At 41.8% G+C, this 68,761-nt stretch overlaps 6 protein-coding genes and 1 non-coding gene across 15 annotated transcripts; 3 read left to right on the forward strand and 4 right to left on the reverse strand.

The window, feature by feature from the left end:
* Window positions 1-1,627: 1,627 nt before the first annotated feature.
* Window positions 1,628-8,707, reverse strand: RAD51 (RAD51 recombinase). Of its 4 annotated transcripts, none has more exons than XM_031607245.2 (10): window positions 8,636-8,707; window positions 8,018-8,117; window positions 7,067-7,204; window positions 6,219-6,336; window positions 5,813-5,904; window positions 5,160-5,254; window positions 4,291-4,404; window positions 3,018-3,147; window positions 2,659-2,780; window positions 1,628-2,391 (listed from the first exon to the last, which is right to left on the reverse strand). In XM_031607245.2, exons 2-10 carry the CDS (start codon window positions 8,102-8,104, stop codon window positions 2,268-2,270), a joined length of 1,020 nt encoding a protein of 339 aa, XP_031463105.1. In that variant the 5' UTR covers window positions 8,105-8,117; window positions 8,636-8,707; the 3' UTR covers window positions 1,628-2,267. The 4 variants fall into 4 exon arrangements, with proteins under 4 accessions (XP_031463105.1, XP_031463106.1, XP_031463108.1 ...); XM_031607246.2 differs by lacking the exon at window positions 8,636-8,707 and adding an exon at window positions 8,510-8,629; XM_031607248.2 differs by lacking the exon at window positions 8,636-8,707 and adding an exon at window positions 8,341-8,503.
* A 2,485-nt stretch (window positions 8,708-11,192) lies between these two features.
* Window positions 11,193-39,072, reverse strand: KNL1 (kinetochore scaffold 1). Of its 3 annotated transcripts, none has more exons than XM_031607230.2 (26): window positions 38,491-39,071; window positions 35,576-35,645; window positions 35,134-35,173; window positions 33,904-33,963; window positions 32,207-32,268; window positions 31,716-31,771; window positions 31,216-31,246; window positions 30,110-30,147; window positions 29,712-29,764; window positions 23,192-28,270; window positions 22,273-22,417; window positions 21,216-21,283; window positions 20,992-21,090; window positions 19,128-19,243; window positions 18,452-18,542; window positions 16,837-16,953; window positions 16,101-16,188; window positions 15,335-15,418; window positions 14,933-14,972; window positions 14,724-14,825; window positions 14,181-14,281; window positions 13,835-13,903; window positions 13,580-13,689; window positions 12,930-13,048; window positions 11,693-11,815; window positions 11,193-11,584 (listed from the first exon to the last, which is right to left on the reverse strand). In XM_031607230.2, exons 1-26 carry the CDS (start codon window positions 38,804-38,806, stop codon window positions 11,479-11,481), a joined length of 7,383 nt encoding a protein of 2,460 aa, XP_031463090.2. In that variant the 5' UTR covers window positions 38,807-39,071; the 3' UTR covers window positions 11,193-11,478. The 3 variants fall into 3 exon arrangements, 2 of the variants coding, with proteins under 2 accessions (XP_031463090.2, XP_031463089.2); XM_031607229.2 differs by having other exon boundaries at window positions 31,216-31,249; XR_004168821.2 differs by lacking the exon at window positions 11,193-11,584 and adding an exon at window positions 12,086-12,178 and having other exon boundaries at window positions 11,734-11,815; window positions 31,216-31,249; window positions 38,491-39,072.
* Window positions 38,920-39,001, forward strand: TRNAS-GCU (transfer RNA serine (anticodon GCU)). The gene has a single exon. It is a non-coding gene; the product is annotated as a tRNA-Ser (tRNA).
* A 232-nt stretch (window positions 39,073-39,304) lies between the features above and the next one.
* Window positions 39,305-44,677, reverse strand: RPUSD2 (RNA pseudouridine synthase domain containing 2). The gene is made up of 3 exons (XM_031607198.2): window positions 44,129-44,677; window positions 43,474-43,770; window positions 39,305-42,720 (listed from the first exon to the last, which is right to left on the reverse strand). The coding sequence occupies exons 1-3, from the start codon at window positions 44,513-44,515 to the stop codon at window positions 41,929-41,931; spliced, it is 1,476 nt and encodes a 491-aa protein (XP_031463058.2). The 5' UTR covers window positions 44,516-44,677; the 3' UTR covers window positions 39,305-41,928.
* A 132-nt stretch (window positions 44,678-44,809) lies between these two features.
* On the reverse strand, window positions 44,810-48,849 carry LOC116237817 (protein-L-isoaspartate(D-aspartate) O-methyltransferase-like). Of its 3 annotated transcripts, none has more exons than XM_031607199.2 (9): window positions 48,697-48,849; window positions 48,480-48,606; window positions 48,259-48,363; window positions 47,730-47,761; window positions 47,125-47,229; window positions 46,626-46,746; window positions 45,922-46,007; window positions 45,584-45,753; window positions 44,810-45,307 (listed from the first exon to the last, which is right to left on the reverse strand). In XM_031607199.2, the coding sequence occupies exons 2-9, from the start codon at window positions 48,592-48,594 to the stop codon at window positions 45,295-45,297; spliced, it is 747 nt and encodes a 248-aa protein (XP_031463059.1). In that variant the 5' UTR covers window positions 48,595-48,606; window positions 48,697-48,849; the 3' UTR covers window positions 44,810-45,294. The 3 variants fall into 3 exon arrangements, with proteins under 3 accessions (XP_031463059.1, XP_031463061.1, XP_089996386.1); XM_031607201.2 differs by having other exon boundaries at window positions 48,687-48,831; XM_090140260.1 differs by having other exon boundaries at window positions 44,810-45,753.
* A 157-nt stretch (window positions 48,850-49,006) lies between these two features.
* Window positions 49,007-55,026, forward strand: CCDC32 (coiled-coil domain containing 32). Of its 2 annotated transcripts, none has more exons than XM_031607203.2 (4): window positions 49,007-49,237; window positions 49,408-49,651; window positions 52,178-52,334; window positions 53,669-55,026. In XM_031607203.2, exons 2-4 carry the CDS (start codon window positions 49,414-49,416, stop codon window positions 53,805-53,807), a joined length of 534 nt encoding a protein of 177 aa, XP_031463063.1. In that variant the 5' UTR covers window positions 49,007-49,237; window positions 49,408-49,413; the 3' UTR covers window positions 53,808-55,026. The 2 variants fall into 2 exon arrangements, with proteins under 2 accessions (XP_031463063.1, XP_031463062.1); XM_031607202.2 differs by having other exon boundaries at window positions 49,007-49,153.
* A 7,308-nt stretch (window positions 55,027-62,334) lies between these two features.
* LOC116237895 (prolactin-releasing peptide receptor-like) lies at window positions 62,335-64,938 on the forward strand. The gene has a single exon (XM_031607321.2). It carries the CDS (start codon window positions 62,441-62,443, stop codon window positions 63,521-63,523), a length of 1,083 nt encoding a protein of 360 aa, XP_031463181.2. The 5' UTR covers window positions 62,335-62,440; the 3' UTR covers window positions 63,524-64,938.
* The last annotated feature ends 3,823 nt before the right edge of the window (window positions 64,939-68,761 follow it).

Raw genomic sequence — 68,761 nt, forward strand, 5'->3', positions numbered from 1 at the left:
AGATCTGCTCAAAAGCAGATGCAATATATAAGATATCTAGATGTCAGTAAGGAAATAAGTTCAGCAATTTTCTGAGAGGTTCAGTAGCAGGTTGGGGGCTTGGGATGGCTTTGCCTCCCACTGAGGCTGTGAAACTAATGGCTGGTGTTCCCTATGTTCACCTTTTGCTAGTCCATTTGTTATCTAATGTTTCAAGGTATGACCTAAGCGTGGCACTTGAATGACCAAAGGGACAGCTCTTGTACTGCCCACAGTAAAAAACCATGGTTGTATCTCATGTATTCTTCCAAAAGGTTTGAGAACAGGAGCAATCAAGGCATTTCTGGGGCTGTTGAGGACTTTTAAGCTTGAGTGGGCACAGTGCTGCTGGGGAACACATAAGTGGTGCCACAAATCTGGAAGAGTGTAGTGCTGAGGCATGAGCTCCTAAAGGCATCAGATGAGACAAAATGCCACGTTAAGATGTTCCCCTGAAACCTGATACCTGGGTTAAGAGCCAGGACATTTAGTGCAAGATTTTGGATATAGAAAGCAGCTCTCCAAAGCTCATCTTAACGCCTGAGCAAGACAGAGTGATGAACTGTGCACATGAATGGCACAGAGAAACTAATTTATGTTTTAAATTTCTTCTGAAAATAAAGGCTGAAACAATGAGTAGTTCAGAACAATGTACCCATTTCTGTACACACTTCAATAATAAATCCCTTCTCACCTCTAGGTGTGGGTTCTAACAGAGCAAAAGTTGGCTGAGTGAACGCAAGCCAGATGGTTGTGTGAACACACAAAAACTTCTAAGAGCTTTTAAAGTTATGATTCCCAATGATATTCTGCTTCTTTAGGGGAAGCTTTAGAGTTTTTGAGAAACACTGAGACAAATACTTCAGTGAAAGGCAGGAAAAATGTTTCCAAAATATTATTAATTATAGTTCCTTGAGATGAAAGCAATGTTGACAATAAGCTTATATTAATATTACATAGCCTTGAGTCACAAGCAACTTAAAGCCTTTATGGAAATACTTGCTATGGGATGTCATCAGATAACTTGAGGACATTCCTAAAGGTTCTTGTGCTTAAAAGAAACAAAAGACCCAAATCCCTCTGTGTTCCAAGCCTGGGCTGTAAAAACGCTTAGAGGGCTGTGTAAGAGCTTACAGAAGAGGAAAAATATTTCCCATGTTGTTGGATTTTGTGGCAGTTATAGAGAAAAGCAGTTTGCATGCTAAGCATTGGATGAACAGAGGGAACTTCAGAGGTTACCTCAGTTGTTCAGAGACTCTGAAAAGAAGAACATAATGTCTCTGTTAGATAAAACTGTACAGCACTAACACTGGAGGACTGTGTCAAGTCATGTCGGCCTACAACAACCCGCTGCCAAGTGTCGGCCACCAGCAGCACGTAGCAGAGTGCAGGCAAGGACAGGGTCTTACAGCTGGTCACAGCTTCACCTGTACGTAGGGCAAGTGTCAGCAACCGAGCAGCTGTATGTCTCAGAAAAGGAAATGATGTGTTTTGTAGAAAAAACACTCCACATTGAGTCATTGAAGATCTCTGCATCTTTTTCCTATTTGCAGGCAAAGAGTGCCTCAGTTTAAATTAGCACCTGGCTAAATTCCAGACACCTGTAATGTCATCAATATTTTTACTGTCTTTTTATTAAAAAGCAGATTTCCACAGAGAAATAATGACATACAATAAACAACGTTATTGAAATGTAAATTAGCAGTTCCCAAAAAGCAGCATATTGCAGACTTCAAAGCAAAATTAACAAAAAGATTAGGGGTCAATGATAATCTCAGTCACAGCAATATTCACACATTCTTTTTGTGGAATGCTATTCTGCTTTATTTTGTAATTAATTATTAAGGCAACCTGGTATGTTCTCAAGCCACCACTTTTCTTACCTGACTTACTTCAAAGTCATTAAATTACAAACTATTGCCACAAATTTTCGGATCACTGTGCCACGTCCACCTGTAGAATTCAACGGGAGCAACAGCTGTGAAGAAAACTTCAAGCATATGGTCCTCTGAAAATATTCTCAAGAAACCAATTAAACTAACACGTGACTAAAGCCCAGGAGGAACAATCTCTTCCAAGCAACACCTGAAGACATGTCTCAAATTTGATTCACATGATGAACATGTATGCTGAAATACAACAGAATCCTCAGCCAGCATTTGAACAGCAGCTGCATTGGGAAAGCTTCCGTCACAGGAACCGTTTGTGGCCACCCAGTCTTAGTTTACACAGGGAACAAAATGAAGTGTTCACTCTTTTGCATCTCCCACTCCATCAGCATTAATAGCAAACATTGCTTCAGCCTCAGGAAGGCAAGGAGAGTCATAAATTTTACATATTCTGGTTTCACCTCGGCCTTTTCGCAGATAAAGTCTGAAAGGGAAAAAGAAAGAAAAGTATAGCCTCCTTCCAGAGAATCCTGACTGTAATTATTAAAACATTACATTGAAACGTTACATGGAACGTAGCACACTTTGAACTGTAAGAAATGAACCTGTTTAGAGTGCCACCTGTTTCTGCAAAGCAGACTGGAAGTGCCACTGACAGACCAAAGAAAGACCCAGAATTAGAAAGTACGTATTCAGTGACACAAGATTTTCCAAAATAAAGCTAACGGAAGATGATAATCTGTTCTCTCACCTCGTGGTGGAAGCATGGGCTATGATATTTCCTCCAATAGGCTTCTTGGGATCTGCTGCAAACATGGCTGCTCCATCTACCTGCGCCACAACTTGGTTAGTGATCACAACAGCCACACCAAACTAGAAGGAGAAAAGCAACAAAGCAAAATCATTTTCCACCACCTGAATAAATTTAAAAAAAAAAAAAAAAAGGCATGCTTGTACTTCTGCTCTCCTCTTTGCAGGTGATATTCACTCTCAAAATACAACAGAAGCAGACAGTGAGCAGGCAGAACGCCTTTTGTACAAGACTGCTGAGCTTCACAAGAGAAAGAAAATCAATCACCAGTCCCCAAGGGAGCAAAGTTCAGCATTTACCTCATCTGCAAGTCGGAGAAGCATACGCAGAAATCGGGCCAGATGCATCTGTCTCGCTGACAGCTCGCCTCTTCCAGAGTAATCTGTCCGATACAGCGCTGTCGCGCTGTCCACTATCAGCAGTGCATACCTGGAGAAGTTACATAAAGCATTCTCAGAATTGTTTCCAGTGGTGAATAATGTGACTATCTGAGTCAACTGTAAGCTGCATACAGATGTGGATATAAGTCCTTCTCACCTGCCAGTTAGCAGAATTGTTATTTTTACCATCACAGAGTCAATCTGCAGCGTTCAGATCACTATGAAATAAAACCCTTTGTAAGGTGTTTTACCATGGGTATACTGCAGGTAAACAGGTCCCTGTGTACCTCATATCACCCCCCCCCTTCCCTCTAAAGGGTCTCATAAACCTCAGTTTCAAACTAAAGCAATCTGCACATATCCTGGTTTGGCTGGGATAGTTCATCTTCTTCACAGTGGTTGGTATGCTACTATTTTGGGAAAGAAAAAAAAAAGGTAAAAATAAATGTTGATAATACATTGATGTTTTAGTTGTTGTGCTTACACTGAGTCAAGGACTCTTCTGCTCCTCCTGCTGCCCTGTCTGCAAGGAGCTGGAAAAGAGCCAGGACAGCTGACCCAGGCTGGCCAAAGGGATATCCTGTAATGTCGTACATAATGGCATCATGCTGAACAACAAAACTGGGAAGATGCTACTGCTCAGTGATAGGCAGAGCACTGCTCGGCAGGTAGCGAGTAACTGCACTGTGCCATCATTTTTTGTAGCAGTTGTGTTTTGTTTTCTTTCTTATTAAACTGTCTTTATCTCAGCCCAAGAGTTCTTGCATTTTTACTGTCTTCAGTTCTCTCCCCCACGTTCTTGGGGTCTGGGAGGTGAACAGCTGGTGCTTAGCTGCCTGCCAGGCTAAACCACAACAGCTGCACTGCTCTAAATCAACTCTCTTTCTGAAAGCAATTATATAATGTGATCTTTAAAGTTGTTTCTTGGACTGGCACTCATTCTACCATCCAACATTTCAAAAGCAACAGGTATTAACTCACAACCGAATTACTCACACATCTCAGCTGATACACAAAACTTATTGCATGCATGTGTCAAAGCATAAGTCTGAGAACAACTTCAAATGTAAGCTGTTACTTTGACAATTCAGTCATGTAATGCAGGTGACGAACCAGTGCAAGAGAATTGTACAAGCGCGTTTATAATGGACCAGTGCAAAAATCACTCCATCTTAAGTTGAGGTCTTATTACCGTGATTCAGCCATCATAGCAGATGCCTGATAGAGGAGCTGGGTCTGGTGATCCGTGTTAAAGCCTCGAGCATACGCCACGTTATCCAGGACATCACTGCCAGACAAGCCATACCTGGAGACATCAGTGACAAAAGTCTTCAGCAACAAACTTCATCAACAGGAGTTACTGCTACCTCTCAATAACTTGACTTTATTTCATTCATGCAGGATGATACGTTGATTAGGTCAATTTTCTCTCTAAAGAAAAGGGAACAACTCTTGTGGGCCAGCACAGTTCATACTGGTTTGATATTTAAGTATGACAAGAATCTGCGTATACCAGCAGAGTTTTTATTGCCTTCAGGAAACTCAACTAATTACCTTATCCCTGATTTGTATACAAGACACTTCTGAATATGCTGAAGTAGAGGCAGGAGATGAGAAAACTGCCTTCCAATTGGTCAGGGGGGACTCTCAACAAAAAAATTCCATGTGCTGTTGCAATAAACTTTTTGTAAAAGAATCTTTGTTACAAAATATTTGCAGAAGTTAAGGAAAATCTTGGTATGTCAGCAACTGTAAAACTAAATTTGAGGGGGATATTAAGTGAAAACATCATATGCCAGGGAACAATGATGTTAGCTTATGTCACAGCTAAGTAAAAATAGAAACTTTATAAAATACAGCTAATGAATTGGTCTAAAGGGCATCTAGGTAGGCAGAGTGATAGAACCCAGGAGGCAGGAAGGGGCTGTTGCTTAAGAATAGTTCTTACTCTAACAGTCCATGAATTTAAAGAGCCTGGCTGATTTTAACTAGGCTGCCTCACCATGAGGAAATGCTTTCCCTTCTTCACCTAATGCCTGTTTACCAGTCATAAGTACAGACCTTTCAGCCACAGCAAGAAGACGTTCTGGACGGAAGGTGCCTTCAGTGTCAATGTACATGGCTTTTCCTTCTCCACCTCCTCGGTCAATGGGAAGCTAAAGGAAGAGCACATTTACGAATATGAAATCAGTAACAAGTAATCCAGTTACTGCTTCAGCTGATGTTCACACAATAAATAATGTACCAAGCTATGGTGATTAAAGTCACATTTGTCTGGGAAAAGTGACAAGACAGGTAATTGTCTTCAGTGTCTGTGCAAGAGGACAGGAGCTCAGCTTCAAGCACCTCTCTGTGCTTAAGACCTATGATTACACAACAAGGCTAACATCTGTTAATGGGACCAGAAAATTAAGGCCAAAAAAAAGCTACAAAACAGGCCAAACATAGGGAAAAAAAAATAACAAACGTAATTGCTGCTATAGTAATGCTAGTAGGCAGGTTAAGAGAGGAACAAAAAACCCTAACAAGCTGGAAGTTTAGTCATGGTTGCTGGAAAAGTTTCCGAGAACTCTTTGGGAACAGATAAAATCCACTCTTTGCAGCTGTATATATGTGGGGGGGGGGGGTTGTAAGAAAATGGCAAAAATAAAATTAGCAAATACACAAAAACTGTGTTGTCTGAATACTTTATTTTAATAAAGCAGATAACTCACTTGACAGGTTACTGCCAAAGTATGGCACAACTGTGTTTTTCCAGTACGAAACTCCCCAAATAATTCCGTTATGGACCCTGTTTCTATTCCTCCTAGGCGAAAGCAAGGGAAAAAAAAAAAAAGAAAAAAAGAAAAAAAGATTGTCACATAATTCCAGTAAAGACTGCATACACAAAGTTTTAATTTGAGTTTGAGTTTAACACTAACTTTGGCTGAAAGTTTTCAAGCTAATTGGAAAAACTGGTTTTCATATTGAGGTTTGCTCATTCTGAAGATGAGAAGTTCAGCTAAGTTTATTTCTGAGGATTCTGAAGAGCTGAAGTAACTTAATTGTGCTTTTACATTACAAGTGGGAACAGGGAGTTGATCACGAAAGTTAATCAATAAATAGAACTCAAGTTATTACCTTGAAGAAGTTTATCAAGTTCTTTGGACCCAGTGGTGATCTGGATGATTTCAGACCTCCGCTGATGGAATTCCGTTGCTGTGGTAAAACCCATTGGAACCAGTTTAGCTGCTTCAGCCTAAAGAGAACCAAACTAAGCAGTGCAAAGAGAGCTCATCCCATTCATTTACCCCTCTAGTAACTAGTACTATAAAGCTCAGGAGCCAGCTGAAGTACTGCACTTCAGAGGGTTGTAACAGAGGAACAACTGTATGGGATCAGCCCATTGGTTCCTAACTAAGCACCCTGTGCCTTGACAGCTGCCACAAGTGGATGCTTGGGGAACAAGTGTAAAAATTCAGGGAATAAGGAACTGATTCACTATCTGGTAATTCCTCTGAGTTCACCAAGTGCCCCTGTGTGATCATTATCTCATTAACACTGCACTTAGCTCTTGCTATTGTTATATAATTAAACCATTCATGCTACTGATGGTTACAGCATTGTGGGACAAGTAGTTCCAGAACTCCATCATATCCTGTATGAAAAAATGCTTTCTTTGCTTCAAGCCTCCTTACCATGAGAAATACTGAGCTGAAAATGACAGTCTTGGCCATACTCTCCACATCTTCCACAATTTTTAAAGACCGTCCTAATTATTCCCTCCAGCTCTTTACTTCTTCTTGAAGCTGGTCCTAGCCTCTTCTGATCTCTTCCCATAAAAAGCCATATCACATCTCTAATAAGCCTTATTACTCTTCTCAGTCTATCGTTAATGGAGACCTTCCAAAATCACTGGAATACTTTAAAACAGCAAAAATAAACCTTCTTGACTTTCTCAGCTTAAAGTTTTTGCTTAACATCCTTACCAAGATTTTATCAGCTTTGGCTTCACTGATGCCTTTAATATTTAACAGCTCCTTCTTGGGTGCATGTGCAACAGACTCAACAGTGTGATATCCAGCCTCTTCTAATTTCTTCACGTCATTTGCATTTATACCACATTGCTGACAGAGGAAAAAGAGACACAAGGAGTCACCAATCACTGAATACCTTCAACTGCCTTTAGATTTAAATCAAACTCTGTTATTACAAGTCAGCACGTTCAGTGTTATCATTCTAACACTTACAAACAAATGGACAAGGGGAGATGGCCTCAAGTTGCACTAGGGTATGTTTAGGTTGGATATCAGGAAGAACTTCTTTACAGAAACGGTGCTTAAGCACTGCAATGGGCTCCCCAGGGAGGTGGCTGAGTCACCATCCCTGGATGTGTTTAAAAACCATTTGGATGTGGTGCTCAGGGACATGATTTAGCAGAGGACTGTTAGAGTTGGGGTAGTATGGTTAGGTTGTGGTTGGACTCGATGATCTTGAAGGTCTTTTCTAACCTGAGCAATTCTATGATTCTATTATACAATCCTAACTTCATTTAGATTTAAATCAAACTGTTATTACAAGTCAGCACGTCCAATGCTACCACCCTAACGCCTACAAACAAATAGTCTTTTTAAAAAAGTGATCTTAATGCAATGTTTGCAAGAGCTACTCTCTAAATAGGGCAGAAAAGCAGACGTTGATTTAATAAATATTGAAGGTAACTAACAAATATCAAGGAAAAGATAGAAGCATAAAATTGTATGAAGTGACTTTTAAGGGCAGCTGGTCCAATAATGCAATGACCAGAGACACCTACAGTGCCAACAGGTGCTCAAAGCCCCGTTCAGCTTTACCAGGAATGTCTCCAGGAACGGGGCATCTCCCCTCTCGGGGCAACTCGTGCCAATGCCTCACTGCCCCTATCATACAAAACCTTTTACCTCCAGCCTAGATATGGGCTCTGGGCCAAAGCTCTCCTCCTCTGCAGATGTGTCGGCGTTCGCCTCGAACTGCACCTGCATGGCCATGGCTGCAGCCGGCCTATAGGGAAAGCGGACAGCTTGGTGACACGGGGTGCAACACAAACGGGACACGGGCACACAGAGCAGCGAAGCCCCTTCCCACTGTGAGAAAAGCCCTCTGCGCGCTGTCCTGGGCAGCGTTACACTCTAAAAACAAAGGCCTCGACTGACTTGCACAGAGGCTGCCGAGCATTCAGGAGGATCACGGTGAAAAGATCGGCACAGCGCTAGCGAACCGTCACCTTAGCGCTTGCTCGGGTGGACGCCGAGAACGGCGTGCTGGGAGGCTCCAGCGGGGCCACCCGCAGCCTGAGCTCAGGGCGGCGTCCCGGCGTTCTGCCACCACACGCGCCGGGAAGCGGCCTGTCCCGTTTCCTCTCGTTCTCCGATCTCGGGCCGCCCCCGCCTCACCTTAACCCAGCGTTATTTTTCAAACTTCTCCTCACGAGCCCGCCTCAACCGCCGCGCCGCGCCGCGCCGCTCCTCCCCAGGCCCGCAGCCGCCCGCTGCAACCCGCGCGGCCGCCCCGGCCATTACCGTTCGCGGCCGCCACCGTTTCGGAGGAGCCCGCCACCGCGTCACGTGACGGGGGAAGAACGCGGAGCCCGCCACCGCGTCACGTGACGGGGGAGAGCGCGGAGCCACGCCCACCCAATAGATTTAGCGGGAGCCGGCGGCGCCTTAAAGGAGCCGCACCCTTTTTTATATGTACACGCACGTAAATTCAAGGGTGCTGCTCTTGGAAGCAGAACACGGGGGGAGATGGACTTCTGCATCTGAATGTAATGCAGTGTAACGCAGAACAGGAAAATCTGCACCTCCCTGCTGCTTTTCCCGACCACAATTTTTAAGGATTTCCATCTGCTTCTGTTTTAGTTGATTAGGATTAACATCGCACTGCTGTATTTTGTCCTAATGTTGATTACAGACGCTGAGAACACTACTCCAGCAGTAGCTCCAGGCCAGGCTCATTAGAAATATCTGCAGAGGGTTTGTGCTTTTCATTACAGTGTTTATTAAATCCCTTTTAGTGCTGGCCAGGCATCTGTAAGGAGAAGATCATGCAAAGATAAAGGATATGAGATATTAAAGAGATAAGAGCTTCAATAATTCAGAATATTCATGCAGCTAGCTTTAAAAAAGCCTATTAATAATTCCCAAATCTAACTGCACACAAATGAGGAAGCAAGAATAGGTTCACTTTGCACACTGTGAGCCTTACACCTTTTCCCGGGCTGCATGAAGAAAAACGTGGTCAGCAGACCAAGGGAACACCTCTGCTCCACGCTGTGAGACCTCACCTGGAGCACTGCATTCAGATGTGGATCCTCAGTGCAGGAGAAACATGGACCTGTTGGAGTGTGTCCAGAGGAGGGCAACAGAAATGAAGCAAAGATGGAATATCTCTCCTCCAAGGACAGGCTGAGAGTTGGGGATGTGCAGCCTGAAGAAGGGAAGGCTCCATGGAGATCTGAGAGCAGCCCTTCAGTATCTAAAGTGCAGCTAATAAGAACTATTTGGACTAGATGACTTTTAAAAGTCCCTTCCAATTCAGGCAGTTCTGATTCTGTGACTTATCAATAGCTTCCTGTTTTAGTGGGTCGTGGTCAAAGACACAAAGGAGGCTGATGTAGTGTTGTCTCACTATTGAAGAAAACCATTAGAGTCTACTTGGACTCAGGAATTTCATTATGTCATTGAAAAGCTGCAGATTATTGGATGTAAGACCAACACTAAGCTATCCACCTACAAAAAGACATGGAAGTTGGGAAGACTCCTTGTGCTGAGTAGCTAAGAAAAAGGTGCTGGTTTCTTATGGTAAAGCTTATTTTTACTCACTCCCTTAGTACTGTAAATCCAGAGCTTTTCAGGTTGAGCTGTTCACCTGTGATAGCCCTGAAATCAAATGAGATCATCACAGCCTCTAAGAAACCACTCAGAAGTCTTTTTTTTTTCCCTGGTTTTATCAAAGCAAATGACATCAGCAGCTTCCATTGCTGCAACTGAAACTTCCTAAACACTATTTTTACTGTAAGTACATGGAGGTTTTTGGTTTTGTTTCATCTGGTACTTCATCATCTTATTTTTTGGCTTAGAAACATGCTAGAGAAAATTAAAAACAAAACAAAACCCCTCAACAAACTAGACATGGATAAAAACAAACAAGCAGGATAATGATCACACAGTACTACTGCAGCACCCTCTACTGGTTCTTACTGCTGATAAAATGGCCTCAGGAAACTCAGAAGTTATTCCAGGTATAGCATCCGAGTCATTTGCAAATTTGTTACTATTTTCTAATTAAAAAAAATTTCTCCTGCAAAGATTATGCCATAATAGTCTAACACTGTGAAATACAAGAAAAAGAAACACATTCAGATTATGAGAAGTCCTCTCAAAGAGATAAAGTTTTGTCAATAGTAATAGGCAAACTTTCAGTCAAAAGTTTAAACAAAACAGACAATAAACACAGCTTGAAGAAGGAATAACAGTAATTCAAACGTTTAATGAACTTCCACCTTCCAAATAGAAGGAAAAAAATTATAGAAAGACACAAATATATATGACTTAAAACACATGAAAACACTTTCAAATTCAATGTATTTTACAGATACAAAAAATACTATCTGCCTACAGAATGGAGAGCTTATAAACAGTAGGCATGCCAACACTATCAACTCATTAGGGTTACATCAATTTCAACATCTCAACCTATGTAATACACAGACTATACATAAAATCAATCTGGACTTCACCAATGACATTAAAAGATGCCTGCTAAAATTTTAATAGCTCAGTCTTTTCACTAAGTTTGTCATTACCTTCTCAGACAATATACATAAAGCAGGAGGGAGACTGTGCTGTACCAACCAAGCCTGTACACAGAATATCAGAACAAAGTTTTTGAAAAACTCGTGTCAATTGAACTGATGGTTTTGAGTCTGTAGCACCCAGAAGAGTTCATGATTAAGCACAAGGATCCGTAGTCTTCAATATCAGAAGTCTTTCCAGTTTTGGCCTGCTGTCTAATTGTTACCAGTTACTTGGTTTATCATAAGCAAGACCATCATCTCAGCATTTTGGGAGAGGTTCCATGGAAACTGATGCAGTATGTTAGAATGTTGTACAGTAGTGAAATAATGATAGTGAAAGAAAATTCCAGACATGTTAATTTAGAAATTCGTCATCACCATTTTATACAAGAGCTCTGTAAATCAATCTAGAACAAAATTAACGAGCTATGTAATATGAATAGCCATTCTAGGGAAGACTATAGAAGGAAGCTAAGATGATTGGTGAGAGAGACCATGCATTCTTATGATACATAAGTCAAAGAACGTCCTCTTGACTTCTTCAGTCTTGCACATAGACCTAAACAATCATCTGGGATCCTGGAGCAGATTTTGATGAATCAAACTCACCATTCTTCGGAGATAGTGATAACCAATAGGTACTTTAGAGAGAACAGCAGAAATTTCCTCATGTCTGGAAAAGATAAAGTTACATGCGTTTGAAAGGATGTAGAACATTTAATTTCCTGGCCCTAGCTTTGAAATATAAGTTATGTGGGGTGGTTCTTTCTGCTCAACTCACCCAATATTCCCAATTTTTTTTTCAACAGAGAAAGGCAATGAAGAAGATGGGTAGTTGAATGATAAAGACAGTGTCAACTCAAACTTTGCAAAAGCAGTGGAAGTGGAGAAGAGGAGCTTCACACTGTAAGAAATAAAAACAAAAACATCATGGAATGTACATCTTTCTTGAACTCAGCTCCAGAATGAAAACTAATTGCAGAACCTTACAAAATTATAGAATACAGAATTGCAGTGAAAAATAAGTTTCCTGGTTAACATAAAACATTTCTAGCTAGATAAAGTTTTCAGAGCTTTTAAGCAGGATCATAATTCTAGAATTGTCTCATGAATTCAATCCTATTTAAATCAGGACAAATTTCCATCTAGAAAACTAGATTTCTGTATAGTTTACCTGTCTAGGATAACATCCAGGAAGAACACAGCTGAATCTTTTTGCATATAAGGGTAAGACCATCATCAAGTACATGATGCCCAGGAAACATGCCTTTGGGTAGCACAGAATATGACAAGATTAAAGAAGACCTTTTGAAGGCAGTTGTCCCACAGTAAATCTTTCTGAGAATAAGCTGCCTGCACGCTTATTTTATTGACTTAACTAAATGTAGCTTCTATGGGACTTCTGGCATGTAGAAGAAGAATGCTTTTACAAAGGGTACTACAGAGTAATGTAAGTAAACAGCATCAAGGCACGCAGACAAAAGTTAACCAGGCACTTCTTAGGTAAGAATGCTCTCAAAAGGAATAAAAACTGTTTCACCTCATCCTTTTATCTTGTTCCATAGAAACATGAAACAAAATTGGGAAGCAGTAGCAGAAAATGAAAGCTAAGGAAAATAAATTTTAATTTACATGCTTTCATCCTTCAAAGACTGTTTCCACTTGGCTGAAGCAAATCAAAGTCTGAGCCTATTATAAAAGAAACAAAGCACTAAGCTACACAGGTAAACTCTTGGCTCTGTTTGCTTTGTATTGCTACGCCGTGAGAGAGTCAAATCCAACAGGAAAGTAGTAATTAAGAAGAGATTAAATAAAAGTAAGGAAGTTGACTGAATGCAAGGGGAGCTTCATTTCCAAGCTTTTGGATAGTACAGTCCAATTGTAGAAAAAATAGTTGACTTCTTAAAAAATAACTGCATAAAACAACATTTTCAAGAAAACCAACATAGCATCTTTTGCTTCTGCTTATGTAGAGACCCTCTGTACAATTTGCATAAACTCCATCTAAAGTTACTCACTTTGTGTCAATGATATCTGTCTTGAGAAGATTGTATTTTCCACCCCATTTCTCCAGAAATTCAATCTCCTCTCCTAAGATCCTGCAACGACTCACCACCAAAGAGACATCGTGAAGCACCTACGGAAAAGATTAGAAAAGGATTTACATTGAAACTGAAACCACTGCATGACACTCGAAGTTTATGCTAGAAAGCATTAAAAATATGCAGCTTAACTACTATCTCACTCTGTATACAAAAATTGTACAAGCATAAAAACAAATATACATCCTTCTTTGCCATAAGTTTTTCCCTTTAGCTTTGTCACCAAGGTTGCACAAACATAGATAGCACTAGATTTGGCTTATGAATTTAAACTACTAATTCTCCTGAAAGCAGAATGGCATGCAGCTCAATTCCCTGATTTCTACTAGCAGGAATAAGGCTTTTAAGCCATCACTGAGATAGTCAGACATCAAGGCAGCAAATAAGGAAGAAACCACAGCTTTTACGTCTCTTGACTTCTGGGGCTTCTCCCTCTTACTTCAGAATATTTATGAAACAGATTTTGACTTGCATTAATCAAGTATTTATCAATACACTTTTATTCTCTGTATCAACCTGTGACAAAAAAGATTTCATGTTTTTCTAGAGTCCTTTGAACACTTTACCTGGGGCAAGTATTGCAGCATGGGACACTTTTCCTGCCAGCATCCCTGACTTTCAATAAACTGGAATATGAGTCTTTGGACTAAACATGAAGAGAGCGGAGCTTTTTCCTCTGTAACAAGAAAGGAAATGGTGTTGCAAGAGATCTTTTCAAAGCCATGTAGCAATGCACTAGCAGCTAAAGCACAAATGTATAATGTCCTCTCAATAAGAGTATAACAGGGGCAGCTAATTTCAAGCTATGTGAAATATCTTACCATCCAAGAGAGATTCAAAGCTCAGGCTAACTATTTTTCTGGAAGGATTTTCACCAAAAACATCACCATCTGAGAAGGAAAGGAAAAAGCCTGAAGTAGTAACTATTTCTATATTTAGTTCTCTTAAGAAATAGACACTTGTTACATACATTTAGAAATTTTGTAGAGAGCACTGATAAACCTATTCAAATTCACTATTTATTGTTTCTCTTAGCTTACATGCTAACTCTATAGTTCATTTTTTATTTCAACAGATTTTTTATTAGTGTAAAATCTGTACATTTCTGTTCTAACTATTTAACCTATCAAATTCATGAAACAGAAATCTGCCAGATTTGCAACTTACCTACTGGGGTTCCAAACACAACTGTGAGTTCAATAGAATCATGAAGAAAATTAAAGACTGCCTGTCGCTCACTCCATTCACTAATCTCCCACTCAGTGAAGCTAAAAGGAATAAAACAAACACAGACAACTTAAGTTTCAACCAACCAATCAAAACAATTACCCGAAGTATAAAGATCAGAGAATTAAGAATGCTTGCATGTATATATTGTATGAGAGACCAAATACATTTTCACTTGTTAACGAAGTGTAAGAATCTTTTGGAATCCAAAGCACAATGCTATTCACTTCACATAAACATTACTTTTGGGATGGGAGGAGAGCTGGATATAGAAAGAGGAAATACAGAGTATCACTGTAAAGCCATTTACAGTTCACAGAAGTTTTGTTGCTTATCATAGGTTGCCAAGAGATGGGCATCCAAACACAAATCAAATAAAAAGGAAAAACAACAAACACAGATACATGTACATAGAAATGCGAGGCTCCAGAACTAGCTGATAAAAACAAAAACAGAACACCTGAAAGTCTTTTTTTTCCTTACTTGCATCTCTCCAGGAGTTCCTGGCAGCTCTTTTCATCTTCCTGTAGGTGCTTCATCTGAGCAAGTATTTGCTCGTTTTCAGTCTCCAGATCTGACAGTTCTCTACAAAGATAAACATCTGATGTAGCACACTGGTGAAAAATAATACAAATCTCTAGATCCTGAATCTGAATATTTTTAAGCTCCTTAGATCCCCTTTGACATCTTACCTTTGAAGTTCTTCTTCTTGAGCTTTGAGGCTTTCCAATTCTAAGAGAAAACGGGAGAAGAAAAAGCTGTGAGAGAAAAGAGCAGCAAAGATGGTCCTAACTTACTGTGCAGGTGCAAAAGATCTCAACCTAATGGCTGTTATTCCTACCTGGATGCAGATATGTGGTCAACAAAAGTTAGTTGTATTCAACAATGATAGTGTAGAACGTGATAGCCAGCACACACTCTTCTAATCACACTGATCCGAGTTCTAAGTCCCATTTTGCCATGAGAAGTAAAAAAAAATCTGTTTCATACTTAAACATCTATGTTATTCGCTATATCCAATGTGAAAAAGAAAGCCGTAATGTTTGCATCAGTAAGTTTCACTCTCTTCAGAACTTAAAAGTTGGTACCATTACCTTCTTCTAGTTTTCTTGATTCTGAGTCCTCTCCTTCCATTTCATCATCACTGCAGTTTGTTTCACATTCTTCCCATTCAGAATCTGTGGGAAAGAAGTATCAGAAGATCCACACAGAACTCCCAGATTCAATATTTAGAATCCATTTTATCTGTCTCTGTGTTCTAGACACTTCAGTATTTCAAAAATAGCTGATAAAGATGTGCAAGAAGCCAGGGAGAGAGGGGTATCTACCAGAAACCTGAAGAAGTAACAGAAAAGGAAAAATAAAACTCCTTTTACTGCACTGCTTCAAAGCTGTTACCATGCAATGTAATTTGTACTCAAGGCACTGAAAACAATTTAGAAGGAAGAAAATAAATGAAAATACAAATATGACAATCCCAAGTACTGACTGCAGCTTGTGTGAATGCAGCTGAACAAGTTTGCAGCCATTTTGAGGTGTGTAGAGTACAGCTGTCATCACTAGCAGATTTAGTTACACAATTGGTTATATCTTCATAGGCTACAATTATAATTCTATATTTCAGCTCATTTTGGTGTATTTTCTAGTCTTCATATGATGTGCAAGTATTCTCACAAGGCAAGTTCGCAGGCCTAGTGAAAAATGAAGCCTAACAGATACTTATAACTCAAGACATTTAAAATTCCAGGTGGCCACCGAACAGAGTCTTGAAACAGCAATTTAAATAGCATCTCTACAGGGAAAAAAAAAAGGGACCAGACAAGAAATCAACGAACCACTCACTTGTTTGGAAACACATACCTGCTTCCAGATCTGCAAGACAACTTTCTGCCTCCTTAAGCAATTCATCCATGTTTGCTATTCTTGATTGGAGCTTTTCATATTGTTCCTAAGGTGGGAAAATTGTGCTCCTTTGCATTGTATTCTTACACAAGTCAATGACATTTGTGTAATGCCTTCTGGGACCACCATTTAGATCTTTGCTTGCTAACAGACTAATTAAAGAAGCTGATACAATCTGCCATTAGAATGAAGAGGCAGATTAACTGACGATAATGCAGATGCCATGCTTAAGAAAGTACCAGGAACTTGACAATTATCTTCCTACCTACTTTTTTTTTTTTTTAAATGAAGGCATGAGATGAGATACATAACTAAGTAAATTTCAAGATACCTATCACAATGCACTGCTTGTGCTTTTCCTTGCTAGTTACTAATATAGACATTACTATAGTATAAAGAAGTAATTTCTGATGGCATTTCCTTTAATACTTCTGTTTTTCACTCCCATTACTTTAACTGCCAAAAGACTTAGGCAGAAGGTTCCTATAAGTAAGTGCAAGAAAATGTCACTGTCTTAAAGTATTTTACAATTGCTTACAGATAAAAGAAAAACTTGATTAGTAAGCAGACTTACTAGTTACTAGTTAGGGTCCCACTTTTGATGTTCTCAGTTTATGTTAGTTTCAAGCACAGATAAAATATGGTAGAAGTTCCTCTTTTAAATATAAACCTCTGAAGCCTTGAGGCAGATTACCTGTGCACTCTGTAGCAATTTGCTGTATAATGCCTCTTTCTCATTGTGAGCCAGGATTTTACTTTCCTTGATGAAATAGGATTTCATTTTGTTCAGTTCTGCTCCAAAGCTCTTCAGCTGCGAAGAATAGAAAATATGGAAGGGAAAGTGAATGAGAATGTGAAACAAAGAATTTTTCAGTCTAGTCTTTAGACTCTCTCCCTTCTCTTCTCCCACTACCTGCAGTATCCTATTTCGCTAGGAGCACTATTTCATAAGTTTCAAATGAAATTGGGATTGTCCAGCCTTAAATTCAATTAATTCAAATACAATCTACTAATAAAGCAATTTTCTTAGCAAAGATCCAACACAACCTTCCAAGAGGGAACAGTGCAAAAAGCAGAAGCATTGGATTTTAACAGTTCCAATAACTGAAGATTTACTTTCACAAAAAAAAATAATAAAAGGAGCAGCTTTATTAATTCTGTCAGATGGCTCTCATTTCAACTGTTCAAGATTTACTTAGAACACTTGTTTCTTTACTGTTAAAGAGGATAACTGAAATGATAGCAGAAGTCCAGGCAGTGCCTAAACCACAAGAAATGGTAACAAAGCCACCTGTTTGAATAGAACATAGCTACAGATTATGTAATACAATATTTTCTCTGACAACTATTAAACTAAAGATGCAAAATGTACAAATTGCTTTTTCGTACCATGTTTTCAATCCATCACCACTAGGTGGTATCATTCTAAAGCCAGAATGTAGAGCTTTGCTCTCAAAAACCTTTCAAATTTGTAATTCTTAGCTAAGGGTCCTAAGACCTTTTATTGTTCCTGAGTACGTTCTTCCTGAATCCAGTTAATATCCTAACCTCTGTGATATCCTGTAACACAAATCTAATTATGAATTATAAAAAATACTGTCTTTCATCATTTTAACTTTTTATTTTCATTGACTAGTCCTTTATTCTTGGCTTTAGAAACAAGGAAAACAATCTCTTGATCTTCTTCCTTAATTCTGTCTGGAATACTCTTATAATGCTTCTGTTTTTTAAATGCAAATGTCTTCAGGGTGCCTTTTGTGCCCATTGTCATTAGCATTCTCCTTTAAATACCCTCTGGCCTCACAATCTTTTGCTTTGGCCTGTGACACCATTATTGCACTCTGAATTCTGTATGAGGTTTTATTTTTCGTAATGACCTATTTTCTATTCATTATAGGTCCCAAACCATCACACATACCTTTCCAAACTAAATAAACATTTAGGTTAATGAAATTTCTGCTCCTCCAATGAAACTCCAATGAGGCTCAGGGGTAAGAGTAATTCATTTTTTCCTTTCAAAATTGTGCTGCTTGCCTAGGTTCCTCTGAAGTTTCTCTACTCTGAACTAACGTGTATTATCAACTTCAGTTTTTCTGTTTTATAGTAACATATTCACTCTAATCTATTTTACATTGACTCTGCAACTTAACCCTTCTGACATGTACAAAATTCTTTATTCCACTTCTTACAGTAGTCTTTCATCCAGAAACTATTTTGCCTTGTATCTTCTACCTACTGTTACACATTTGAACACATAGTTTGAGCTTACTTCGTTATGTAAAGAACATTATCTTTTCACGCAATATTACCTCTTCGTCTGAGCAGGTTCTCATTACTTCCCACAAACTCTTATTCACATTCACCAGTGGTTGATCCTGGACACTTACATACTGTTTTAATCTGAAATACAGGGGGACAAAATAATAATTGAATGAAAGGCTTGTTGTTACTACACTAAGCAGATAAAGAAGCTGAAGGAATAGGAAATGATGCTACTCGGGCTGGGAAAAACCTTAATACTGACTTGAATTTTAACATAAAACTTGTTTTAACTGAAACTGTAGATAGCAGAATGTATTAGACCAAAAAGTGACCTTCGAGTAAGGAAATAAATCATGGTAACTGTATAAAAAACACTGGAAAATTGGAACAACAGATTGTAATCAGTTATGATTCTGCTTCCTACATTTAATCATTTTCTTTATCACTCAAAACCTTTAACTCTTCTGATATGTAACCGAAACCCTTCATTAGTAATGAAGGAAAATCAAGCTGTAATTATATCCACAGCTCCTCTCCAGGAGGCTTCCCTATAACACCTAAACCTGTAATAAAACTGGCTGCCAGCATTAAATAGGTTAACTATCCTTTTTCTGCTTTCCCCCGTAAGTAATGTATTGACTTTCCCAAGGCCATTCTGCATGCCAGCAGAGCTGAAAAATAGAACTACTAATTTAACCTATGGCTGAAAAAATACAGACGTACTCATCTATCATCTGAGAAAGAACCTGGCAATCTTCTTCATAAATACGCATCTTGGGACGATAAACATATTGGCTGAGAATCAGGTCTTCTGGAGTAGGTGGAGCACTGACAGCACACTGGGAAAAAACAGAGGGGAAAACTGTGAATAGAGGGGAAAAAAAGCAGCATGCTTTTTAAAGACAGTAGTTTCTTATCCATTCATGTGCAGAAACCAACAAAAGGGCACACATTTTCATTTTTGCAGAACAGAAAATATATTTAATGGAGGTAGCCTGACATACTTGATGTACTGGGGATTCTTCATCTAATTACCTATATAAAAAAGCACATAAATAACTGAGCTTAATTTCATCCCTTCAGGGGCTTTTTTTTTTTTTTTTTTTTGGGTGCAAATTAGTAAAATAGGGTTCCTTATTTCCAGGAAGTTATCTGAATTTCTAATGTGGCTATCCTGCTGACTTATTACCCTGACAGTGTGACATCATGCAACAGTAAGATCTGCTTATACAGAAGCCAGGTGCCTAAAGAACTAAATCTGAAGTATTAAAAAAAATTTTACAAGAATTTTCACAAACATACTGCTTACCATCTAAAGAGTATGTTAACAAACACATCTTTCTCAGTGATGCAGGCACTGCTAAAGCTTTTCCACTGCCTCAGCACACCATTCGTTGTGCCACTAGAAACTGCAGTAAGCCACAGGAAATGCAAATATTTGAGCTAATTCCCTATATTTTCTATTAAATAAATGTCATTGCCATGTTTTAAACTTTCTCTGCTCATAAAACTTGTAAGGTTTTCCATGTGAGGACAGAAAATTAAGCAGCTCATCCACACTGTTTTATTAGATGATCATTTTAAGGAGTGGTACATATTTTTCCTCTAATTTAAAAGTAAACAAAATAAGGGAATGCCTTCCAGTCAATTTTGAAAGTAAAGAGCCAGAAGTCAAATCAGTGCAAATATTCAAACTCTGAGTACTTTCTGATTTGCAGTACACACATATTGTAGCGTTCATGCAAAACTAAGAAGAGAATGTAAGAAATCCAATTTAGTAACTTTCTTATCAATTTGCACATCAAAGCTGACTGTCCCTATAAATTCCTCTATTGTACTGCAGGAAGTGGCTATAGAAAGGGAAAGCAAGAACTAGACTATATAAGAAGGAATCAGTCTTAATTGGAGCTGCTGAAAGAAACACTGGAAAGCAGATGCAATAAAATTAAACAGTTATTTTAGTATTTCAGTTTGGACAGTTTTTCCCAGTGCTTTTCTTCCCCCTCCTTCCCCTTCTCCCACAAGAGGTAAATGGTGGAGCTTATTTCCAGGCATAGAATAAATATAGATTGAAGAAAGGGCCTTGCTGCAGTTGTAATTGACAGAAGCAACCCATTTGGTAAATGAACAAAGCCATTGTAGAGCTAAGAATAAATCAGGTTTCTCACTGCTATAATTAAAGGTAAAAGGTTTTTTGCACATATCTCACTATGCTTTCAGACATAATTCTGATTTCAGTGGACAATTGATATAGTAAGAAGATATAGTGAATAAATTAGAGCTTCGAATTCTTTCAAGTATGTCACTCTTTAAACAAGCTCAGAAAACAAGGATTAACATACTTATCCAACCACGAACTAATACATTTCGTTTTGTGAAGAGACTGAAATCCATTCCATTTTTCAATACTGAGGAAAAAAAGCATCAATTAGCAGTGAACTAGCAAAGAGAGAATTGGACCCATGTGGTACTGACAGAACTGACTTCTGTCTGGAACTATTCAGAGGCCTTAAATATAGAACACTTTGAAATGAAGACAAACATAATGTAAAGTCAGTTTCAAGTATATCAAAGGACAGATACTCACACTGGCTGGAATATGACTCTGCCGGGGCTTCTGAATTGGAACATGGACTTGAAGAAGAGTAAAAAATTCCCCAACTGTGATGACACCACTCTGAAATTTCTGCAAGGTTAGGAAAATCATGCAGGTAAGTGCATTCTTCAAGAAAAAATGCTTACTGGTATATATGCACACAAGTATTTTTCCTGTTACGAAAAGAAGCTGGCATCTCTCAGCTATATACATACCTCCCACAAATTATCTTCACAAATGCTATCTGTGAGAAGCTGCGACTCCATTTGACCGCTTCGTTGAACTAGGCAAAATAAATAAAGAAATAAATAACAACATGGCGGGGGTTAACAATATTATTACAGAAATATTAATCCTAGTTAATTGGCTCTAGAAGAAAAGCGACTAATGTAGAGTTTAACCTTCATGACTTTTCAATGCTGAGTGAAGACAATGGCGAATACTAAGAAACAGGTTGAAAGCCTAATGTGAAATAAAAGTCATGTCAGAGTGGTAATGAAATGACAGGTCATTTTTCCATGGTAAGAAAGACACATGTATCATACTAAAAAGTAATAAACCTGAAAAACAGCCCCCAACAAACGTATGGAGAGCATCCTAGGTTAGCATAGACTAAAAAGTAGCTGAGCAACTTTGAAGATGACTATGGCTTTCAAATTCTGAGCCAAGATAACCAAGTTTATCACTCAAAGGAAAGAGTCCAGCTTCCACTGGATAAGACATCATCTTTCATGATTGCAGTGGGCAAAGTTGGAATTGGTTTTGTAAACAGAAGCAGAATATCACTTACCTGACTGGCAGATTTCTCTCTCATTATTAGGTACCAGCTAATTAGTGAGCGCTAATAAACCAGGAAGCTGAATCTGCCAAAAGCCAGGCAGATGCCTCTGCAGCACTCTAAGGAAGCGCTCTTATTCCCTGAGGGCAGTTCTGAGACGCGCAGGCTTTGCATGGAACCAGCTTAAAACAATCTTTGGGCTAGAAGAATAGGAGTCAGGGATTTCCTCTGTGCTAAGAAAAATAAACTGTGTCTTAAGCCCAACCCAGCCACAAAAGCAAAAACTTGAATTCTGCAACTTTTCTCCTTTTCTCAGTTTGCATGGCTTGGCCTTGTTACCAGTGTGAAAAAGCATGTTGACAAGCTGGACAGGAAACTGCAAAGCAGGCATTCAACTCCTTTTCCAAATATGGTATATATTAAGGGTAAGGCTAGTCTTTAATTAAGCCAAAAGATACAAAAATTTGAGATAATTTCCACAAAGGAAGCCTTACTTGTTAATTCTGTGTCAGCCTTAACAGAATCTAGAGAGCTGCTGCTGTTGGCATGAGTACAGTCAGGGTTTTTAGCTGATAGATTTGGAGAACCTTCACTTTCAGCAACTTCCGCGTGACTTTCCGGTACAGGGCCATAAGTAACCTAGTATTAGCATGTTTAAAAAAAAAAAAAAAGGAAATCAGAAAAGTTTTATAAAATAATGCACAAATAATTCAATTAATGGTTTTTCTAGCCATTTCTTGACATCCAGAATTGAATTATCTTTGGTATCTGCACATTTCACACTTAATCAGCACGAAAAACCAGCATATGACTACTCAAGCTATTTCTTACCACGGCATATAGGAAGTGATGTTCCAAAATCCTTCATCTGTTTTTCAATCAAAGCAGTAGCCAGCACAGCCTACTCCTGCCGTTTTCAGAGCTAAAAAGTTTCTAATGATGATGCACAAACTAATTCTTAAGCTCAGATTAGCATTCCATATTTGCTCAGATTTTCTTGATTCCATAGCAACTTGTGCTGTCCATAAGGCAGCCAATTTAAAATAAAGATACATATTCGGATTCTAAATACTAGCTTTTGGTCTTACTCTATAATTATGCACAAACAACAACTAGCAAATGCTTTAATACAGATAACTAAGAATACTGATTTGAGAAAGACTTGATAGAATACTATGGAGTGATTAAAAATCAACATAGCCCTTACTGCTTGCCATGGATCAGGAAAACTGCACACATTGATCTCATCATTCCAGTTTGGCAAAACAATGAGAAATACTGGGGAAGGCATAGCAAAATTACAGTAAACTGGTGCTAAAGAGCAACAAAAAACCCTACCAACAGATCTATACACACCTGAATAAAAGTGCTGTTAGTATTAAGCGCATGCCAATAATGAGTGATTAGGCTTACCTGCAAGTCTTGGGAGGTCCCACCAACCATGATTTCATCCATCTTGAGCTTCTTTAGACTTTGAAGATCCTCCTCAACGTATTTCAAAGCTCTCTTTGCATTGTTGTTTGTCTCTTCAACTTGAATCTTTTCATTGTGGGAAATTTCTCTTTTGTTTCTGTTATTGCAAGCCTCTTCCACAAATTCAGAGCTTACAGAATCATTTGAATCCATTTCATCTGGGCAGACAGGAAGAAATTCTTCTGCTATAAACTGAGAAGGGCTGAAGTTCTGCCTACTAGAGTTGTCATAACCTGGAGCTTTAATGGTGTTCAGATTTACTTCTGGAACTGGTGATTCTACTTTGCCTGAAGATTTTGCATTTATGTCTTGCACACTAGAAACAGAAGGATTTCTTCTGTTTGGTAGTTTAGGCTGAAAGATACCTAGAGGGACATTTCTTCTTTTATATTTGTCCTTAAGCACCATGCCTACATTTGCATCTATGGGAGAAGTTCCAGATTCAAAACATGCATTCTCCTGCTCTTTGGCATAACATAACCTTTGTTCACTTATGCTATTTCTTCCTAAATTCAAGGTATCCTCTGGCTGAGTTGGTAACTTCAGCAAGTGGTCAGAAAGAACAGTTTCAGAAACAACTACAGATTTCCTTCTAATATTTTCCAGTTTGGAACAAATATTTAAAATACCTGATAATTTAGGCGCAAGATCTACTGGGTCTCTCAGACTATCACTGACTGAAAGTTGCTTAGTTTGTTCAGAGTTTATTTGGAATTCTGTCGCCTCTCCTTCAGCTGACAGCACATTTTTCTCCGATTCTTTGTTAGAAACTGGAACAATGCCTGCTTCATCCATAGCTAAATCTGTAGCTAGATCTTCTTGTCTAGATGAATCACCTTTCAATACTTGATTTCTCTGAGTACTAAGTGCATCTGGAGGATCCTTCAAAGAATCTGAGTGCTGAGCAGGAAGAAGAACATGGGATACTACAACTTCACTTTCTTCACTGCAGTCCAAGGGGTCATTACCTGGCAACTTTAAAGACACTCTCCTTGATTTCATTGCTCCTGGATGTAAAAGATCCTGCTCACTGTTTATAGGAATTGAGTTTTCTGTGGAAAGGCCAAGATCCTGTGGTGCCTGGACATCCAAAGCATCTTTTGGAATTAGGACAGAATAAGTGGAATCTGGTACTGTGCCACTGTGAACTTTGATAGGTCCTTTCTCAGTAGGCGATGCTGAGGCTGATGAAGCAGAAGGAATTGAGGGCTTAGTATTAGATATTTTATGATCCCTGCCATTCAGGTCTTTTATTTGTAGAGAATCTATTTCATCTCTGCAAGAGGATGATGACACACTATGCAAGTCTGGTTGTTGATTGCTCTTATGTGATGTTTCTTGATTCTCAGATCCTTCAGTATTGTTATTAACAGCAATGGTATGTGATGAAGTTATTTCCATATCATCTTGGTTGTGGCAAAATACAATGGTCTTACCAGCAGAAACTGCAGAAATGGCTGGAATGGACCTTCCATTCCATACACCGATCTTACCACTTAATACATCATGAGTTTTAGTGATGTCCATATTCTCAGCCAAAGGAAAAATGACTGTTTTGCTACCTGAAAGAGCCTCCTGTACAACCTGCATGGGCAGATTTAATCTATCCTCACATAAATCCCTTTCAAATCTTCCATCAGCAGGGTGATACTCAGTCATTTCCATGTCAGCTTGGTCACTTGTAAACATAACTGAGGAAGTTAAATGAACAGATTGATTGTGTTGCCTACCTTGCAGAAAATTTTCTTTTAAAGATACATTATTGGCTTCAGTGATTTCCATATCATCCATAGTAGTAGCTTCTCTGTTTGAAGGAACTTCCTGTCCAACAATTTTATCCGAGATCAACGCATCATCACATGGAACTTTTATAGTAATTTTATTGGCAGAGCAAGACTTGATGTCTATGTCATCCTGGTTACTTGTGAATGTAACAGTTCTAACAGGATGAGCTGAAGATGGAGAAGGAAGTCCTACCTCATTTTGTGAGACAATTTCATGGCTTATTGCTGCTGTAAGTCCCTCTGTGATGCTCATGTCATTATTCTCACTCAGCGAAAATAAAACAGTCTTTTCCCCTATTGTTCCCTTTAAGCTTTTCCTTCTAGTTCCATTAGTTCTGCTAAGCATCCCTCGAGATACAGCCTTTTCCATTGAATTATCAGCTGCAACAGAATCAATTTCCATGTCATTGTTTTTTGTAAAAACAGAAGTTTTATCTTCAGGAATGAAGGATATGTCATTGTTCAAAATTTTAGGCTGCAAAATTGTTTTGTTGTCTGCTGAAGCTGTATGATTTCCAGTGATGTCCATATTAGCACCTTCTGAAAAGATGGTAGTTTTCTCATCTGCAGAAAGCAAATGCTTTATACCAGTCACAGTTAACATTTTCTTATCAGATACCAAGGAGTACATATCACACTCAGGCTGCTCCTGATTGTTTGTCATCATTACCTCTTTTTTTAAGGATATTTTGCTTTTATCCTCAATATGTCCTGGTGCTGCCTTTCTTCCTGGGAAAAGAGTACAGATGTTTTGATCAGGAGCCACTACTGCACAGTTTTCAGTCAAGTCCATGTTTTCACCAGAGGGAAATACAACTGACTTTTCTAAAAAGGAAGGCAACTGGGAACTTCCCTTAAGTTCTTTAGAATTACTGGCTAGTGACCTTTCTTCAACACCCCTCAAGCATAGGTCATTGCCTGACTGAGGATTATTAAAACCCTCTTCTGAAGAAACTGTTTTACTGATCAAAAAATTTCTCTCAAAATTTTCTACAGTTGATGATACATTGTTTACTGCCATCATAGAATGTGTTTTCTCATGCCTGTCAGTGTTTTGGCAATCTGGGATTATTCCCAATATTTTTCCAGGTGGTGCATCTCTTTTATTTCCAGAGCAAGCAAACTCATTACTGGAAACAAAGAAAGCACTTGGAGCTAAGTGAGCAACCGTTTGTTTCTTTGAGCTCACTTTGACATCTCCACATTCTATCGCTGCAGCCTGACTTGTATGATCTATGCCAGAATTATCAGAAAACTGGAAGGTCTGATTTTGTAGCTGTTTGGCTTTTACATTATTTTGAACATAAGTATTCCCATTTTCCTGTTCTATATTATTAGGAGTAACAACCAAAGAATGAGCTTTGGTTATGTCCATGTTTTCATCATCTGAAAACATGTCTCTTTTGTCATCTGTGCAGGAAACTGAAGAATTCAGAAGTTTATTTCCCAAAGGCTGAGATACATAAACTTTTTCATTTTGCAAATATGTGAATGCACGTTTGTCAGTGACAATATTTTCAGAGACTTTCCTCTTTTGCTCCTGGAATGAATACACGCTCTTTGCACAGGAAGTCAGACTACTAGCCTGAAAGTCTGTTTTTCCAAGCATCCTATTGACTGTTACCACCTCAACACCTTTAGCACTCACTTCTATAGCCTGGCTTCTTCTAATACTCACGTCAATACCAATTGCCTCAAGATTTTCCTTGTCCCTATCCAAAGGGTATGCAGCATCACTAAAATTATTGTTCTGGTTCTTACTTGGAATTATTTTACAATGCATTTGTTCTGCTTCTGTGGTTATCCCAATGCTTTGATCACCACTGACAACTGCCTGACATTTAGTTATCTCCATTTTTTCCTGCTCCCTTAAATTGGAAGATACAGAGCTACTATTAAGAAAAAGTGGTTTGCTAGTGATAGAGTTGGACATTTCAGGAGGACATTCATTTTCAGTATTCCTTCTAAAACCCTTGCCAACACAATTTTTAGTCAAGTCCACATCTGTTCCTGAAAATATTGCAGTTTTCTCTGGTAGTGAAACAAGTAGGGAGTTTGCTAGTCTGTGCTGAAGCCTACCCTTAGAGGAACCCGTAGACACTGAATTTGTACATGAATTGAAACCAGCATTCAATGAAGCAGTACTGTGATCTTGGATTACTCTGTCATTTTGTCCATCTGAGCCTGAAGATAGTTCACATGCACTATTCTTATGTGACAGAGAAGTTCTATCCTCTAAAGACAGACTTCTTGTATTGTCATTATTTACTGGATGTCTTCTTTCTACTAGCAACAAATTTCTGCTAACTGGTTTTTCAAAAGCTTTATGACATGAACTGTTCATTCCTTTGGTACTTGCATTATAGACTGCATCTCTGTAATTCCCAGTAATTTCCATGTCATCACATTGAGAAAAAACAACGGTTTTATCATCTCGGAAGACAGTCTCAGAAGAAACAGATCCTGGGATAGAAGACAATGTTCTGGTCTCCTCTTTCTGGTGAGACGTTCTCTTTACAACAGAGTAGTTATCTAGCTCCAAGGACGAGAAATCCTTTTTGAAGTTTAAATTTTGATTACCTACAATGCCAAAGGGAAAATGCATTTTTGCAGTGTGATTAGTTGTCATATCCATTTCATCATCTGCAAACGCATGAGTAACATCTGCAGATGGTAACTGTTCTGTCGGAACCTCACAAAGACCAGAATGCATATTTTGAATGTCAGATGCCTGGCATTTTGTCATTTCCATTCCATCATCTTGCTCTCTAAATATTTTTGTTACATTGCAAGTGGCTAGTTGTTCATGGGAATAAACATATGATGACTGTGCCATGTTTTCTGAAACTTGTGAAGGGACAAAAAAAATGTTCTCTTTTTCAGGTCCTTCAATAGGATTAAGTGCTTTTTCATTTGAGTTCATCAAAAATTCATTGGAATTTATTTTCTTTCTTGTAGCAGCATCTTCCTTCTGTTCAAAAAATGGGCAAAAATGGTCTGCAGAAAAGGAAAAATGAAGATCTTTGCTTTTTTCTGCCTTTTCATTGATAGAGTTTAACTCAGCCAGAAATGATACAATATCTATTTTCTCAGTTTTGTCAGTTTCATTGTTATTCAGGTTACGTGCAATCACTGCAGTGTGACTAGTTGTCATATCCATTTCATTTTCATCTGAGAAGATGAGTGTTGTATCAGGCCTATCTGTTCTCGGAATAGCATTGTCCACATCATGGCACTGAAAAAAGACAACAAATGACAGCTACCGGCACTTGCAACAAATGACACAACAACTTACCCTATTTAAAACAAAAATAAACTAATACAGTTTTAAGACGAGGGTTCTATCTCTACAGTTTTTTGCTTTGCTTTGTTTTGTCATGTGTTGTTGTTTTTTAAATAAAAAAAGATTTTAGTCCTTCTCAACAAGTAATAACATGTAAGACAAGGAGGACAACTTCACTACAAATTCTTAGAGCCCACATTTTATATATTTTTACATATATTTAAATGGCATTTCTTGAAACAATGCATCTCAGCTTTCTCTTGGACAAAATTTCCTATTTAGACACATGAAATTCTTCTAAGCATAGAACTGAGCCTTTTAAATCAATATTTTCTATCACTCTACGATGTGGTTTCTGTCCTTTTTTTCCCGATCAACTGCAAATAAAATCCCTGCCCAGCTTATCGTGCACATTTCCCAGAGCAGCAGCACCAAGTTGGAATTTTTTTTATAAGACTTCCACCCTGACTAAGAAGATTTTAGTCTCCTTAATAGAAAAGATTTACAATTTTAAACCTGTGGACAAAAACTGGCCCAGTAGAAAGATTATACTGTTTCATCAAACATAATGGATTTATATATTAAGAACAACTTCATATTTATTTAAAATTACATATGCTATTTTATAAATGCAAGAAATAAAATATACTAGAAAAAGCACAACCATATACATTACTTAACTATGACCCTTATAGGCTCATGGTACACATCTTTTAATCAAAACTAGACTTTAATAGCTTTTTTTTTTTAAGCATTCTTTCACAAGAGATAAGGCATTTACTTAAATTTAAATTAAGCATGGAAGTCAGAAGCCATTGCACTAAGGAGAACTGTTCAATAGTGCCATGACACCAACACTAATGTATAACACAACTCAGGATCTTTGTGCCTCTGAATGTCTTAGCTAGATATTTTCTGTTATCACTTCAATCGGCTGAAGAATTTCAGATACCTTTTTGTGTCACTGCAATTTTTCTAAAGTTTTTTAACAGTGGGAAAAAGACGGTGTGTTTGTGTATATCCATTCTACTCAAGGAAGAAAACTGTAAGCAGAGAGAAATATGTGAAAAATATTTATAACCTGACCTATCTGAAACATAAGCTCCTTTACATATTCTTAGATAAGGGAAGAAAAGAATGTAAGAATTAGCTCAGGTATTGAAAAATAGCTAGCAATTTTAGAAACAGAAGTTATCAATAGTGTAGTATAATGCCTATCGGATTAGGAAAATACTTCAAAATATAGAAGATTATGCTTCAGATGAATTTTATGTGAATTCAAGGATTTATTTTTTAGACAGCTGTGGTACATCTTTCATCTTAACTACACAAATTATTATAACATACTTTGGACACCAGTATTTTCAGCACTGAAGAAATAAAATTCACATACCTCAGTCTGCTGCACCAATGACTGGATAGGGGCATGAAGCAAAGTGCTCATCCCTGATAAAAGAAAAGTAAATACTGTGTTTGCTGATCTATTTTATTATTTTAATCAACTAAATTGAAGATCTATGTACTCAATTATACAAGCATCGCTTTGTGAGTGAGTGCAATTAAAGCCAAATACAACCTGAGAAATATTTTCAGTACTACTCTGAATGTGTAGTATGTCTATCCTTACTTTCAAACTATTGTGCTTGTAAACAGCCTTATGGAGCAAAGCCCTATGAAGCAATAGTGATCTTCAACAGGGAGACTGTTCTAGTATATTAAAATTATTCTACCAATAATTAATCAGTAGTGTGGAATAAAAATAGCCATTTTCCTATTAATTTTTAAACTCACCAGTAATGTCACATGGAACAGCTTCAGGTTCTTCATTTCTACAAAAGGTGATTTAGGTAAACAGTATGTTAAAAAATAGTAAAACAGGTGGTTTCAACAATAAACTTAAAAAGCAGAGAATTATGTTGCATAGCTCATACATGACTGGGCAGCAGATATCAGACATAACAAATATGCTTTCAATGTATCCTGAGTTACAATGTTACTCCTCCATGAGATTTATTTCCAAGCATGCCACAAGCCATCATACAGTTGGCATTCTAATTTCCCAGTGACAAGTAAAAAGGGAAAAAAAAAAAAAGAGAGACAAGATTAATACTTCATATTTAACTCAGATCTTCCACTTTCAGTCATCCCTTTCTCTTTGAAAAAGGGAAGTTATGCACCTAAAAGCCTGAAATCATTTATCTGTAAAACCAAAAGCCAGGCACAACAACAAACTTGTTGGCTTTTTGTCTAACACTTAATACCTTCTCCTCTTTAGTGCTTTCTTGACTGTTATGTCAAGACCAAGAAACCTGAGCTGGAATATTGATTTCTATTTAAACACGTGTTCACATATGTAACTATATTGCTTTGAAAACTTTAAAAGCATTTGTTAACTACAAGTAAGCTGTTTCCTTGCTGTAGGTTTTAAATAAGAAATTTTCCTTCATGCACAGTCTAAATGTGTTATTAACTCAATATAATTTCGAAATCTCATAATTTTATTTTATCTAGATAATAACTTTGATAACAGACAACACTATCCACCTTTGAGTGAAGAATTTACAGTAATAAATATCCAAAAAGATGTCTATGAATTGTGGACTCTGATAGGTCTCTTCTGAAAGATATTCCCAAGCAATTGACCTGGGACAGAAGCAGTTTCAAGACACAATTCAAATTTTCAGAAATTTCTATGTGAATGGCTAAAACACCCATATCCTTCTTATACAATTTCTTTAACCAGACAAAAGCACTGAGCAATTTTATATCTAAATAGGCACGATGCATTTGTCTGTTTCATTGAGGACTGATGTTCTGATGGTTGCATGCCACATGAAGAGATGCATTCGCAGGACAGAACTCTAGAATTGTGGAAATATTTTTTCCCCCAGACTTACTGATTAAGCAGGACATGATTCTCTGTATCTTCTGCTAAAAATATAAAAATTAAATATATTGAAGTGAGAAATGGGATCAAAACATTGAGAGACAAAAGTAAACTTTATAGAATAGAATGTTCTGAAGTTCTCACCTTTGATGTTTCTTTTTATTGTGGCAAAAACCCAGGGAAGCAAAGTACTTGAAAAAGCATTAGCTTTTCAGATTTTTACTAGGTAATCTTTGACAGACTGAATGTGACATTCTTCACAGCCTTCTTTTAATCTAAATCACTGAAGCAGATTTTGTTCTAGCCGCCTGTTGTCTAAAAATAAAGTAATTTCTACTCTGAGCTAACAGGTCCAACAGTGCTAGTAACCAATGGGTTGTTATCCTGTCTATTATAAACAGCTGACCATATTGTTCCCTATCTGTGACTGACAAGCCTGACTTCCTAAATTCTGGGTTGTAATCTTGTTGCTAAGTCTGGGGAATCCATCAGAACAGAAAGGAATGTTACCTTCATTTTCTCTTTCTGCTGCATTATTCTTAAGATCTCGATGGAAGACCCTGCAGCTAAGAACAAAAAAGAGTTTTTGAAAACACAAGACCATCAGTTTTGAAGAACATGAAAAGAAGTTTTTTTGGTTTTGTTGTTGTTGTTTGTTTTTCTTTAAATCAGCTCTAATTTCAGTCTTTTCCCACATGGTACGTTCTAAAACCAAGACATTAGCTGACTGAATCCAGCCACACTTTCCATATGGTTAATGAAAAGTAGAATTTCCTAAATATATGAAATTCACTCAACCATTTTTTTCTAGCTAGGAAGAAAAAATGAATAATTGCTCTCTTAAGGCTCAATATCAACTCAGTAAAAAAGCAGTCACTAATTTTCTGTACTGAATGCACACAAAGGTATGCAAACAGCAATTTTAGGCGATGGCAGATAACTGTCTTTAGCTTTATACTTAAATGAAGGATGGAGATCTGCATCCTTCAGATAACACTTACTTTATGGTGTCGGCAAAGCTGACACGTCGGGAGCTTTTCCTACGTTTTTCTATGTTGAGATCCTGACAATAAAGAACATAATGGTTTGATTATAAAGTACAATTCTTATACCATAAGTCAGAATAATACAGATTCTCAACAACAACCTGAAATTAAAATATAAATCAAGTACCCTAACACAGGCATGTCCAACTCATGTCCTGCATGTGGCCCACCACCTGCCCCAACACTATAAAGGAAACAGCTCTACAGCACAAGTGGCCCCTCTGGCACACACCCATCGCCCAGTAACAAACCAATTCTCTGTGTGCTATTAACACTGTACTGTCTGAAACCAGGGAATGGGAAGGGCATTGCTGTGCAACACTGACTAAAGAGACTGCAAATAATTGTGTATTTTGATACAGTGGCTAAAAGCAATGCTCTGAACAGCATAGAATACGAAGCCTTGCTTTCTGTTTTGATAAAGGGATTTGAGAATATGTTTTAAAAAGGCCAAAAAAAAAATTTATGTGAGCAACTACTTTTTCAGTTGATATAAACATTACCTGCAAATTTTCAAAAGGAATGTATAGAGTTGCAATCAGATATTCAATTCAAAAATCTGATTATGTTTCTTTACCAGACTTTCATGGCACCCCATCGACATCCATCGATGTTTACTGAATGTTTATGGGATACCCAACAGTGGATGTGACCACAGAGAGGCTTCGGGTGGTGTGTTTTAGCAGTGGTGACAGAGTGGGTCACTTGTGCTGATGCAGGTGGGTTTTTTTGGTTTTCTTTTTTTTTTGTTGTTGTTGTTGTTGTTGTTTTGTTTTTTTGTGTGTGTTTTTTTTTTTTACAAGTACAACATGCAGCTCTCATTCATTGCTAGCAAAAATGCACAGCTAATGGTAGTGGCTATGATGAAAAACAGTTTTTGTAGCTGAGAATTTGCTCCACCAAACAGTGTTATTGTGCTCTTTGTTCCTACTGTAGTTTCCATGGAAATAAATAGGAGGCATTACTTTCAGAGCAACTTACATATGTGGCCCAAGACAATTCTTCTTCCACTGCAGTTTAGGCAAGCCAAAGGGTTGGACGCTCAAGGCCTAACAAATACAGTGGCTATTTGCCAACATCCTTAAACCACTTACAGTTCTCCAACTTCCCTCCTCTTTACACAGAGACACCCACCTCACAAGAAGCAGGTCACTTTGTGCTAACTGCTCGGTTGTACAGAAGAAGCAAAATACCAGTTACAAAGCTTTTTGCTTGGAGTAATATGTGATGAACTATGGAAAAAATGCCATGTTGTTCAGCATGAGAGTTGCAGGATTTATTTTGTTTTCTGCCCCAAGAATTGAAAAACTACAGCACTGCAGCAGGGGTCTCAAGAGATCTCACCTCACTGATTTTACCAGTTATTGTTCTAACAGATCAAACTTCAAGTCAAGAGGACTATAGCAGAAGCGAGTTCTATTTATTAATTTCTGGTTATTTCACCCTGCTTGACAGAATAAATATTCTGATGTAATATAAAAGAAAAACTGAATGGATTTATTGTAATACTTATTACTCCTAACATTATCCTCTACAGCAGTTATTGCAGGACTTTTTACATCTACGTCATTCTAGTGAAAGTTTAATCAAGAACAAGTTGAGGAACAAACTGAAGATCTTAACATCAGCAAAAGAGGACTGAATAGATCTACCTGAGTGAGTTCATTCCCATTTCCCAGATCATCAAGAGGATTTCGTGGAGCCTTTAAAATCTAAAAGAAAGTATAGTAGTTGAGAAAATTAGCCCTCACTACTACAAAAAGATGAAGCAACAAGTAAATGAGAGGTTTAATCACAGCTGGTGTACAAGCAGTTCAAGACATCACTTACACACAATCGAACTACCTTGAATTACCCTACACTTCTCTCTTGTATTGGGCATTTGGACCAGACTCTGACCCTGCTTCTCACCATAGCACTACATACAGGAATTCAGTTGGAGGTATATTTCTTTCTGAGACTGCAGGAGCAGTCAAGCTATGAACACCCTGCTAGGCACTTTGTGTAAGATGAAGAGATCACCTGGTGAACGAATTAACAGGGCAGAGGTCTCAGGCAACAAAAGATAATAATGGAAAAACAAGAGAGATAAAGGCATGGTGTTGGACCTTATGTTGTGAAATAAGTGCAGCAGAACTGAAAAAAGCAGATAGGAGCATAGTTTAACATCTTTTATAGAAGAAACAACGTACATAGGTAGGTTCTACTGAAGTATGCAGCCAGTTTATTCTGTCTTAACATTCCACAGTTAATGCTTCACATCTTTGGGAATTAATTTGGAAATAAAACAATCCTAAGTAAATAAACTTCAAATAAGCATATAAATCTCCAATTGTAATTAAGATTTATAGAGGGAATTCAGCCATAAAAAGATGTATAAAATAAAAGACTTAGGAAAAGCAACTGATATATAGTTGACCAAATTCATAAAATTCTCAATCCATAATCATGGACATAGTTCACACAGTATTAATTTCTGAACATCTTATTTAAGTATTTATTTTGAGAAGAGAGTGGGTGAACTATCCTTCTGAATATTAAATGCATTCACTTCCACTCAGAAAATTACCAGGTAAATCCATGGTTTCACCTGCAAATCCTTCTGTGGAAATTGCATGACCTTCTGTCACGTTGCTCATGTCAACAGAATGCATTCAGCAGTGAACTGCTGCTTCAGGAGGCTACATGAACTGATTACTTGGATGTAGAATATTTCTATGAACACCAGCATAACTTTAAATCACAGATCTAATAGGGCCTGTCTTAGATTTTAGTATTCTTTTCCTTCAGGCTGTGATGAGAAAACCAATTTCTCTTTACAGCTTCCCTTTCTTCATTCACTCTCTCACTCACTCACTTTAGGAATGCCCTAAGTTACTCACAGAGGACAGTCGTTTTCCTCTGATGTGCTCTGTGTTATCACTGCAGGAAGACAAAGAGAAACAGATATTAGTGCATAAACTAGACCATGATGTATTTCTTGAACAGCGCTGCCAAAATTCTAGATTAATAATTCAAATTCTCCTTTATTTTTACAAGTGCAGTATTACATTAAGAAGCTTGCCTGGAACAGATCATTTCAGCACTAAATCCCAGAAATAAGCCTTGTAAAATTCAGCATATTCTGCTCCTGTGCTCAGTCTCCAGACAATCCACTACTATAAAATTTCCTCAAGCTTTCCTGAGGACACCTGATCAAATAAACTTGCAGTTCTTCACAACGGACAGCTTTTCATTCATGAAATGCTGAAGTACACTTCATCTTTTTTCATCTAAAAGATTATAGTTAAATGACAATAGCATCCTTATGAAGTTTCAACTTACTTCTCCACGTTAGAGTCCAGGTAAATCTTGTCCATTTCTGCAAGAAGTGTTTCTCCTATATAATATAGTACTGAAATCCAAAAATATTAATGAATGACAGTAAGAATGTTACATACAACCACAGCCAGATACTAGCCTCAGTAAGTTGGTATAATTTCTCTCTTTCTTTCGTCACAGGAATTCACTGATGTTTAAAAGGCCTCTAAGTCTGTGTTTTCAATTGTATATCATATTATAAATCAATTGTGCCAACAGTTTGAGTGCCACTGTCCAGGCATCCTTGTGTTTAAAAATTAAGATTCTGGTAATTGCTGGTAAAAACGACCAAGGCTTCTACAATACAAAGTTTGCTCTGATACACACTGCAGTGCTTCACCCACTATTGCCTCTCCACCTTCCTGCAATAATACCTTCTATCTTACCAACTAGAATGCATATTAAAAATCAAAGAAGGAGACAGTGAATTAATCCACATGTAAGGATGCCTATTTTAACAAAGACATAACATTACCTAATGTTTCTTGTAAAGCACTGTGAACTGCAAAGCTATGATTACCAGATTACCATATTCCTCATAGCCTCAGTTTCTCACGGACCTGAAGATCACAAAACACTGTACCATCAATAATCAATATTCAATCAATAATAAATATAACTGTGTGCAATTTGTTTGCTATTTCCTAGATTTCAGTGGTATTTATCGACATTTATACCTCTGTCAAACACTTTGCAAAGGATATTTACATGAGAGCTATACGTAATCTAACAATAGTTAGCGGACTACTTCATTTTCCTTTCTCTAAGCCTCAACAATGTATACAGAATCACAGAATCGCTTGAGTTGGAAGGGATCCCAAGGTTTACCAAGTTCCAAGCCCCTGCCACAGGCAGGGCCACCAACTTCCAGATCTGGTACTAGACCAGGCTGTCCAAGATTCTATCCAATCTGGTCTTGAACACCTCCAGGGACAGAGTATCCACAACCTCTCTGAGCAGCCTGTTCCAGCACCTCACACTCTCTCTGTAAAGAACTTCCCCCTGACATCCAATCTAAACCTTTCCTCCTTGAACTTAAAACCATTCCCCCTTGTCCTATCACTGTCTACTCTCATTAAAAGCTGATTCCCCTCCCATCTATAATCCCCTTTTAAATACTGGAAAGCTGCAATGAGGTGTCCTCGCAGCCTTCTCTTCTCCAGGCTGAACAAACCCAGCTCCCTCAGCCAGTATTTGCAGAGGAGGTGCTCCAGCCCTCTAATCACTGTCGTGTCCCTACTCTGGACCATCTCCAGCAGCTCCACATCTCTCCTGTATTGGGTGCCCCAGATCTGGACATAATACTCCAGTTGGGGCCTCTCAAGGGCAGAGTAAAAGGGACAATCACCTCACTGCCCCTGCTGGCCACACCTCTTCTGATGGAGCCCAGGATACTGCTGGCCTTCCTTCTTTAGAGATACCCTTACTTAAGGAAGGATTAGTATTTATATTACAATAGAGAGATCTGCACAGAACAGCCCAGCTTTTGCATTTCATAGAATCACAGAGGAGGTAGAAAGAGCCCTCAGGAGATGATCTAGCACAACAATCTGCTCAAAACTACAGCTTGCCTGCTCCAGTTTTCAATGCCTCCAGAGATGGAGACCCCACCACTCTTCTGTTCCACCTTCACTACATTTTTTCTCATGCTAGAGTGAAATTTCTGGTAGCCCAGTTTGTGCCCATTGTCCTTTGACCCTTCAAAGGTAAGAGAAGTCTGGCTCCTTTAAACTCTCCCGTCAGGCATTTATAAATATTGGTAAATTCTCCCAATAAGCAACACCCTTTTCTTTCCACCAAGACAGTCACCTCTGCATCAGCAGCATTCAAACCACAAACCAACAATTCTCATTTTCAAAGCCAAAACTAACCTTTATGTAGGGAAAAGAAAGCACTAGATTTAGCAAAATACTGAATCACATAAAATGTTATGCTGTGGAGAAGTGGAGGTCAGCCTCTTCACTAACAGTGACAGGACAAGAGGTGACGGCCTCATATTGCATCAGAAGAGGTTCAGGTTGGATATTAGGAAACATTCCTTCTCAGTAGGAGTGGCGAGACACTAGCACAGGCTGCCCAGGGTGGTGGTAGAATCATCATCCTGTGGATATTCAAGGAATATGGAGCTGTGGCACTGAAGGATGTGGTCATTGGGCATGATGGGAGAGGGTTGGTGGTTGGACTTGTGCTCTTAGGCATCTTCTCCAATCTTATTGGTTTGACAGTTCTATTTATTCAGAAATGCCAGTTTGTTTAAAGGCACAATGAGAAAACTTAACTAAAGGATTGCTTTCCCAGCAAACTTGTTTGCATAAACAGGAAAACAAACAGTATTAAGCCAGCATTAAGTGTAATAAGTAAGAGCCAGAGAAAGGCCTTCCATAGTGACATTTCACTGGTACACAGAAAGCTGATTTGTTGAAAGCAAGTTTATTCATTTCTTGCTTTATTTTTGCAAGATAATTAGCACCAAAGAGGTACCAGGTTCACATCAGAAGTAGGAGACTGGGGAGCCCTGGCTTTCAGGGCCTGCAGCCCTGAGGCCTGCGATCCAGGTGGGCATCCCTCTGGGCCCCATTTGTTTTTCTCCTCCCTCTGCCACTGAGGGGAGAGTTGACAATCCCAGAGCGACTCCAACTGCCAATTTACACTCCACTACCGCTTACATCAGCGTGAACCCCCCGGGGCTGGCCACGACCCCACCCATCGGGCGGTTTTAGCGAGGCTCCCTCCGTCTCCAGGGCGCCCCAGCTCCGAGCGCGCCCAAATCTCCTCAGCCCCTTCCACCCCACCCCACCCCACCGGTTCCCACTTCAGGCAGCCCGAGCTCCCCCGGCTTCTTCACGCCTTCCCACCGCTGCTCAGCCGCTCTCACTCACCACTCACGGCCGCTCTCCGCCGCTGACCCCCGCAGCGCCCATAGGGCTGGGCCGCCGCTGCCGCCTCACAATTCAAATCTAACCGCCGCGCCTGCGCGCCGCCCCAAACCGCCGTCCTGGCGGCAGCGCCGTACAGCATGGCGCCCCCCAGCGCTCCGTACAACATGGCGACCTCCACGCTGTCTGCCTCGCTGCCTGCCATTTCGCCGTTAGCCTTCGCCAGCGCCCACCGCACTCGGAGCGGTGAAGCTGGCGACTCAGCAGCACCCAGCCGGGGCGAAGCCGCTCTGTTTTGAGCGGTCACCTCACTCTGCATTCTTCCCACGAAAGGACGGCAGGCGCCATCTCGCAGAGCGAGGTGAATGGGAGACGACGCCAGGAGCCATTGGCGCAGTTTCTTATAGGCTCTGCGAGAAACAGAGCTCTCGTGACGAGGTGGCCGAGTGGTTAAGGCGATGGACTGCTAATCCATTGTGCTCTGCACGCGTGGGTTCGAATCCCATCCTCGTCGGCAAGATTTTTTTCCCCCTATTTTTCTTTTTCTCCCGCCTATTATTTCTTTTTTTATTATTTTTTTTCACCTCACACCAACGCTGGCTCCCGGCCTGCTGCAGGCACGGCTGTCAGCCCCGTGCCTCCCTCCCGCCACTTGGGGCCGCTCCGGGCCCGCCTCCTGCTGGGCGGGAAGAGCTGTGAGGGGGGGCGGCCGCACAGCGGCCTCTCAGAAACCCGTCTATCCGGCAACAGCCGCCAAAATCCCATTTTACAAGCCAAAGGGGCGGATTTAGGTTTGCCTAGCCCTCGATGGAAACCTGGAGTAAAGAAATATTTGCAAAAGCGGGCTGAGGGAGCTCCAAAACAATCCCAGCGCCTCAGCGTGCAGGTTCATTTTGAAAAATGAATGGTTGCAATAGGGCTTTTTTTTTTTTAAGGAGTTATCAGATTTTCAAATCATACATTGTCACTAAGAGATGCTCTGCATCAGGAGTTAAGTTTTTAAAATGGCACCTGTGAGGGTGGTTACAACAGCTGAAAAAGCATGGCTCTGTGGAAGTTTGGCCCCTTGGTCTCACAGCATTTACCTCAGACAAACCATTGGGCGTTGGGGGTTTCTAACAGTCATGCTTTCATTGCTATAACAACAGCAAACGTTTGTGTGTTTCCAGCAGGACTCGATAGAAATTAGGCAGCTGTGCAGTGTGAAACCATCAGCCCTGAACTCCAATGTGACCCAATGAGTCCCTCCCAGCTTGGGATAGTCTGTGTTAACTACAGCCATTAGGGTTAGCCAGAAATAGTGAAACACTGCACTGAGCTGTGGATTTCATATTAAACCCTTCTGCCACCCAGCCTCCAAATGCTGGCACAAGTCAGTAAAATCCTTTTCTTTTGCTTGTTTCTTTCAAGGAATGGGGGAGAAAAGGATGCTACAACTTAGACTTTGACATGGCCCCAGTTAAAACCCAGTTGCCCCTAAACCCTGCTATTTTACCTCTGTACCTAGGGCTAGCAGTAGTTACATCTTTATTCTAAAGGCACCTCTTCCATTTTTGTTATGTGTATGTATGTTTATGAAAAAACATGACAGTAGTCACACACAGGGGACCTTTTACTTCCTTTGTTTAACAAACTGTCTGGAGATAAATGCTACATGATGGCAGTTAAAGAATAAAAATATTAAAAAAAAAACACACAAGACAAGGATGTCTAGAATCACAAGAGTCCCTGAGCAAAGAGTAGAAGAACATAGCTCAAGGCTGAGCAAACTCTTACAAAATCATTCCCCAGCTGCATGCAAGAGGACAGAAAAAAAAATAAATAAATCAAAACACTCTGCAGCTTTGAACCATGGAAGAAATAAGCATTTCTTAATTCTATTTTGGTGCACAAGTCCTGGTAACATCATAAGGTATCATGTGATTTTTGGAGCCTTGCCTAGGAGGCTGGTTATTCATGTGGCCCTGGAAAACCTTAATCCAGCAGCATTTGTCCCTAGCATCCCACTCAAGGGCAGATGTGAAGCAGATTTTCTCCAGTAACTAGTGTGGCTCGGGGGGCTGAGAGGCAATAAAGCTTCCTAGAGCACAGCATGACAAGGAGAGATCATCCGTACGCCAGCAGGTCTTTCCTGATGCTGTCTAGCAAACATAGCACTTCTGGATTTCTTCATTCACTTAGAAAAAAGGTTTCTAAAATATTAAAGAATTGTAGAACCTTATGTACACACCTTATGTGAATGGGTGCAGAGGACCCCGAAACATACAGCTCTGCCCAGGAAATTTTTTTATTGCTTGCAGCTAAAGCTGGTAATTACCTCTGAGCATACATAAGAAAAAAAAAGAAAAAAATCCTAAACACCTGAGACAATACAATGATTGTAATCACCCTCCCAGAAGCCAAGAAGCAACTATAGAAACACTGATGAAAATTAGAACTATTTATCATCCCAGAAATGTTACTATAAAATGTATTTTTTAAAAAAACATAAAATAGCTTTTATTTTTCTTTAAAGCCAAAGATTACCTTGAAGCACAGATGAAGCAATATTAAAAACATACACCATTCCAAAACAATCTGCCTATAGTACAGCTAAAAAAAAAAAAGTAAGAATTGGTAGGCTGACCTTTCTACCTTGGATTTTTTCTCACGTATGAAGATATTTTCATTGAGACATACAGGTTACAGATAATAGATTTCTAAAAAAAAGATTCTGAATGTTTCTGAGAAGGCAAAACGTGATGCATCACAGGGGAGAGAGCAGAATATGAAGGCAACATCTACTGCATCAGTAAGTCTCAGAAGGGTAAAATCTTGGGACTAGTACCTACAAAAATATACACAGATCAGTTCCCTGAGTAACCAACCTTAAATAAAGTAACTGTATGAAGGAATTCCTTAAGAGCAATTTCAAAGCAAAGTCCACCTTGCTAACAAACAGTAAACAAATCAGCTTCACAGCACTCCCTGGTTTGACTTACAGCATTCTCAAGGGTAATGTTTCAATTTTAAAATCAGCTTGAGAGTAAAATCAAGAGTACAAGCAGTTTTATATATGACACCCAATATATTGAACATTACAGCAGCTCTTCCTGTACAGTACAAGACCACCACAGACCGATCAAGAGAAAAAATCCGTTGCTTAATTTAAGCGTACATACTAAATTATCTGCATAGATAACTAACAGCAGACCCAAAACAGATTGAGGTGAGAGGCCAAGTTGCCTGTGCCAAGGGTTCTCTAGGTGTTCACTAAAGGACAATGTAATTCTAGCGTTATAACCCCATCTTCCTGTCTTTTTACAGCTACTGTTAGGGAAGTCTTCCCAGCCCATCTCAATTCACAGGCAATTTGTTCACCTCAACCACAACAAAGCTTTAGGTCTTCACAAGGCTTTTCTGGCCGTGCTGGAACCGTGTCCATAGATGTCACGTCCTCTGTCACTCCTCCCAGTCCTCCATTGCCCATTCAGGCATCTTGGAGCAATAGTCAAACTCTGCTCCCTTATAGCGCAAGGCATGTAGGTACATCACCAGCTCCTTGGGAGATGGGTCCTGCCTTGTTATTTTACACTCCAGACATAAAGGATCCCTCTCTTCTGAACTTTTTTCTCCTGTGTGCCTACCCTTGTTTTCACATGAGCCCAGTTCTGTATTTTTTTCAAGAGTTTCTAGGTTGGTATTGAAGTTCAGTGGGTAAGCTGCTACTTCTTCTGTTTCAGAACCCTTGATGTCCTCAGCAAGGCAGGAGTTCTCACTTATAGGATCAGTCTGCACAGGTTCTGTGCACCCACTTGAATTTCCAGAGTCATTGTTTTCTGCATTAGAATTCAAGTCCTCTTCTGAGATACCCAAGATATCCAGGCTTTGTTTGGAACGATGCTCCTCCACCAGCGCCTTAAGGAGCTCTTCATCTGTCTTACCAATCTTTCCACCTTTGCCCTTTTCAGGGCCCCAGGCTTCCATATTATAGATAGGGTCATTGACAATAGGGTATCCTAAATACTGCAAATGGACCCGGATCTGGTGTGTCCGCCCAGTACGTGGAAGACACTTGACCACACTGCTCTTGCCATTGTAACTGAGTCTCTGGAAGATGGTTTTGCAGCATTTCCCTTTGGGGTCCACACGGCACACTCCCACTTTGTAAGAAACAACCAGAATGGGCTCTTCACAGACCACTTCATGTTCTGGAAACTCCCCCACCACACGACAGACATACTCTTTTTCCAGCTACAGGGAGAAAGAAGAGTGATGGTCAGACCAGAGTCTCTTGGTCTGATTACACTTCAACCTCATCCTAGTTAGTTCCTTCTCTTTTATCAAAGACTTTTGTATCTAGTCTACTCCTTAAGTTTTATTAAAACTGAACAACAAAGTCAGCTACATAACCAAACCCATCTCGCACTTTCTCCAACTGGTTGGGAATTCAAGAACAAAGGCCTGGACTATTTTCCTCATATTAAATTCAAGAGTCACCTCTCAGTGCTTTGAATTGTTACCTTTGTTTCAGTGCATTTAAACAAATCCTGAAGCTTGTACCCTACAGCTATGGTTGTGGAAATAGAAGTGAGAGAATCTTCATAAATCTTAAAGGGAACAGGCTGCCTACAGCAGTTGAGTCTCCTTCTCTGAAGATATTCAAAACCTACCTGGATGCTCTCCTCTGCAACCTCCTGTAGGGAACCTGCTTTTAGCAGGGGGTTGGATGGATGGTCTCCACAGGTCCCTTCCAGCTCCTACAGTTCTGTGATTCCAGCCCAAACTATCCCATGGTTCTGCCCACAGTCTCACAGGGATACAGTCCCCTTTCAATCTAGTACTACCAATATCCTTTACATTTTGCTCAGTCTTTCTTTCTGGAATCCTTCCACTCAGTATAACTAGATAATCAGAAGCAGGTTATCAGGCTTGTTTAGACCTGACTTTCTGATTTAACCTTTTTCAAGAATATACCACACAAGAAAACCCAAGAAAAACTCTCACCTGCCTCTCCCGAACCTGCTCATCAATCCTCTTGGAGACCTCTACCGTCTTGGCAAACATAAGCACTCCTGAGGTCATGCGATCGAGGCGGTGAATGGTGTGCAGTTCCTTCAGGTTATGCTCTTTGCCAAGGATGAAGATGACAGTGTTGTGACGAAATCTGCCGCAGGGATGCACAGGCAAAGAGGACGGTTTGTCTACAACCACCACCTCATCATTCTCCACCAGGATTTGGATAGGCTGGGCAGTGACTGGAGGCTCGTGGCGATGCACTGTATTCCTGAGAAAATCATTATTCTGCAAAGAAAACAAGCAGTTATCACAGAATAGTTGGGTTAGGAGGGACCTTAAAGCCCACCCTGCCACTGGCTGGTTGCCACCCAACATATCAGTTTAGCCACGGCCCCATCCAGCCTGGCCTTGCACATCGCCAGCGCTAGAGAAACCACAGTTCCACTGGGCAGCCAGAGCCTCGCCACCCTATTAAAATGAATCCAACCTGCAGAGCCACCCCAGAGCGCACTGCCCGAGGCGCTGCTCGACGCGAGAACCCAGCTGCGATCTCCCAGGCCGGGTTAACGGTGTGCCCACACCACACTCGCTACCCGTGCAATGTCACCACCGGCGGTTCCCAGCCCGGAGCCGAGCCGCCCACCTTCAGCACGATGTCCAGGTCCTGCACGGGCTCCTCGTTGAGGCGGAGGCGGCCTGCGCGGGCGGCAGCGCGGTAGTAGGCGAGGGGTTGAGCGCGGAACTCGGTGCTGAAGACGTGCAGGAGGCTGCGGCCCACCCAGCGCCCTTTGCAGTAAGTGCGGAAGTCGTAATAGTAGGGCCGCACCTTGCGCAGCCCTCCCTCGAAATAATACGAGGTCTCGGCGAAGTGAGCCGCGCTGAAGCTCACCCCCGACCTCAGTTTCCGCGGCGGCGGCACGTAGCGCTCCCCGGCCGCCAAGCGCCGTTTCTTCGGGGCTGGAGCCGCCGTCTCCTTCTCCTCGTCCACATTCTCGAGTGCGGCTTTGAGGCCGGGTCCCGACTCGGCCATGCCGCCACGAAAAGAGCGCGACCGCACACCCCTATCCCGGCTCCGCACCGCGGAGCGCAAACACGCTCCCCACAGCGCTCCGGCGCGCCCCTGGCGCAGTGCGTGACGCAGCGCCGCGCAGCCAATCGGGACGGGCCGCCGCCGCGAGGCCGCGCCCCCATAGTTTGGCGCCGCCGCGACGCTCCGCACGGGAACCCGGCGAGAGCGGCACGGAGCGGAGCTCCTGTCTGTAGCAGCTCCTGTGGAGACCCTTCCCACCTGTCCTTGCCCACCCCAAAGAAGGACAAAACAGAATTTTCTCAATCCAGAATTTGCAGTGTTGCTACCGCAGCTTTAAGTAAGTAGATGAAGAACAGGAAGACACACTCTTGTAATTAAATTTGAACAGAGGAGGGTAGGTCATTGCATTGTGTCTTATTTTTCTCCAAGCATGAGGCAGAGCAGTCAATATTAAAGAGTATTTTTAGTGAAGTTTTAAGTATGCCTGTATGCTTTTGGAATTCTCTGTGAATAGATGTTATTTGTAGCTTAACAGAGAGCATATCTGGAATTATCTGGATCAAATCACTGGAACCAGACACTGCCTCCAACAGCATGTGCTGGAGAAACATCCTTTTTCTCCATTCCTCCATAACAAGCTCATTAAAGCAGCACTACATGCATCCACTGATACAGCTTCCACTCAAAAAGCAAAACTGTACAGACCGTCTACAGCCACAAGTCCCATAAGTCCCACTCATGAACTTTCTGAGATGACTTTAGAGATATCCTTCCATCTGTCAAAATTCATCCCTGAGGCAAAGAAAACAACAGTTACTGCCATGCATTTGCCTTCAGTTCAGTGACAGAATTCAACAGGGCTCAAGTCTTCAGTCTGCAATCCCATCTAATAGAAAATGTATTCTACTCTCCTGCTGTGCTTTCCTAGCCAAGCCTCTTTCTTCTGACTTTTACAAACAGCATCTGCCAGGAATCCAGGATCTCTCAGCAAAGCCAGCAATCAAGAAGAACAAGCCCACAAGGAGAGCTGGGAGGAGAAACGCTGCTCAAGGGAGAAGAAATGTTTACCGAGGCCACTGCTTTTCCTTATCTGTGAGAGGAACGTAGATCACACCCATCAGCTGGGTTTCAATTATCTGCCCATCGCTGGTTTTGTCGTATTGCATCAGAACTTGGTTTGCACCTTCAGGACCGACGGGCAGTATTAGCCGTCCTCCTGGCTTCAGTTCATTCAGCAACTGGAAAGCAGAAAAATCAGAATCAGCAGAGCCAAAAAAAATAAAAACAAAAGAAGCCAACCAAGCTGTAGGTTAAACAGACTGAAAAGGAAAGTTCCAGTGGTTCCCTAATTAATAATTGTATTGTGGCTCCTGGTGAAGGCATGCAGCTGTATCCTTAGCTCTTACCTCCTGTGGTACTGTTGGTGCTGCTGCTCCAACGTGGATAGCATCGTAAGGAGCCTCTTCAGGGTACCCCTGCCTGCCATCTCCAACTGCAGAAGGAACAAGCATGCAGAAATGACTTTTGTTCAGACATCACACAAAAATAAATCTAAATTCTTTCCATTGAAATCTAGAGTAGGAAAACTTTGTAGCAAGACTGCAATCTGAAATCCCAAATAGAACACTGACCTGTCTGCTAAAAACATAGCATGGGTTTACATTTAAAAAAACAGGAGAGATTTCTAGAATTGTCAAAGCCAGAAGGGCCTTTAAGTAACACAGTGGTTTTTTGGAGTCTTGAGAACCCAGACACTGAAGGAGCTGACTCAAGTTAAAATAAAACAAATAAAGGGAAACAAAAAGTGTGTGCAGACCTGCTTAAATAAATCCTGGATGTGGTACAACCACTCACTTCTGAAGAACATCTCTTTCTGAAATAAGATAGGCACTAGACATTTAGAAGATAGACTGCCCACAGCAGTGAATGCTATTTGCTTCTATCCTAGAGTTCAAGTCACTATTACATTGTGTTTACTTAGCCCAGGGTTTCTACCAACAGGTAGAAAGCAGCAGCACGAACTGAAACAATTGCTTCAACAAGCAGAGCTCTGCTGACATCCAGAGCTAATGCACATTCACAGGAGAGGACAAGCATCCAGAGAGCTCACCCACGAGTTTTACACGGCCAGAGCTGAGCAAAGTTGGATCATCTTCTTTGACGTTTCTGATGGATTCATTTACCAGCTCTTTGATGTGTTCTACGCCCACAGCTTTCCCTGTTGGACCTACCTAAAAAAGAAACAGCAAACATACACCTATTTACCTCCCAATACATAGAAATACAGGATGTACAAAATATATCTGTATGTACAGAGATACATTTTATATGACAAGTTACTTGTAGGGACTGGAGTATTTCCAAAAAGAAACTTAATAGCAGTTTCAGAACAAGAAGGTGCAAACACTGTGGCGCGTTGGTTTTAAGGCTGAGTAGTCCCAGTTACATTAGCAGATACAATATCCACTCTGGAAATTATTGTATTTGTCATTACTACAAGCTAGCTTGGGAAGAGTTCACCCCTTCCCTCTGTGCTCTCCATTCCAGCTGTGGCAAGCTACCTGTCCTGGAGCACCTTGCTTGCTAGGAATGCAGTCCTGTGAGCTTACCATCCTGGCAAAGCAAGCTGTGAGATATCCACTTCCAGATCCAACATCCAGTGCTTTTGCACCTTCCACAAGCTGATCCTTCAGCAGCTCCAGTGCATGGGCATGCTGCATGGGTACAAAAACAGGAGCGTGAAACATCCCATTCCACTTTCTTCCTCCTATAATTTTTCATTACGTTGTTGTTTCATGCATTTGGTGCTCTGCTTTAAACACAGCATAACAAGAATTCTGTCTGACACATGCTGAGTGAGTGAAATGTTTCATCTTTGACATCTTTTTTACAGAACAGCATTTAGGAAAATGTTCAACAATAATACACAAAGCAGCGGAAAGAACAACTTCATGCAACAATTGGAAAACATTAGCAGTTAGCCTTAATTACATGGAATTTCTACCAGACCATACTTTTAAGTCAGTATTAAAAAATTTCACATATATCGTACTTAAAGAAACAGTCTCGATAACCATGCCCACGGGACCTTTTTCATCTTTCTGCTTTAGTAATTAATTAAAAAAAAAAAAAAAAAAAGAAAGAAAGAAAGAAAAAAGGAGGAGGTACAAGCCATTTCCGTAATTTCTAGTAAAAGTGGAAAGTTTTATCTCACCATATGTGGTGCACTGATTGTAGCCTTGTATCCTAGAAGGAAGCCACGTGACAAAAATTATGTGACAGAGAAGCAACAGTGAGAATAATTAACATCTCTCTCCCCATTCCTTAAAAACATGAAAACATTTTCCTTTTGCCTTATTAAAGCACCTCGTTGGCTCATAATCTGTAGGATAACTAATGAGACCAAGATAGCTTTCCACTGCTTCAGTTCTCAACTATTCCAACTTCTAGCCCACGGCTCATTCATCAGAACACCCTGCAACTATCACAGGCTGCGCTTGTTTCTATTCCACAATTCAAATTCAGAACAAATTCAGAACACACATTTTGAACAGCCTATACCGTTCTTTCCTCTGGATCATCCCACTGCTGAAATACAGATGAGAGCTGCTCTTCTTAAAAACTCACCCACTCCTTTGATGAGAGTGCTGCCAGCACACAGAGCGACCTCAAGCCCCTCTGCCACCGTGCCCAGCGCAATCAGTGCAAACACCATACAAACGGTGATACTGTAAGCTGCTCACCAATAGATTGAGGGGAATCCATGTATGGGAAATACTTGATGTAGTGCCCTCTGTCAGTTGCCAGCAACACGTCAAAGACTCGCTGGGATTTAATGATTCCTTTTTCTGGAATACGGATGAAAACAGAGACAGGACTTTAATGCACAGGAGCAAGTCGAAGTCCATCCAGCAGCCCACGCAGCACACCCACAGACAGCCCCGAGCGCACGCTCCGCACTCACTGTACAGGTTGTTGACCAGCTCGGGGTGCGTCTTCCCGCTGGAGGTCCAGGCCATGCTTCTGGAGAACAGCAGTCCCATGAGTGCCAACGTCACGCAGAGCAGCAGGCGACTCATCCCACAGCCGGCCTAACAACAGGAGCACCCCGCAGCTCAACCCTGTCTTATCTTAAACTCCTGCCCCCACCCCCCGCAGCTCCCCGCCGTACCAGCACTCACCGCGCAGCCGCACCGGGCCCCGCTGCCCGTTGCCAGGTGTAACAGCTCCCTCGCCTGAGCTGCGCAAGAAAACTTCCGCCCTTTGCCAAGATGGCGCCGCAGCGGCGTCGCTCTCCCATCAAGCCTTCAGCCTGTTCCCCGCCCCTTCGCTGTCAGGCCGTGACTGGTTAGCGGGAAAACTTCCGCCCTTCTCCAAGATGGCGCCGAAGCAGCGTCACTCTACCCTCACGCCTCCCGCCTGTTCCCCGCCCCCTTGATTCCGGCGAAGCGCGGTGACTGGTTAAAATCAGAGGTCGGAGCGTAGTGATTGGCTGAGCTCATGTGCCAATCGACGCTCTGCCAGAAGTCGCTGTGACTTCCCGTGTTGGCGGTGCTGAGGCGCAGGGTGGTGGTTGGAGCGGTCCTGCTGTGACCCGAACAACTGCATCCCGGAGAACAGTGGTGACAGGAGTCGAGGGTGCGGGAACGGGGCTGGGTGGGACAGGGGGTGCCGGAACACTGCGGCCTAAGACTGTGAGAGGCTCCTCGGGCCCTGACGGGTGTAAGTGTTGTGCTGTGTTGTGCTGTGTTGTGCTGTGAGGGGAGGCTCCTCCGGAGCTATGAAATGTCCCCCAGTGCTCCACTGGGGTGGTTTGGGCAAAAGGCAGTGGCTGGTGAGAGGCAGAGAGACACTGAGTCGTTCTCACCGTGTGCCGCTTTACCCCCCTGCAGGCCTTCATGATGAGAATGATTGAGAGCGTTGACTCCGTGGTTGCCAGGCCCAGTGAGGACCTCTGGGCTGAAATCTGCTCATGTCTGCCACATCCGGACCAGAAGGATGCTAGCGAGGCCTTCACCGACTCATTCCTGGATTCCTACACAAACAGAGGAGGCCAGGGCAGTGGGGTCCCTTCCCAACCAAACCCAAAGCCCTGGGCACCCCTGAACGACTCAGAGGTGTATTTGGCATCCCTAGGTGAGTGTTGAGTAAGGCTTTTGGTAGGCTGAGGTGCCTGCTGACAACTGTGGCATCAGAGGGGGCGGTGCTCACATCTCTGGTTGGTTTTTGCAGCTTGGAAGTACTCAACAGAGTTCCACACTCAGTTACTGCAAGTGCATTAGCTTGGAAGAGACCTTAAAGCCCATCTAGTTCCAATGCCCTGCCATGGGCAGGATTGCCATCCATCAGATCTTGATCAGGATGGCATGATGGATGGGAATGGGATTGGACATCCAGATCCTCTTTGGGCAGCATGTGTCAGGGCCACACCACCCTCTGAGTAAAGAATTCCTTCCTAACATCTAACCTACGCCTCCCATCTCTTAGCTCTTTTAGTTTAAAGCCATTCCTCCTTGTCCTGTCACTATTTCACTGTGTAAAGAGTTGGTCTCCCTCCTGCTCATAAGTTCCCCTCAAGTATTGGAAGGCTGCTGTGAGGCCTCTCCAGGCTTGCTCTTCTTCAGGCTGAACAAGCCCAGCTCACTCAACCTTTCTTTGTAAATTTCTTCAGCTCTTCCCTGGGAAGGAACTCTTCATTAAGTATAAGCCAAATATATATATATTTTTCTGTATCTTTCTTCAAATAGCATGTATTTCCATTGTTGTTGACTCGGGAAGGGGAAATGTATTGAATTGAACTCATTATAAGCCTTTGTATTGCTGTGTTGCCAGCATTTGTCTTCTGAGGCTCCAAGAAATAATGAGATGTTTCTGAGTGTAAAGAAAAAAAGTGAAATAATTCTGTGACCTGTTTTTTGGGGGGAGACAGGGAATCAGGAAAGATGCTGGAATCTTTGTTCTAACATAACATACAGCAGATTATACAGATAATCTCAGTGCTATTGCTTAATTCCTGCATAATCTATAAAACCGTAAATTGATTGTTAGCTGTGTAAAAGCTAATAGAAACACATGCTATGGGGGAAGATAAGGTAACCACTATTGGAGTCAATATCCTAGCACAGCTAAAAGCAGCAGTCGTTGTCTCTAAGGCCATGGATTAGCCACACTGTTTAAAATATTTCCTGATGTCTTCGTGTTGTACAACAGCAATCAGCACCAGGAAGGATGCTCCTCTGCCTGTTAGGAGAAGCCTTGGAGGTTCCTCTGTGCTCTGACAGTTGGGCTGCTACTCATCCAGTCATAGTGAAATATTCAATGTTATGGCTCTTTTCTTTCTGCTTTTTTCTTTCTGTGGAATTATTTTTATCTTGGGTCAGTTTATAATCTGGTTTTCAGCGCAGCCATACATGTCTTGGCTTATGTATGACGTTTCTGCGTTTCTCCCCAGGAGAAATGGGGATGGTGTGGCAGAAGTGGGTTTCAAGCTTTTATTTCTGCCAGAGCCTCCATTTTGCCTTTGTTACTGTTTTAGCTTTCTGTGAAACAACAGTCTAAGTAGAGCTTTTGGTATCTGATCAAAGGTGCCATAGCAACGAGACAGAATTTACTCTTCTGGTATTAATTGCTGCTGCAGTTCTAATGTGCTAAGAAAATGCTAATGGATAAATTTTTACAAGCAGGCTTCAGACTAGGTTTGTACTTGTTTTCATACAGTCAGGATGAAAGCATAACTCTAGCACAAACTTTCTTTTGTGTATTCTGGTTAAGCCAGCAGAAGTATGAAGTTGCTATGGGTTTCCACATGGCCAGGATTAGCAATTGTAGAATAGTACCATCAGGCTGCCAATATATTTGGGCAGATAATGATATTTCAGGTCTTAAGAATTGTTAGAGCGAGATACTTTCAGTGACAGCTCAATTCTGCAACACAAGATGAGCTCCAAAAAGAGTCACAGGTGAACTGCTCTGTTGTGAGCTATTGCAATTCAACTAACATGTCATATACCTTTTGGTAAAAAGTGTGAGTACAAATTAATAACTGGCCCAATTTAAGAAAGAATCTGTTATAAAGAGATTTTGTGACTGGAGAAACTCATAAAATTTGCTTACTTGCAGCTTTGTGCATTGTAGCTGGCTTACCCTGCGTCTGGTAAGAACACTATTTTCATTGTAGCCTGTGGCTGAGAAACTCATAATATCACAATCTGTTCTGAGATATTCTACTGATAATACTGCTGTGCTCACTGCAGTTTTTTCCCCTCAGTTTGGGCATTATTTGGATTTCATACTACAGTTAGTGTGATTTCTATTCCATGCCAATTTGTGTGGAAATTGTGGGAACGCAATGCATTTGAGATCTGTACCCTTCTGTGCAATTTCATCAAAACTCAGTGGTAAGTGGAAAAGTCATTAAAGCTAAGAAGTGGGCAGAGTGGACTGATTGCTTACACCTTGTTTCCTTCTGAAGAGTCACCTAAAATGACATGAAGGAAATACTGTCATGCAGATTTCAAATGCAAGAAAAAAGTTACTTAATAAAGACTAAGTATTGAAGTGTAAATTTGACCTTTTTGATATTGAAGTGCAGACACTTGTGTTTTTTTTTCCTCCTCTCCCTCAAAAAAATATAATAAAGAGCCCTGATTTGCCTCTTCACAGAGAGAAAGCTGATGAGAATTAAAGGTTTGTCTCAAGAGGTGACCTCAAAGGACATGCTGCGTACTCTGTCACAAGCTAAGAAGGAATGCTGGGACAGGTTCCTCCAGGAGAAGTTTGAGTCTGAATTTTACATAGAGGGACACGAATCTGATGAGAGGTAATAAGCAGGTCAATAAGGGATTGTTACAACTTGCAATAGGACGTTGTAACAGAAAGTCTCACTGCAACTTTTCTAGACTGACACAGGCTTTCTGAGCAATTTTGGTAATGCCAGTTGAGTCAGATTAGAGGGACACGTGGGACATGTATGGACTGAACTTTCAAAGCTGTTTACTGAATTTTTTTTTTTGCATTCCTCGTACCAGTAAGGAAACTGTAACCTACTTGACATTTTCCCTTGTCACTCTTGGAGTAGGGAGGGAACGTCTTAATGGGTCTCAAATTCCCTTTTTTAAGGCTTAGCTTTTAACAGTGAACTTCAGACCATTCCCTGCATCTTTGTGAGGGCCTAGACAAGCTGCTAGGGCCTAGACTGCTTCAGAAACAAGTGGGATTTGAAGTTCTTTCCAGGGTTGGTATCAGACCTGAAATTTGAGTTCATGAGTGATTTCAGTTCAGTGCCTCTCTTACAATGCTTCCTCTCTCACCCATTACTCTTTTGTAGATGATGTATGAATTAAGATGAGAGTCCTTTCCTAGACTGCTAAAGCAATCTACATTCTCAATCACTTAAAATGGTCTCTATATTTCTCTTTTCTGAGCTGACATTTTTCATGATTGCTTCTATTTGGAAAAAAAAAAAAAAAGATTATCTTTCTCCCTTAAGGAAAATCTACTTAAGCTCATTTTGGATTTTAAGTATGAAAAATAATTTATAACAGGTCTTAGATTCTTTATTTGATAGTTAACTTGATTTATATTTAAAAACAAGTTGTAGACAGAGGTGTTCTTTCTACTCTGTTTTTAAAGGCTGGGGACATTAGCCATGAAAATGTTTTCATTGCTAGACTTAGACTAAATGAAGTTAGAGGTCACCCTTAAATGGTACTGAGCTATTTGAAGCTTGTCCAGCAGTGTAATTAAGCAAACCTTTAGTTTTAAGTGCACAAGTCATCTCAAGGACACTACCAAGCAAAATTCTGCTCTTGTAGAAGAGCAAGAGGAAGTTAATTTTGTTATGCAAGGATTGAATGAATTGTGTCACTTCCTGGCAGATGAGCATATGCACACATTTCAGAGTTATATTAAGTCTTAGTCAGCATTTAAACAAAGACAGAGTAGATCTTTTCCATGATGCCAGCTATTGTGAATTAGGCTGTAGGAGATTAAGTATATTAGTATATATTTATGTACTTCTGTAGTATTTTAGCATTCTAGGATGTAGGTGTACTGCCTGTATTTCTCCCTTAACCTTCTCTTGTCAGTCTAAATCATATCTTGTGAAGCTTTATTACTTGTCTTATCTTTTGTTGTGTCTTTGCTTTCTCTCAGCACCCTGGAGCATCTAAAGCGATGGCTGCAACCTGATAAAGTGGCCATCAATACTGAAGAGGTACAGTACCTCATCCCTCCAGAATCACAGCTGGAGAAACAGGAGACTGAAGAAGAGCATCCAGCTGCTGAGCAGTGAGATATGCAGCAGCCATGCCACAGAGCTGCCTCTTGTCCAGCCCTGATGAAGCTGTGTGCAGCAGCAGTAATGCTAGGAAGAGGGTGGGGGTGGGTAATGAGTGCCAATTGTCAGTCATTTAAAAACAATGAAATGAAATCCAACAAGAAAACAGCGCTGGATCTCCAAGGATATTGACTGGCATCTTTTTGTAGACAAGAGTGGAACAGAATATGCTGAACTGAAACCCTTTTTTGATGTAGTCCCAATGTGTAGCAACCAAATCGTTCTGGCGTGAATGTGAATTGTTTGTAACTCATCAGGAGGCATATTGAACTGTAGGGGGGAAAAAAAAAGCAGTTGTTGGGAAGCATCAGAAAACATAATGGTCTAGAATAGAACAGATAAAACAAGCCACTGAATCAGTTTTTGTTCTTGTCTTCTACCTTCTTTATTACTAACTTGGTCTTTTTTGTTTCTTGCGATGTCCATTGTGTTGTCGTTAGTTTTTTGTTTTTTTTTATCAGATGATTATTTATGAGTTGTCCCTGAGCTTTACCCAGAGGAGGACAGAGGTTGTTCACCTATCTAAATTTGGAATCCTAAGGGAAGCTGTCACTGCAATTGTTAAATAGATCATAGTCTTGAGATCGTAGCAGAAGGCGGCTTGGTAACATTCTTCTCCTTGTAATGTTCCCTCCAAGAATATCCCACTTGATTGGCCATTCAAACTCTGTTTCAGAGTGGCCTGGAGGAGGAGTATGTTTATTGTTGGTCATTTTATACCCGTTCTCATTTTTTTCAGCCTCTCCCGAAGAGGCTCAGGTGAGATCCTGTATCAGGAGAACAAAGGGTGATAACTGAGAGGCTACAGATAGTTTGTTTTCATCACAGTCTAGCACGAAATTACCTACGTTAAAATATTCTAGCATATATATTTTTGTTGTTTGTTCTGTTTAACTCTGCAGAGGGTTGTTTCCCATTTTTAGTCAATGAAAGAATCGTAAGACCGATGCTTCTTTAAGCAGTGCTTTGTCTTGACATTGACGCTAAAGGTCGATAGAGGGAAGCAGTGTACATCTTCTGTCAGATAAAGCTCTTGCGACGGAAATTGGAGGGGTAGTTCTAGTAGCTGAAGCACATTAGACTGTTCATTATATATGAAATTACACTTTTAAAAAGAGCTTATCACCTTCATTGTTTCCTGTCTCTGTTTAGTTATAAATGTGCTGTTGTTTCATTCACTGCTGGCTGTTATTCTGTTGCTGCTGCTTCGGTGTCGTGACTGGGTGTTTGCCCACACCATTAGCTTAGTGCTGTAACCACCCACTGCAGCCTCACTGTTCTCTAAAGCAGTCACACATAATTCTCCATTAGAACAAACGTGAACATTTGAGAAACACGGTGAGTCACCTGAATGTCAATGATACAAGGCTCGCAAAGCTTTGGCGTTGTTGAAAAGGATTCCTTTGTCATCTTTTAAATGCCTCCATTTATCTCTAAAAATAAGTCTGCTTTGCTGTATTCAGATACAGTGCTGTAAATGCCATCTCTCACCTGTGCTGTCAGGCTATAATGAAGGCACGTCCGAGCATTTATCAGAAATGGAATGTGCTAAGAGAGAAAGATGCAATTTCTTTTTTTGAACCCAGGCTATTTTGCCGTCAATACATTTCCTTCTTGCCATTAGCAGTGAGTGAAGATGCTTTATATTACATTGTCTATTGCCATTAAAGTTATTTGAGCTAGAAATGTGTTCATAGTAACTGTACCAAAGCATTTAAAGTCCCAGATCCATGTAATCTGGCTCTGCAGTGTCATATCAGCTCCACCCACCAGCTTTGGCATGGCTAAGAAAGCTGGCAGAGGACTATGCAGTATGGTTTTGTTACATTATCATGCTGAACACTGGTCAGGAAGAAACACAAGTTTTCTGTTTGTGGCTGTTGATTGATAATGTCAGCACGAGACAGTAAATTAGGTCCTGAAGCAGTGCAGCATTGCCTTTTCAGCAGAGACTTAGACCTGCCAAAACATAAGCGATAATAGATTGGCATTTAATTGGAGACCGCATCCAAATCAAGCAGTGGATCCAGCCCCATCAATCTGCAGGCTTGCTCTGAAGGTTGTCTGACTCAATGGGGATGTAAACATTAGGACTGAAAAAAACAATCGATTAGTCTAAAGACAAATGAGGAGTTTAAAGATTCTATAAGTACACAAACAATCTAGTTTTAAACTTCTACTACATATAAATATTGACACCTGAGTAGCCAAATCCTTTATTGCTCAAGGAAAGAGACAACATCCACTGAAGGTACTACGCTACAGTGTTTGGAAGAACACATGCTGGGATCTGTCAGATAAACCACCCTTTGGAACTACTGACCTAAAGGGAATCAGATTTGGGATTGATCTGTACTTAAAAACTCATACTTTAAGACTGTTTTTTATAATACAGCTTAAACTGAGAATATATGGAAAAGGTGTGATGTGTGCATTTGTCGATGCTACATGTGATTTTGCTAGTGAGGACGTTACTTGTAGCTTGTTATACTTTGTAATAGGAAAAGAAAGCTGTTGAGCAATGGATTGTCATTGTTAGGGTGTGAGAAGCCACTAATCAAATGTGTAAGTCTTTCTTATCTGTGCCTTTTAATGACAGTTCTCAGCATGAAACGGCATTTCTCTAAACTCCAAAATTTCCCAAGAGCTCCTGTGCACCAATACAGGGAAAAGAGGTGGTTCACGATATGCTTAAAGAGAGGACATAAAGCCAAAGCATGAGCTGGCAGTGCTGAGGATATCCTGCTCCTCTTTAATTGACAGACCATCTAGGATTTTGAGTTAAGAGAACTACTACAGAAGGAAAGTTCACGCTGTGATGGCCGTTTTGCAGGAAAGGTGGCCAGGATGGACATTTCCAGAAGTGAATTTGGGTAATCTCTGCTAACAGATGCTGAACTCCTGGCACCTACAGATATTTCTAAGAGATGACCCCAACATTCATCCCAAAAAGGGGATGGAAACCTCAGCAATCTCACATTCCCTATCATCTACCATGCAGAGTAGGTTAGAGATTGGGATGTCATTGCAGACACCCCAAAATTGATGCTCCAAGAAGCATTATTGGTTGGTGGATGAGGATTGAGGATGAAGACTGTGGCTTCCAAACTCATCTCTGAGCCCGCCAGCCTGACCTCTTGTATCTAATCAGAGCCAAAAACTCCTGGCATGGGGCAATACAAGACTTGGGATAAGGGATTTCTCCTGCAGCTCTATGGAATAATAAGGATTAGGTCAGAGAAGGCTCTTCCAGGGTAAGGATGTGTGAGGTGAAGCCTTGGCCAGCTTGGGGTGGATGTGTCCATCCCAGCCAGCAGTAATTCATTATTTTCTATTGTGTGGCCAGCAGGGACAGAGAGGTGATTGTTCCCCTCTACTCTGCTCTTGTGAGGCCCCATCTGCAGTACTGCGTCCAGGTCTGGAGCCCCCAGTACAAGAAAGACAGGGAGCTGTTGGAGAGGGTCCAGAGGAGGGCCACGAAGATGATCAGGAGACTGGAGCACCTCCACTATGAGGACAGGGTGAGGGAGCTGGGCTTGTTCAGCCTGGAGAAAAGAAGGCTGTGGGGTGACCTCATTGCAGCATTTCAGTACCTAAAGGGAGCCTACAAAGAGGAGGGGAATCAACTCTTTGAAAGGGTGAGTGACAGCAGGACAAGGGGAAATGGTTTTAAGCTGAGGGAAGGGAGATATAGGTTGGATGTCAGGGGGAAATTCTTTACAGAGAGAGTGGTGAGGTACTGGAACAGCTGCCCAGAGAGGTTGTGGATGCCCCGTCCCTGGAGGGGTTCAAGGCCAGATTGGATGGGGGCCCTGGGCAGTCTGGTCTAGCATTAGGTGGGGAGCTTGGTGGCCCTGCGTGTGGCAGGGGGGTTGGAGATTCATGATCCTTGAGGTCCCTTCCAACCCTGGCAATTCTGTGATTCTGTGATTCTGTGCATCTCTCATCTAAAATGATCTTTTAAGAGCCTTCTGCTTTTCTTATCAGAATGTTCTGCACTTTAAAATTAATGGCTGCTCCCGGCCAGGCTACAGAAGCAGAGATTATTTTCTTCCTGCTGAGTGTTTGGTGGGATGAGCGCCCTTCTTTACAGCCAGCTCTTAGCCAGTTTCAATAGCACCGATCCACATTCATCAGTCAGAGGCAAATTAACAGCCTTCTCCCACCAAAAGTCCTAATTCTGTTGAACTTCTAGAACTGCTCTGAGAATTACCATTCCTGATACAAATATATATATATATATTTCTAACAGCAGATGATGATTCTTAGTTTTCCCTTAATTAAATAAAGCAAAGGTGAAAAGATCTTTTGTAAGAAATCAGGGAGGGAGCTGGGCAGTGACCTGCTTAGGATCTGGCACCCAGATACCCAGCCATGTTAAACAAGCAGCTCTGATATCCTATGCTTCCTAATTGTGGAGTGCATGGAGATTGGTGTGTCATTCCGTAATCCCCCAATCTCCACTAAGTGATCAAAACCATTGGAGACCCACTGAGGTTTTGGCTGAACTCCCACATATTTTCCGCTTTTAGTCCAGTTTGGGAGGCTATAAAATCAACCCCAGCTGCAAATAGGATTTAAATCCAAAGCCACAAATAGAAATACCCTTGGCCAACTCTTCCTGCCATTCCCAAGAGAAGTCAGTCAAGTCGCTTGGATCTTCTGATCCAAATTTGCTGCTGAAATCAGTTGGCTGCACAGAGACTGGTGTCTGTGTAATGAAGTGATTTTGGAGCACATTTGGAGCTCCCCAAACCTCCCCCTTCCTGGTCTATCGCTTTGGGATCCCCATGCTGCAAGAAACCAAAGCTCATGGCCACCAATCAGCTCTAGCCAAACATCAGCTAGCCCTTGGGATCAACAGCTCAGTGGTCCCTGGCTTAACTTCAGCTCATTACCACCAAGTTGGTCATAATGCTATTGCATAAGGAAAGGGAAACAATTACAGCAGTGAATGGAAATCGATATGATTCTTTGCCACTTGGCAGCCTCTCAGATCTCATTGGAACTCCTTTGTGATGAACTTGATCTTGTAACTGAAATCAATATAGTATGGCATAACTACAATGCAGTGATCAACAGCCACTAAGATTAATTCTTCCCCAGCCCTAGAATCTCTCTAAATGTTTCTAAAATCTTGGTCCACACATCAGTTCACCAGGATGAAATCTTCTGGGAATCATTTTCAAAGTCCACTTCCATTTCCAAGTGAGAAAGCCCTCTCTGGCTGCTACAAGATGGGACCAGAAGGATGGGAAAAATGAAGAGAGATTTTAAAAGAGATGCAGCCCCAAAACAGTAGCACTTGCATGTGCTTCAGCATTCAACAGTTACTAGTATTTTGCAGGTGCTGTGTAGCATTTCATGACACCATTGGATCTCAATGGCACCGCCACAAGGTCTTGACCTTAGCCCCAGTGCAATGGGAAGGGCACTGAGCTGGACAAAGGGTTTCCCAGAGATCTCATTTGTGCAACAGTATCTATCCCATAAACACGAGATTTGGGAGGAGAATAAACAGTTTTCCAGTCTTTGCCAGTGCAAGTCCAGGAGAAAAAAAAGCAGAAAAATGGGATGGTAGAGATTTAAGCCTTGCTCTTTGCTCTGTGAGGTCTGTTCCTCTACTCATTCAGCTTACATTTTTGGGCACCAGTTGGGTTTGCAACCATTCTGAAGCAAAACCTTAGCAAAGCCCAGCTGCCAAAAGGTATGCACGTGGCTCTAGCCACACAGTTCTCCTCTCATCAAGATTTCCTTACAGTGCAACCTCCCCATTGCCATCTCCCCCCTGGACCTTCTCCAGCACTGAGCTTTGAGGAGCAGATGGAGAGCCACAAAGTGGCTGCAAATAACTCCCAGTCAGAAGAAAATACATATGTTTCTCTTTGTTTCTTTGTTTAGTTCCCCCCTATGTGAATCCCCAGCACACTCAGTACTCACATTTTTGGGGAGATAATTTTTCTTTGCTCCTTACACAGTTCACGAGCAGCTCCATCACTTCTTCCATTGGCCTGTAAGCTTCTTCACACCACAATCCCAAGGCCATGGGAACCCTCTCACCACCAACTGCAGCTCTTGTATCACACCAAAAAAGACCAAAAACATAATTACTCCCTCTTTTTGAAGGTAAACTGTAAATCCCTTTTTTCAAAAAGCCCTTTAATCACTATTTCTAGCATGAGAAAATCATCCTACCAAGCCCCAACAATGACACAGCAAAAAAAAAAGTTGTTTGGCTTGGCTCATCCTTTCCTAAATAAAGCCCTGCTGTGACCTTTTGCATCCAACTAGGGATTGGCTCCATCCACCTCAACACCTCTGCATGATTCCAGCACAGCTGGAGCCTCTGCCCCTGCTTCCTTGCAGCTCCCCTGTCTTCAATCTCACTCTTTGAGCGCAGATGCTGCTGTGCACTAGGGTTCAGCCCTGTGGGGTACGTGTTGTGCCTTATATCTCTGTATCATATTCTTCTCAATGGTGGTCACCACTGTCTGGACTACCATCACCTCATAGTTGGGCCACTCTTGTCCCCTTGGCCAGGCCTTGCTCATCCAACGGTTGGGTGCCCATTGACCTACTCTCATCCTGTGGCTGTCCTTGGCCCATCGTTGTGACATCGTTGTCCCTACAGATGGGCTGTCTTTGCCCAGTGGTTGGGCATCTGTCACCCCATGGCTGCTATCACCCAATAGGTACTCTCATCCAATGGCCTCCCTCATTCCACAACTGGGCCATACTCACCCTATGGCTGTTCTTTCCCTATGACTAGGCAATGCTCACTACACTGTTGGGTGTCCATTGCCCCATGTCAGGACTACCCTCACCCCACAGTTGAGAGTCCATCACCCCATGGTTTGATGTCCATTGGTCCATGGTTGGGTGTTTATTGACCCCTGGTTGGGCATCCACTAATCTGTGGCTGTGCCACCCTCATCCCGTGGCTGCTGTCATCTCATGACTGTGCCATCCTTACTCTGTAGTTGGTTGTCCATCATCCAATAGCTGTCCTCACCCCATGGCTATGCATTCAACATCCCATGGCTGCCCGCTGTCCCAAACTGGGCTACACTTACCCCATAGCTGCTTTTGCCCTATGTCTGGACCATCCTCACATCACGGTTGGGTGTTGGGTTTCCATCACCTGATATTTGGTCATCCATTGACCTACAGTTTGGCTGTCCATCACCCCATGGCAGGACCACACTCACCCCAGGTTTGAGTGTCCATTATCCCAGAGCTGGGTATCCATCCCCCCTGCCCCACAACCACCCTCATCATCCTCTCCCTCAGACAGAGTGGTCCCTGCATCCACACTCTCTGTTCTCCCCAGCTCAGTGAAGAGACTTCACTGCAGAACAGCAGGACAAACATGACCATCCCCACACATAGCAGGAATACCCACCCTGCGGGTGGGAATGCCACGCTCCTCCCCAGCTTTTAATCACAGCGCTCAGGCATCACAGCAACAATAAGGAGTGAGAGTGAGGACTGCAGCAACGAGAGGGCTTGCGGTGAGCAACAGCTGGTGAATGAGATGCATTTCCCTATCCTTTTGAAACAATCAGAGAGCAGAAGGATCTTGGAGCTCTCTCGGAACCAGGCAAGCTTCAGGCAGACTACGGGTGGTGAGTGTGCTCTGCAGAGGGAGTCCTGCTTCCTTAAGGAAACAAATATATATATATGTATTGATGCTGGATGGAAAGATGGAAAAACTGAAAGATGGAAATTCAGTGATCAGATTTGCTTCTAGTTTCCATCCAGATTTTGTTTTCCAGGGCTGGATGCACAGAGCTGGAGCTACTTTAAATATAGCACAAAGCAGAAAACTATAATATCTCTCAGTAAACTCTGGGAGTTAACTAATAAGGGGTAAGGAGGCTGTTCAGCCTGGGAAACAAAAAGATAAATGAGACAGCGTGGGGTCCCAGGAGTAATTCTGCTTTTCCCTGCACTTTCAACCGAAACAGATCTGCCCCCAGTTCTGCTGCTGCCAGGAGCTCTGTGACTGTTCTGAGGACAGCTTCCACACACTCCAAGAAGGACCAAGTGCTGCAGGTAAGGAGCCAAAGTGGTGGGTAAAGAGAGAGAGGGAGGATGAGAATGGGAGCGAATGGGGTGCTGAGCTGGCTCAGTGATGGGAAGACAGTGCACAGGTTTTCCTCTGGAAAGCATTGTGGAGAAGTAATGGGAGAGGAAAAGTTGGGTGGGCTGGGATGTGTTGAACGCTCCTGCCCAGCTGTGCGGCTAGAGGCAGGGAATGAGGCTGACAGCGAGACACTGAGAGCAAGAAGAAATATGGGTGCCTTTATTTCCCTGCTGCGTGTCAGCTCAGGTTACTTTCAATCCCACATCCTGAGCTGCTTTTCCCAGCAGGCAGCTCACAGCAGCAGGAGAACTGTTCAGTTAACCACTTCCTAGCCATGCTCCCTGCTTTTTCCACACCAAAGCTTCAGCGTGCAACTACAGGGACCTAAACCTTGCAGAACTAGACATTGGGGACTGGTCTTTCTGTCCAGAAGCACAACCACAGTGAGTCTCTCTCCTCTTCAGGGACAAACGTCGGGCCCCTGCCTTTCTGAGCCCTTGTCATGGCACTCCCCAATGACTCCTGGCAGAACACCTCAGCCCCTCTCTTCACAGGCCTCGACTTCTTGCTGGAGCTTAAGCCGCTCTTCATCCCTCTCTACGCCACCTTGGTGGCTGTGGCGTGCATGGGGAACCTCTTCCTCATTCTCCTCATCGCTCTCACCAAAAAGCTGCACTGCACCACCAATTTCCTCATTGGCAACCTGGCAGCGGCTGACTTTGTCATGTGCCTGGCCTGCGTCCCTCTGACTGTCTCCTATGCCTTCGAGGTGCGGGGTTGGCTTTTTGGAATGTTCATGTGCTACTTTGTCACTCTGATGCAGGCCACCACCGTGTTTGTCTCAGTGCTGTCCCTCACCGCCATCGCCATCGACCGCTACATCGTCGTGGCCTACCCCATCCGCCGAAGGATAAGCCGCAAGTCCTGTGCCTGCATCGTGGCCTGCATCTGGCTTCTCTCCATCCTGGCCTCTGTTCCCACCTCGCTGCACACACAGTACTTGGATCTCAACGCCATCGGCCATGACATGATCATCTGCGAGGAGTTTTGGAAGCACAAGGAGAGGGAGCGGCTGCTGTACTCGTGTCTGATGCTCCTCTTGTCCTACATGCTCCCACTGCTGGCAGTATCAGTCTCCTTCTGTGCCATCTCCTACCACCTGCAGAAGAGGAGCATCCCGGGAGCTGCCTACCCATGCCAAGACAAGTGGAGCAAAACGAAGCAGAAGACTTTCCGGGTGCTCACCATCTCGGTGGTTTGCTTTGCTGTCTGCTGGCTGCCCCTCCAGGTGGTCAACTTCATCAGAGACATTGACGAAGAGTTCACCATCCTGGACAAGAGATACGTGAACGTCATCCAGGTCTCATGCCACCTGATTGCCATGAGCTCCACCTGCTACAACCCCTTCATCTACGCCTCTCTCCATGACAAGTTCCGCTTCCACCTCAGCAGTTACTTCTACCGCAAGAAGAAGAGCTCCAGCACTGTGTCCTACAAGGCATCTCGGTTCAACACCTGCTCCACCCTGGCAGATGCCCCAGCCGGACTCTCAGATAAGATAGCTTTGCAAACCAGATTCTCTTAGCTGAACTTCCCCTACAGGCTTGCTCTTGGGCCTGGATGTAGATGTTTGTGCCTGGCAGGGAGAGCAAGCACCACGGAACCAAGTGAAGGGATGTCTGTCCTCAAGTAGCAGCTCTTCTGAGCAGCACAAGGACATTTTATTCCTTGACACAGAGCACACCAGCACAACAACAACATATACCACAACCATGTGAAAATAGAATAATCTTGAGCAGGATTTACCTGCTGGCCCCCATAGAGACACAATGGGCACTAGTGGGTGTTTCTACCTGGTCTGACTCAAGAATCAGTGCCAATGAAACAGTTTTCACTTGCCTTGTTGAAATAGAACAACGTATATATATCTGGATTCAGAACTGGGTATATAATTGGTGTGATGGTAACCAATTATTGTTCCATAAACCTCAGTTCTCAGAAATGCCTACACACAATGACACAGTCAAAATCTGCCAAAATACGAGTGCTCGCTTCGTGTGCAAGGAGAAGTGCTCATGCTGTACCACTGGTTGTGCAGCAAGGCTGGGGATGGGGTATATACACACACTAGATTTCCAATCACAGCTTACTATGCCAGGGGACTGGTGCTGTATTTGCAGCACAAAGACGTCTCCTTGTGGTGTATATAGGGGTGGGCAAGATGTTGGGTGCATTTAAAGATGTCTTTGGAGTGCATGTTGTCATTTTGTAGAATAAAGATTGTTCCTAAGCAACAGATAGTATTTTCTGCCTCTGGAGGAACACCAGCTCTTCCAGGCAGCACTTAAAGAGCTGTCCATTTTTTTGTTTAAATTGCAGTCCATTGGTGTAAGGACAATATAGATTCAGAAGTGTGCATTCTTCTGCCAGCTAGCATGTAGGGCACACTGCCACAGCTTGTGTTGAGTGTGGGACTTCCATCATCTACTTGTCCTTCTGAGTAACCTCATCCGCATAACTTCATAGGATAGTCCCAGTTTCTCCAGCCAGAAGTGTGCAGCCAAACAAGATGGGGCAGACAGGGCTCAAGGTAATGCACTAGGTGATAAGAAAGGTATCAAGCTGTATGCTTGCTGAGGAAGAAGTCCCAGTCTCCACTCAGAGTGATTTATATGCAGAGAAGTCATATGCTCTTCTTGGGCAGGGATGGGAATCCTGCTCATGGGCTACTCTGACCCCAAAACTGCTGAATAAATTGTGGGTTGGACTCTGGTGTCCCCAGATGTTGGTTGGACCTTAAGAGCCTCAGGCAACAACCTGCTGTTGGCTCACCTTACTGCTGAGACCTTCACGGTCCCAATGGCCATTCTGGAACAGGAGACAGAAGCCCATCAAACACAACACTGCTCACTCTGTTGGCTTCTTGCAGCTTTCTTGTAGCTACATAGGGTCGTGCTTAGGACCAAGGCTGAAGTATTTGTGCTGGAGGAGCAAAGCCCACGTCACTGCTTGTCCTTTCTGCTAATAAAGGCTTTAAAAAGCTCAGGCTGCGTGTTTGTATTGATTCAAACCAAAAAGACAAGGCCTGCAGTCACTCCCCCTGCATGCAATTTGATCCCATCACAGGAAAACAATCAATCTGGAAGTGTTTATCCATCACTGTGACAGGCAGCTGCTTGGAGTCTAGCTGGCAACCAGGGCTGGAGCTCTGAGATTTTCAAGGAAGCTTTGCTATGACACAGCTTGGCAGTTCCTTTCTTTCTTTTATTTACAGGACTTAGTGTGTGCTTTCTCTCACTTGGACTTCTCACTACAGCATTGCCCATGCCCCAGATTCACCTGAAATTTTGCAATGGCGAATAATAGGTCTCAGTATCCACTTCACACTGCTCAGATTTAGGGTGCAGTAGCCTGCTGCTCCATAGCCTTCTGCTTGAGGAACTCTGCACAAATGTGAGATAGTGCTCCGAATCCCATTTGCCTGCACGCTGCCAGAGAGCATGTGGTGCTCGCAACAACACTGTGTTTTATGTGATTAGTTCTACATTTAATTAACTTGGGGGAAAAAAAAAAGGAGATTGAAGAGTGATTAAGCCACCCAGCACTTGCATTTCCCAGCCCCGTTGTGCTGCTGAGCACAGAGGATGCCTCTGATGGGGATGAATCAGGTGGGAAGCAGCAAAGAGCTCATGATCGTTTTCTTAAATTAATGCTTTTTGAAATAATCACAGACTTTCCCTGGGATTTTGCACTCTGACTGTGCTGCACTTTCAAGTATGTGGTGGCAGAAGAGAAGTATGGAGCTGGGAGGACAGACAGATGGGTGGGTGGGTGGATGAATAGATGAGTGGATGGATGGATGGATGGATGGATGGATGGATGGATGGATGGATGGATGGACGGAGGGATGGACGGAGGGATGAATGGAGGGATGGACGGAGGGATGGAAGGACAGATTGACTGCTGGGCTCGTGTTCTCCAGGCAGTGAGCACTGCTTTGCTCCTCTGAGCTTTTAGTAATGCTGCAACCATGGTTCCTCCGCTCAGCACAGTGAGCACTGCCTATGAATCAACACCCAAAGCCAAGTCCAACCACACGAGTGCTCAGGATGCTGGATAGTTTTTCTAGCACTGAAGTGCTGCTTGATCCAGTTGCACTTGAAAGGCAACATCAAACAACACAAATAGAAATGCAAATGGGTCTTTTCATCTCAGATTTTCAGACTGTGCAGCAAAGCTCATTGCAAGCAGAGGTGTTCTCTGTGGCAAGGATCATGTTGTTTTGCTGCGTGGCTTGAGAGTTTTCTGCTACTCCAAGGGAGGAAGGACTCAAAGCCTAGGTGGGAAAAAGATACACAAAGCCATAAAAATGTGAACAAACCAATAGCAATTAAAAAAAAAATCCTACAGAGTTGCTGCAGAAGTGAGCTAAAACAGCCAGGGATTTATTTCTCCCACCTTGTAATAAATGTTAGTACTTGAGTGCCATGGGGCTTGCATGTGGTTTGGGTTTGAAATAAGAGAGGCATCCCAAACAACAGAGATCTGTCCTCATTAGGAGTGATGCTTTGTGTCAGCTGGATATTCCCAGGAGGGAAGAGGGGAGAATGGGCTCCACCTGCCTTGGCTTGCAGAGCTTCCCCTTGCTAAATGCTGTGCGGAAATCCCCAAATCCCCCTTTCACTTACAAGCAGAGCTAAACCTTTCGGGACCTTTCCACCTCATTACGTGCCTTGAGAACTGAGGAGAGGGAGGATTTTCTCCCCCGTGCCCAGCTCAAGTTCTTCACAACTCTGCTGCCCTGTTGTCCAGATGTCAAAATCCAGCTAGCAAATCCCAGGCACGGGCAATTTTATTTTATTTTCTCTCTTGTCACGATGAGCACATGAAGAAGAGGCCATTTCATCATGCTGGGGACAAGTCTGGAGTCCTACTGGAGTTGAAGGACCTGCATGCCAAAGGCACAGCAAATTCTCCATGTCAAAGAGGGATGCCCTTCTGAGAGGGATGCCAACTGCTCTTGCTGTTGCACGTGTTTTGAGGCAGAAGGAAGCATTTCCAGACATTATACAGATTTTTTCCCCTGTGGGATGAAGCGGTCTGGTGAATATTATTTGTGCATGGTGTTGAAAATTGCTCAGGGCTTTACAAGGAAGGCTCTCCTCCTGCTTATTCTCACAGCAAACAAAATCCATAAGCAAAATCTTTTTGACCTTTGGCTAAAGATGCAGGAAAGACAAACCAAAAAATGAGAACACATGCAACATAAAGTCTTAAATAAGCAAATTCACTCCAGCATCATCTCTTGTTTCCTTATCCTATTGCTCTGGAAAGCTGTAGGAACTTCTCCCTCTTTAACTCTCAGCCAGCTGGAAGGAGAGACACAGCTGGGACACGCTGTAGCTGCTGCTGACCCAGTGGTTTCAATTGTATTTTCCTTGAACACAACAGAAAAGAAACACAAAAAAGGAACAAGAGCAGTAATGACAGCAGATGTAGGTTCTGGTTCAGCAGTGTGCAAAGACCCAGGAGGAAGGGGCTAAGGAAGGAGAAGGATCTCCTACAGAGATGGGATTGTGAGAAGTGATAGGAATGATGATTTCTGGCTGTCTGTGTGTCAGTGGCATAGGTTTGATCTCCTCAAGGTCCTGCTGAAGATCTGCAGGTTAACAAAATCATGGTCCATAGGATGCTGTGATGTGAAGCTCATCTTTATCTATTTGGTAGCCATCCTGACCATGACAGGGGCCTGGAACTGGATGACTTTTAAGGTCCCTTCCAACTCAAACATTCTATGGTTTTATGGTCCCCCATGATGTCACCAAAGATCCTTGTCCCCATTGAGCGTGATGGATTCAACCACTGTGAGAAAAAAAAAAAAAAAAGAGAATGGGGTACAAAAATTGCTTGATCGTTCTTTTTCACACAGGAATAAGCTCATAGAGATAGAGATGTCTATCCATCTACCATACTGGTAAATCCAGCATGGAAGAACTCATTTTTTTATGGTGTTTGAAGGCTATATGGGGTAGGCTCCCCTATATGCCATTTACTGTCATCTATAGGGGATGAGGATGTGGTCCAAGATGTAAACCCATTTCTCGTCAAAGGCTGCTAAGAAACACAGGACAATTTCTTTCAAGTTTCTTACAGAAAAAAAATTAAAAATCCTCTCTTCTCAAGATGAGACAAATAAAACGAAGAGGCCTCTCTCCTGCAAGTCCCTTGGCTTTTTCTTTTTCTTTTCTTTTCTTTTTTTTTTTTTTTTGTCACCAACTCTCTGCAGTTTCAAAGCCAACTTAAACCTCTCCTAAAATCCAGGTTGAATTAGAGGCATTTACTGAACGGGCAGATTTGGCAGGTTCTGTACTATAGCAAGCAGTAAACAGACAAAATTGAGGTTGTGTCTCTGAGTTTAGTAAATGGAAAGAATGGGGCGGTATCACAGCTCCTCTTTCCCAGAGTTCATCTGTACTTCCCATTATTTTGTCCCACTTAGCTTTAATTGATCAAAAAGGATGGCATTTTTACAACTTGCCTTGGGCTATCAGTCCTCCCTCCAACCAGTGGTACCATAGGAAATCACAGGCTGTTATCCAGCATCTATCCTTTCTTTCTTTCTTAATTTCCTCCCATCAAAATCTATATTACCTCACTCTTAATTAAAACTCCTCGAATTGTCCTCTTTAGCTCCTCTTGTCATTTTTCCCCCCTCAGCTGAGGATCAGGGGTTTTAAAGGAGTAGAGGAGGGCAGCTTTGAAAGGGGAGTCTCACCACCCATGGGGTGGGGGCAGGTTTGCCTCTCCGTATTTCATTCTCCCC

This window comes from Phasianus colchicus, chromosome 5 (assembly GCF_987193195.1).
Source record: "Phasianus colchicus chromosome 5, bPhaCol1.hap1.1, whole genome shotgun sequence".
Classification (NCBI taxonomy): Eukaryota; Metazoa; Chordata; class Aves; order Galliformes; family Phasianidae; genus Phasianus; species Phasianus colchicus.

Bases quoted from the DNA above. Each gene is read 5' to 3' on its own strand.
- RAD51 (XM_031607245.2), bottom strand. From the start codon at position 8,104: ATGGCCATGCAGGTGCAGTTCGAGGCGAACGCCGACACATCTGCAGAG. The intron at 6,337-7,066 runs GTAAGGATGTTA...GGTTCTCTTTAG, and splicing joins CCAAAGCTGATAAAATCTTG to GCTGAAGCAGCTAAACTGGT. The intron at 2,392-2,658 runs GTGAGAGAACAG...TTTCCCTTTCAG, and splicing joins GCCCATGCTTCCACCACGAG to ACTTTATCTGCGAAAAGGCC.
- KNL1 (XM_031607229.2), bottom strand. From the start codon at position 38,806: ATGCAGAGTGAGGTGACCGCTCAAAACAGAGCGGCTTCGCCCCGGCTG. The intron at 31,250-31,715 runs GTAACATTCCTT...TTATATTTTTAG, and splicing joins AGCAGAAAGAGAAAATGAAG to CAGAAGATACAGAGAATCAT. The intron at 18,543-19,127 runs GTACGTCTGTAT...CCTGTATTTCAG, and splicing joins CTTTCTCAGATGATAGATGA to ATTAAAACAGTATGTAAGTG.
- RPUSD2 (XM_031607198.2), bottom strand. From the start codon at position 44,515: ATGGCCGAGTCGGGACCCGGCCTCAAAGCCGCACTCGAGAATGTGGAC. The intron at 43,771-44,128 runs GTGGGCGGCTCG...TTTTCTTTGCAG, and splicing joins ACCTGGACATCGTGCTGAAG to AATAATGATTTTCTCAGGAA. The intron at 42,721-43,473 runs GTGAGAGTTTTT...TTCTCCCTGTAG, and splicing joins AGCAGGTTCGGGAGAGGCAG to CTGGAAAAAGAGTATGTCTG.
- LOC116237817 (XM_031607199.2), bottom strand. From the start codon at position 48,594: ATGAGTCGCCTGCTGCTCTGCGTGACGTTGGCACTCATGGGACTGCTG. The intron at 47,762-48,258 runs GTGAGCAGCTTA...GCTTCCTTCTAG, and splicing joins GGATTCCCCTCAATCTATTG to GATACAAGGCTACAATCAGT. The intron at 47,230-47,729 runs GTGAGATAAAAC...GTACCCATGCAG, and splicing joins CAATCAGTGCACCACATATG to CATGCCCATGCACTGGAGCT.
- CCDC32 (XM_031607203.2), top strand. From the start codon at position 49,414: ATGATGAGAATGATTGAGAGCGTTGACTCCGTGGTTGCCAGGCCCAGT. The intron at 49,652-52,177 runs GTGAGTGTTGAG...GCCTCTTCACAG, and splicing joins GGTGTATTTGGCATCCCTAG to AGAGAAAGCTGATGAGAATT. The intron at 52,335-53,668 runs GTAATAAGCAGG...GCTTTCTCTCAG, and splicing joins GGACACGAATCTGATGAGAG to CACCCTGGAGCATCTAAAGC.
- LOC116237895 (XM_031607321.2), top strand. From the start codon at position 62,441: ATGGCACTCCCCAATGACTCCTGGCAGAACACCTCAGCCCCTCTCTTC.